We start from the raw sequence: 72,089 nt of genomic DNA on the forward strand, positions 1-72,089 counted from the left end.
CTTTCTCTTCCTCTCTCAGCTTGTTTTCCTCTGACACTGCTGAATTCTCAGGTCGACCCTCCCTCATGGTGGTCCCTGGGAACTCCAGCCAACCAACTTAGCAGCTACAGCAAAAGGACACATTTATTTCCCTGTAGATCCCGCAACAGTCCTGGGACTGACTCTCATTGGCCTGGATGAAGTCACATGCCCATCCCTGAACCAATCATGGTAGCCAGAGGGCTTCAACGCTTTGTCCAGACATGCCTACCCTGTAGGCATGACTGGAGTCAACTCCACTTGAACCACAAGGACTAAGAATAGAGATAAGTGGTTTGGAAAAAGAAAATCAGGCTGCTAGTATCAGAAGGGACATCAGGCATCAGAAGACTGAAGAGGTATAAACAACAGATTACTACGTGGGATTTTAGCAAACCGAAGTTTATAAACAGGATCTGTAGATCCTGCAGTTTCCACTGTGTTCAAAATACTATACTAGTAAAACTTATTGGTTGCAATTGCAAACAACAGAAACCAGGATTAATTAACTTAAACAGAAAATTATTTTTTAGGGGGTTTCTGGTAGCTTGCAATGCTGAAAGGAAGGCTGGAAATCAGGCTTAAGCAGGAATGAGCAATGCTAACGCTAACACTGGCCATGATTTTTGCTGTGTTCCACCAGCCAGAAGACAGAGAAGATGGATCCCTTTGTGTCTCATCTTGCATCTGTGGCAAGAGGAGAGAACATTCTATCTACTTATTTAGGGTCCCCCCCCCAAAACAAGTAGAGTGTTTGGATATTGATTTGACAAAGAGAAAGATATACAGTAGTTTTCTACTTAATGACAAGCAGGAAATAGTTATGAATAGAACAAGACCTTATAGTCTCCAGAAGCTGCAATCAAGGTACGGAATGCCTTATTTAGAACTAACCAACACTCAAGGCAGAGCGCTCATACGAGGCCCATAGAATGTCATCGATGAGGGAATGGGGAATGCTGCACGAGACAAATGTCAGCAAGAGAATGGGGATGATTTTGACAATAGCAGAGGAGCAAGAGTTAGGATAGAAAGAGAATTCTAGAAGTGACAGCATGAACAAAAGCATGCAGAAAAATAAAATCCAGCACATAAAATAAGGAAGACTTTTTTGAATTCAAGAAATTTGTTTGTACAGCAGCATCTCAGTGCCTCAAAGATTATCTTTAAAAACAGCTGTTACCCAACAACTACTTAAAGCTTGAAATAAAGGAAAACATTCCCACGCCAACTCTGCACTCTAGATAGAAGCTGAAAAGATAGAAAAATACCAAGGCCACTATGGCAGCCTGATTTGAAGCTTTTTATAAAACAAAAAGTTCTGTGGGCTCCTGAAAGGCTCACTCCTCTTCTTTGCACAATTGTTCAGTCTCTCCTGAGCCCCCACTGTCAGGATGGCAGGGAGGGAACTGAGGAAAAGCAGCCATCTTGAACCAGAGCCAGCCTCCAATCCCTCTGCACCCATGCAAGTGTGCCTTCTCAGGGACAAGGACAATGATAAAATAAGAACATTATCACTATCATGCATTGGGTGTTTAACATGGCTAGAACTATCCAAAGCATCACACAGGTTATATCATTTCCAACCACCCCATCAAGTGACTGGTACTGTAATCTCCATTTCACAGATGAAGAAATTGAGCCAGAGAGAAGTTAAGTCATAATATGCCCAAGGTCACTTAGGATTCCTCATAATTCTCAGAATAGTAACTGAAACCTCTGCGGCATTTTAGAGTTTGTGAAGGCTGGTGGAGGGACAGGGAAGGAGCTTATTAAATAATTACAATGGGTCAAATTTTTGTGCAAAGCACTCTACAGATCCTAGAAATATAAAAACAAACAAAATCTATTAGGTAAATGCCCAATATGAATATAATTAATGCTAATGAACTGTAATTTAAAAATGGTTAAAATGATAAATGTTATGCTATATATATTATACCACAATAAAAAGAAATCCATCAGGTGGTACTATGTGGCATTGAATGCTCTAAATGCATTAGCTCATTTAAATCCTCTCAACAGCCTTGTGAAGCAGATGGCATTGCTATCTCCAGGTGACAAATGAAGAAATGGAAGCTCCAGAGGTTAAGTAATTCACTTGGTTAGAATCACCCATCTAGTACATGCCTTCAATTAGTACTATTAGTTACAATATTATTACTGTTGTTAGTGTTAACTAGTATTATTAGTAATTGATAGTATTATTATTACAAATAATATAATAATACTATTAGTATTATAATACTATTATATAAAATATAATATATTGTATATAATAATTATTATTATATAATAATACTGTTAGTACTATTAGGATAGATTTCAGAGGCAGTTAGTGGGCTTTTGAATCCCAACTGTACCATCCACTAGCTGTGTTATCATGGGCAGGTTAGTTGATCTCTCTCTGCCTGTTTGCTTATTTATTAAAGAGGGATAATCATAGTGCCTCTCTATAGGGTTGTCAAGAGGATTGAAATGAGGTAGTAAGGTGTGAGTGCTTGGAGCAGTGCCTGGAAAATAGTAGGTGTTAAATAAAATACTATTGGTACTATTAAGCTTTTTCAAGAGCAGAATTAAGCTAAGAGACTATGCAACTTGCCCAAGGTCACATGACTAAAGGAAAAGGTGGAAAAGAGGCTCACACCTTTGTTGGCCAAGGCTGAAGAAGGTGGACATTTACCAAGGTCAGTAGCCACATTTCCCACAGCCACCAGAGGCCCATTACAGAGGCAGGTCTAAAGAGATCTTAGATCAGTGAAGACTTACTGGGTAAGGACCTCTTTGATAAATCTGGAGGCGGTTAAAGTTAAGACATCCTCACCACAAAAAGATGCACACATGTGAAATGATATGAACTTACAAAAAAAAGTCCAAGGTTTTTGGATCCCTGAGCATTGCCCTCCCCATCCAGGGAGTCCTCTGGTAAGAAATTCTACCCTGGAGAACCCTGCCCAAACCCCACTCCCACACTGTATTGATTTAGAAGGAAAACTCCCAAAAGGTCAGGGCAGTAGTTCTCCCTTCTGCTTCTGATTCATTAAACCTGGTGCAGGATGCAGGGATATAAATTTTTAATAAGGCTTTCCGAGAGATTCTGATGCAAGGAGCCACTATACTCTGAAAATCACAGCTTAATGGAACTTGCTCAAAGTTACCCAGGTAAAGGAGACCAAGACAGGATTGGCCTTAAGAAATGACTCCGCCTGCAGAGTCCAAACTCCAGTGAGTTCTCCTTCCACTTTGTGCACAACCTAAAAATATTTTCAAATAAATTAAATTTTTAAAACTTTTCAAAATTGCTACATATAGAAAGAAATTTCACTTAGAGAAAACTAGAAGAGAATATGCCAGGATATTAGTAATAGAGTCTCTTGGAAAACAGAATTGTAACCATCTTTTCACTTTTATCTGCTTTTTTATATTTTCTGATTTTCATGCAATAAATATATATTCTATGTAAGACATCTTTGAAGGTAAACCTTATGCTTAATATTTATTTTTATATTTTAGTTTCATGGACATTGTATTTAGAACATTAACCCACTTAATTTCTGTTTTTCCTGGCTCCTTACTTTTAAAAAAGGAGATAAGTGGGGGAAATTAAATAAATTTACTTGGAAGTGAACCAAAGTAAAGATAGGAAGGAAAAATGTGCTTGATTAGCCACTCTGTGAAGAATTATAGAGATAGACCTAGAATTTCTAAACTACTCTATCACCCTTGAAGAGAAAAAGAAATGAAGAACACAGCCTTGGATGACGTACTAAAGCATATGTTTTCAAATCGTTGGTTCTTTTATAAAAATGCCATTAGGAAGAAGAAGGTCAGGAAGACAGAAAACGCCTGCATCCTGGGAGTGTGATAACAAAAGAATGATGATCAAGCCTTACATCTGTCTAGCACTTACCATTTTTCCAAGCCCATTTATAATAATTAGCAATTGGAAAGAACCCAAATGGGCAACAATAGGGGAATGGCTAAACAAACAGTGGTCGATTAACTCAGATGGAATACTTCATGAAGAGAGACAATGGCGAGCTTGCAGACTGAGCTGATACTGGAAATGTCTGTATGACCTCATGTTAACTAAGAAAAAAATGAAACACAAAATAGTGCCTTGGGGACTTCAATAAGGCATTTTAAAAGGTCCATCACATTAGCTTCTTAGACAAGATGGAGAAATGAGAACTTCATTGTTTATTAGAGAGAATAGCTGACATCAACATCTGGCTCTTCCAGAAACTAGCTAAATAGCATTAGAGAGGTTAGGGGCAATTCCCTTTTTATATACATAATGCATTTCTGACTTCAAAATTTTTTTACAAAGCCTGAGTTAGGAAATTACATGTCACAGGATTTTTCAAAGACAAAAAAAAAAAGAAATGTAAGACCTCTAATACGGCTTGCCTTCTTGAGACAGTCCTTTTGGATTTGCTTCTAGCAATGTATATAATTTTTAATTTGGCCCTTTTCTTTCCAGTTGAAACCAAACTATAAAGGCTTTAAGTCCAAAAGGAATTCACCACTTTTGGTATTCCCAATAAGTTTTATTTTAGTCTCAGTTTGCATTGAGTATTGTTAAAATATTAAGTTCATTATCACCAATATTAGAGCTTATATTTTTTTCAGCTCCCACACAAATCTAGTAAACCACAAGTCGGGCATTGTGTTCAGAGCTTTTGCAACAGCAGTCCTGGCCTTGTTCTATGTCACAGATCCAGTAAATAATAAAGTTAAATGTATGCAAAAGCTCTGAACACAATGCCTGAAACATAATTTGTCCTCAGTCGGGGTTTACTAAATTCTATTTTGGATGCTAGCATGTAAATTAACGACAACAAATAATGGTGCACACAGAATACTGCTTTACAAGTTGAACAGTGTTTACCTAGCAGGACACTTCTGCTAACAAGCATCAAAGATCCTGGCTTTGCTTGCCATAAGAATTTTAGCCCTGCCTCAGGAGAGTTAGACCATGAAATTTGTGAGTGGCAAAAAGCCAAGAAGGGGAGCAAATATTTTAGAACATAAAATAAAAATCTAGGATAATTTGGTCAAGTCCTGAGTTATGGTTTAAACATACCAGGATGAAAGTGAATGCAAGGAGCTGGGTGTGGTGGCACATGCTTGTCCCAGCTATTCAGGAGGCTGAAGCAGGAGGATCCCTTGAGCCCCTGAGTTCATGGCCAGACTTGGCAATATAATTAGACCTCATCTCTTAAAAAAAAAAAAAAAAAAAAAAAGAAGAAGAAGAAGAAGAAAGAAGGTATTGCAGGGAAATAGGGAAATGTAAGACCTTCCATTTGGATCCCAAAGACTGATCTCCCAAAAATGAGTTGGAGAATATATAACTTACTCTAGCATGTATGGAAGGGATTCAGGGAATTTGATTAGCAGAAAGTCTACTATGAGTCTATATAATAATTTGAATCTGCAAAATGCTAATAAGACCAAGGCATTTAGAATTAGAGGCAAGGACATATTGAGAGTTTGAGTTTAGTTTTTTTAAGGATTTAGGTAGAATAGGTTATGTGTTTGGAAGAGAGTGGCCAGGATGATTACTGAGAGGACTCTCAACCTCATCATCTACAGAATTTTTGAAGGATCTGGTCAAAAAAAGTCACTGGGGTATATGATCACCTATTTCAAATGCTTCTAACAATGGACAAAGAAGTAACATTTATTGTGTAAGCCATCAGGTAGATTCAAAGGGTAGAAGGTGATGCAAGGTGACAATATAGAGAGAATTTCTAATCATCAGAACTTGCCAGAGATAAATCACATTTGGTAGATAGAAAGTTCACCTTCAATGGAGGTGTTCCAGCATAAACTGTAGAATCCCCTGACAGAAAGTAGTAGGAAGTTCATAAGCACACGGTGATGGGAAGGCAGATGTCCCTTGAGATCCCTTTTAGTCTCTTTCTCTATCCTATTCTAGTGTTTATGCCACTTTCAATTCAAGTATGTGAAAATACGTGTGTGCAAGACTAAACCTGGGAATAAATATGGAAAGATATGAACAGTTGACAGGTAAATGCACATTAGGTTCCTTCTTCATTTATTCATACTCCCTCATACCTCACACCACATATGTCTGTGTTAATAATAATCTAGATCAAAGAAAATGTAAATCAGAAAAGGTCATTTCTGAGAGCAAAGACTGAGGAACTATATTCAAAGGCAGGTCACCAAGGTTCTGTGCAGTTCCTAAGTGAATGACAGATTTGGCACTGAGCTTCCTGGTTGCCAAAGAGAAAAGAGAAACTGCAATCAGTCACAAGATTCTCAAAGGTCAAGAGAAGAAAACATTTCAGTTCTTCAGAGGAACAAAACTCCTGGCACTTAGCCCTGAAAGGAATTGCTCTTGTGGAGACACTGATCACTGTTAAAGACAGCGTCCATAACCAAAATCCCTGGAGCAAATACAATAGTGTGGGCCTTAAAGCTATTTCTTGATGGTGCCCCTGGAAGAAACCTGAGGCTGTGACCCTGGAGCACAATGTGGTAAAAACACCTCTCTCAAGGTGGAAAAAATAACATTTGAATTCTTTATAATCTAGGTAGACCTAAAAATTAATACCTAAAATATATATTTTTTTAATTAAGTGGATGACATAAGTTTCACACAATCCTTTACGAATGTTATTTCTCTAAACCAGAGAGTTTGAGCTTATACTCTGTGATAGGGACTTATCCTCCTTAAGTTGATAAGTATTTTCCTTTTTATTTAATTCTTTTCCTTTAACTTTCCTTTTTATTTAGATCATTTCCTTTTCCTCCATATTATACAGGGCCCCTCTCTGCCTCCAGGGCTGTTCCCCTCCTCCAGGCTGTCACCTACTGTCTCTGTATACAGCTCTCTTTTCCCTTCGTGATGCGAGGCAGTTTGTGTGACATGTATCCTCCCACTGGGAACTAAATTAAGACATCATAGTCTTGTCACATCAGGCACCTAATAATCACTAGTTGTTTGCTAGCACTGTTCATTTGGGATGAATTCAAAATTCTGATCCTGAAAGAAAGCTGCCAGTTTCCATTAACAGCAATTGCCAATTCAAAGATCTTGACCGGGAGCTAAGAATAAAAAGTTAATAGAACAAATGACTAATGGGACTTGAACATACCTTCCGTGATAGGAGAGCTAGCCGAGCATGGGACTGCCTGGATACTGGGTGGCCATGTGGCTGAGTTCTTGAAGGTGGAATGTGAGTGGAAGTTATGCATGTCTTCTGTGCCCTTAAGACAAGAGATGTCCCTCCTGAGCACCACAGCCAGGCTCTAAGATGCCAGACAGCCTCTAAGGTGTTCTCCAGCTGGCCTGAACAACCACAGGCAGCAGAGTTCAACAACTCACCCTGAAGAGAAAATGAGCCATTGCATTTTGGGGTCCCCTTGTCATAGCAGTTTAACTTCCACACCCTCCGCATAATTCCAACTGGATAATTCCAAGCTGGCTAGGGACCCATGCCAGCTCAGAAGGGCTTGATTGGTGACCGACTTCATCACATATAATCACTTACTTTATTTGAGAAACCTATACTTTCACAAACTCTCTTCATACTAAAAGTGTGCTCTTAACCTTTAATCTTAAGAGTTTTCTCTAAGTATGTACATGTGTGTTTTCCACAGATAAAATTTAGTTTGCACTTTTGATGAATCAAGGGTTGAATGCTTGCCTTCTTTATTAATCACAAAAAGTACAATAGTAATATTCCTATGAATCACAATCATTTCTACATGTTCTGTCACAATTTAGAGTGTTCTAGCACCTTATGCTTCCAAAAGTGTGGTATCAGGAATGGTAGATGAGATGTTTTTGGCAGGACACAACTTTTTTTAATTAAATAGCTAAATGGCATTTTAATGTGTATTTAATGTGCCTTCTATTTATGGCAAGTGACTCTACCTCTCAATGAGGTAGTATATTTTTTCTTAAAATAAATTTATGAAAATAAAAAGTAAGACTGTTTAGAGAAAAACATGAGTAGTAGAGGAAACGAGAAAAGTTGTAAGGTGGTAACGCAAATGACTGAAACTGGGAAACTCAACAATAATTGCAAGATAGATTGAGGAGACATTATGATATTAACTTTATAGTGATGAAATTAATACTCTAAAAATGACATTGGCCAACTGCAACAATAGACTAACTCAGTGAGATAAATAATACTAACAACTAAAAATTATAGGCACTTTTATCATTTACAAAATACTTTTTCATATTATCTCTTTTCATAATTGAATGTGTTGACATGTAATATTAAAGCTAATGGAAAATAACACAAGAGTTCTATCTTTAAAAAGACTGAGCATGTATATGATGTTTGTGTTACAGCATTAGTGAAGGAGAGCTCTCATGGGCCTAATCACCTAAGACCTAGGTTCGGAATTCAGGTCAGTTGCTCATGTGGAACCCAGAACAGGCTACTTGTTCAACAGTCAACAGACACTGAACACCTATCATGTGAGAGGCACAGATCCAGGTACTTGGGATAAATCAGTACACAGAATAGCAAAGGTACTTGACCTCAGGGAACTTACCTTCTAATGAAAGAGACTACTATGGTCTGAATGTTGTGTCTCCCAAAATTCATACATTGAAACCTAGTCCTCATTGTAATAGTATTAGAAGGTGGGACCTTTGAGAAATAATTAGGTCATTAGGGCTCCACCTTCATGAATGGGAATGGTGCCCTTATAAAAGAGACTGCAGAAAGCTAACTAGCCTTTCCACCATCTGAAGATGCAGTAAGAAAATACCTTTTATGAATCAGAAGACAGCCCTCACCAGACACCGAGTCTATCAGCACGTTGATCTTGAACTTCCCAGCCTCCAGAACTGTAAGAAATACATTTCTTTGGTTTATAAGTTACCCAGTCTATGGTAATTTATGTAGCAACTTAAATGGACTCAGACAGAGTCATAAACCTCAAAAGTAAATTATAGAATGTATTAGAAGTCAAGAAATGCTCTGTAAAAAGGGAGGAAAGGGGGAAGAGGATAGTATGAAATAGCAGTCAGAGTGGGCTTCGTGAAGGAGGTGACATTTGACAAAGACTTTAAAAAGGCAAGGCATGAGCCAAAAAGGTGTCTGGGGAAAGGAGAGTCCAGCAAGAAGGACTTACTTAGGGTTTCCTAAGGCCAGCATGTAACTCATGCACTCAGGAAACTGCAAGGAGACCTGTATGATTGGAACAGACTGGGCAACAGGGAAAGTAGCAGGAAGTGGGTTCAGAGAGGTGGAGGTAGGAGGTACAAATCACATAGGGCCTTGGCCATTGTTTAGTAACTTCAGCTTTTACCCTAAGTGAAATGGAAAGCCATGGCAGGATTTTGAGCATATGGGTGACATGAACTCACTTATACTTTAAAGGATGACTCTGACTGCCCTGTTAAAAATAGAATATGAAGCTGGGTGCCGTGGCTCACGCCTGTAATCCCAGCACTTTGGGAGGACAAGGCAGGCAGATCATGAGGTCAGGAATTCAAAAGCAGCCTGGCCAACATGGTGAAACCCCGTCTCTACTAAAAATACAAAATTAGCCAGGCGTTGTGGCGGGCACCTGTAATCCCAGCTACTCGGGAGGCTGAGGCAGGAGAATCGCTTGAACCCGGGAGGCAGAGGTTGCAGTGAGCCAAGATCGCCCCACTGCACTGCAGCCTGGGTGACACAGCAAGACTCCATCTCGGAAAAAAAAAAAATAGAATATGGGGGATACAGGGACACCTTTTAGGAGACTATTGCAATAATCCAGGTTAAAGATTATGGTAACTAGGAATACAACCATAGCCGTAGATGTGAGAAGTAGCTGGACTCTGGATATAGGCTAAGGGTGGAGCCATGGAAATTCCTAATGGACTAAATATAAAGTGTGAGAGAGAGGGGGCAGTTAATTGGACTTAACAATTGGAAGAATAGAATGACAATAACTGAGCTGGGAAAGGCTATAAATAGAGTAGGTTTGGGGATTAAGATCAGGCTTTGATTTTTTACTTATATACATATTTACCATTTCTGGTGTTCTAAACTTCTTTGTATAGATTCATACTTTTTACTTGTATTATATTTTTTCTGCCGGAAGGAATTCAGGCATTAAAGGAATTCCTTTTAATTTTCCTGTATGACATTTCTTGTCATACAGGACTGCTGGTGATTAACTCTTTCAGCTTGTTTGTCTTGGAAATTTGTTATATTTTGCTTTACTTTTTGAAAGATATGTTCACTGGGTATAGGATTCTAATTCAGCAGTTTTTTTCTTTCAGTATTTTAAAGGAATCATTCTGCGTCTTCTGGCTTCCATTGTTTCCAATGAGAAATCAGCTGTAATTCTCTGCATTCAATGTCTCTTTTAAAAAATCTATGGTGGCTTTTAAGAATTAGTCTTTATCACTGGCTTTGAGCTACTTGATGATATGACCTCATGGTCATTTTCTTAGTCTTCCTTTTCCTTAGAGTTTGTGGAGCTTCTTAAGTCTGCAGGCTTATAGTTTGTATCAAATTAAAAAATGTTTTCCATCATTATTTCTTCTAATTATTTTTTGGTTCCCTTTCTCTCTCCTTTCTTTTGAGGACTCAAACTACACATATATTAACCTGGTTCAAATTGTCCCAAAGTTCACTGATGCTCTGTCATTTGTTTTCAATCGTTTTTCTCTGTGTGTTTCATTTTGGACGGTTTCTATTGCTATGTCTTCAAGTTTAAAAATTTCTTCTTTACTAGGTGCAGTGGCTCATGCCTGTAATCCCAGCATTTTGGGAGGCTGAGGCGGGTGGATCATTTGAGGCCAGGAGTTCAAGAACAGCCTGGCCAACATGGCAAAACACTGTCTTTACTGAAAATACAAAAATTAGCTGGGCATGGTGGCACACACCTGTAATGCCAGCTATGCGAGTAACTGAGGCACAAGAATTGCTTGAACCAGGGAAGCAGATGTTGCAGTAAGCTGAGATTGCACCACTGCACTCCATCCTGGGCAACAGAGTGAGACTCTGTCTCAATCAATCAATCAATAAAATTTAAAAAATAAAAATTTCTTCTTTAGTGCCTAATCATCTCTTAATCACATCTAATGTATTTTTCATCTCAGACATTGTATTTTTCACCTGTAAAGGTTAGATTTGGGTTGAATGAAAAGGACTGTGTCTTTCCTTAGCATATACTGCTTCCTCTATTTTCTTGAATTTATGATATTTAGTCCTAATAACTGTTACATAGTCTTTGCCTAATAATTATGTTATCTATTCATTTCTGGGCCTATTTCTATTGATATTTTTTCCTTGTTATGGGTCCTATTTCCTGCTTTTTATTTATGTATTTATGTTATTTATTTATTTATTTATTTATTGGCATGCCTGGTAATTTTGATTGGATGCCAGACTTTGTGAATTTTAGCTTTTCAAGTGCTGGATATTTTTATACTCTTTTAAATATTTTTGAGTTTTGTTTGAGGATGCAGTTAAATTACTCAGAATGTGTTTAATCCTGTTGAGGCTTGCTTTTAAGTTTTGTTCAGTGGAACTAATGTAGCCTTTACACTGAAGTTAATTTTAACCTATTACTGAGGCAATACCCTTCTGAATATTTTTCCCATTACCTCATTTATTACAAAGTTTTCCCACTCTGGCTGGTGGAAACATGAACTACTCCTGGTCTTAGCTGGGCTTCTAAGATTGTTCTGCCTACTGCTTTCTAAAGGTTCTTTCCAAGGCCTCAGGTAGTTTCTTTACATGCATGTGTTCATCAATACTCAGCTGAAAACACAGGAGAATCTACAGATTTCCAAAGGTCTCTCCCTCTGTGTGCATGTGCGTGTGCGTGTATGTGCACACGTATGCAACTTCTCTCTGTGCAGCTCTCTCTTCTCCGGTACTCTGTTCTGTTCATTCTAGCCACCCTGGGATCCCTAAATTCTTAACTCTGTCCTCAACTCAGGAAAATCACAGTTCTGTTTGAATTCTCCATTCCTGGTGCCATGCTCTGGAAACTCTCTCCAGGCATTAATTTGAGACAATCAGAAGGGTCACCTCACTCATTTCCCTTCTCTTAGGGATCTTTGTCCTATGCTGTCTAGTGTCCAATATCTGAAAACCATTGTTTCTTATGTTGAGTTATTTGCTTCAGTTGTCCAAAGTGAGAGGGTCAATCCAGTTGCTCTTACTCCAAAGTTCAGTTTTTAACATGTTGAGTGTGAAATGTCTGTTAGACATCAAAGTGGAGGTAGGAGGCCTATTAAAACACATCTAACTAGGCCCTAACTTCAGAATTTCTGGTTCAGTAGCTCTGGCGCAAGGTCTAAAACTTTGTATTTCTAACAAGTTCCCAGGTAATGCTATTACTGCTGGTCAGGGACCATACTTTGAGAACACCGGCATACTGCAATTTTGCCCCATGATGTGGCTAATGTTTTTTTTTTTTAATATAAAACAAAAATCAGAGAGTTACTTCTCTGCTAATAATCTTGGACAGATCCAGAGGTCTATAATCTTCGGGACTGGTCTGATCCTGGTCAGTCTTTCCAGCATCATTTCCCCTCCTTCCTGAACTCCCTGTACTGGGCTATTCACACAGTACCCTGGCTGTGCCAGGTTTTCCTGGCTTCCCCTGATGTCTTTGTGCCAGGTTCTCCTGGCGTCCCCTGATGTCTTTGCACATGCTGTGACCTCCTTCTGGAAGGTCCTCCTTCTACCATGTTCAGCAGAGTCCAAGTCATCGTTTATCATCTTTGGTATCACTCCCTTTATGGGACCTTTCCTGGCGCTAGGCAGAATTGGATCTCCCTCTTCTATCTCCCAATACTGTGTTAGCACTTAGCGGAGTTTCCTAATAATTGTTTTCATGTCAATCTTCCTCATTATATTTGGACCTCCTTTAGGAGAGGGCTTTTTAAATTATTCTTAATTTATTTCCTTTACTTTGCTCCTAATTGAATGGTAAAGATCTCTAGAGACTTTTTTTTTTACTTGCAGGAACACTGTTAGTTGTCCCAATAGTTGGGGGGGAGACTACTAGTATTTAGGGAGCAGAGATTACTAAAGCCACAGCATGGTATCTCACAGGCAAGAATAGTCAACATCAACCATGATTTTCAAATATCCCATCGGATATCATGTAAGTGGAAACCTTGTTTATGATTAACTGAACATAGAACCTAACTCTGTGTTACAAAAAAACAAAGTATTTTTGCACAATTTGAACATACAATGGATTACCTGAATTGCAACTACCACATAAATGGAGGAAAAGTCAGACTTTGTTTTGCTGGGAAATTTAACCAGAAACTTTTACCATTTGGAGAAATCACATAACCAAAAGCAACACTCTCATTGTAGTTGAGTCTTTAACACATGGAAATCATCATGTCAATCTGCATTTGTAGCTGATACATTCGTGATAACATGCAGATGCAAACATCTAACTATTTTATCATGTCTTCAACAGCAGCTGCATTTAGCATTTAAATGTTACTTATTTTTTAAGTTATTTTCCTTTTACTTTTACTTTTCTTTAGAGTTAGAATGATATATTGATTATCTCTTAAAAGTACATTTGCAGGTATGTTATGCTATCTGTAAATTTTATTTCAAGACAGTAGTTAATTATAAATTGTTATGGAGGGAGTCAGTTGGTATACAAAGCTGTCAATATCATTCCATAAAATAAAATCCAGATTCCCTGACATGGCATTTGAAATCTTTTACGATTTTGTTCTACAGCATATTTCCAATCTCCATTCCAACCTTCTCCCACCTTCCCTTCTCCAGCCACACAGAGTTTCCACCTTCTCTTGTGCACACCATGTTCTCCCTCTTTGCACATCTGGACTTCCTCAATCTGGAGTTTTCTTGTCCCCTTCTATTGACTTCCCACTGGGTTTTTTTAAAGCCCTGCTCAACATAATTGTTAGTTTGCCTGCCTTCCTCTCACACCAGTCTATAGTCTCCTTAAGGATAGTATGTTGGCTGAAAGCTTTGGCTTTGATGTAAGCCAACTGGGTTCAAATCCACCTCTGAAACACTCCAGTTGGGTGATCTTGACTTTGGGCAAGATAACTAACCTTGCTAAAACTCAGTATTTTCTTTTACAAAATAAAGGCAATAATACTTACCTCTCAAGGAGTTTGAAAGAATTAAATGAAATACTGCCTGTACAGCACCTAGCAGAGTACCTATCCCTTAGTAAACGCTCAATAAGTAGTAATTATTGCCATAGTTATTATTCATTCCTTACATTTATCATATTACATAAAACATAGTGGATGGGCAATAAATGCTTGATGAATACATTCATTTGATTCTAATATATACTACTCATCTGAAAAAAAACCATTGGAGACATACCTAACCTCAGAGAAAGTCGTTGAGTGTGATATTGGAGCAGAGTGTTTTCCTGAAGTCTCTTCGGTAACATCATGTGGACAATTATTCCAGCCAAGCTCAACCTGTGCCTCTTGACAATTTATAATTAATCCGGATGACCCAGATCCCAGATGAAGGGAAATAGTCAGAAAAATAGAGATAGTTGCTCTTTTATGCAAGCTTATGTTCCAGAATATAGATAATCCCTTTAAACAGGAATTTTTAGACTGTGTGGGAAGACATGCCTCATACTTTGCTCCAATTTAAAACAAGCACTGGGATTGGAGTGGAGCCAAGGACTCTGACATTAATGGAGGAAGAAATGAGCAGGCTCATTTCCCTGTAGAAATAGACAGAGGGAGAAGTCGATGTTCTTTACATTGATAACAACCCAAAAGGAGAACTGAGAAAGGAGAGTGCGTTCAATCACAAAAACAGCCAGAGAGATGTCCCTATCCCCATGCCCACTAGCAATTACCAGGGCAAGATTGGTTCTGCTTCTGTACCCCTATAGTTCTGCAATAGAACTGAAGTATGTATTTGGATTACAAGTTTTTTCACTCAATTACCTGTAACTGCCAACTGAAATTTGGTGTTATTTAAATAACTTTTGTGTTATTTTGACCTAGAATTACAGAAACTTAAAAAGGTCAAATTTTATAGTTAAAAGAGTCGTGAGGGATCATTTGTTTCTGTTACTGTCTTTATGTTTAAATGTCATCTAAGCAACATTTTCTACAGTAACCACTACAAGTTTATTAAGAATGGATTTTGGGGGAAACCCATTTGGAAACTGATTAATTTTTCAGATGTCCTATCTCAGCACTTCAGTTGATTGACAACACATAGTGCAGTTGTCAAGCTACGTTAGACCAAAAGACCTCATGCAGGCAGTCTTGGTTTTCTATTAAAATGTAATTTATAATAGGTATTATTTAGCTGTGCTTTTTATTTGCAAGGTATAAAGCATTACAGTTGACCCTTGAACAATACAGGTTTGAATTGCCCCAGTCCACTTGCAAGCAGACTTTTTCCAATAAAATTTATACTCAATGTGCCTGCCTCTCCTGCCTCCCCTTCCCTTTCTCCACCTCTTCTGCCTCCTCCGAAACAGCAAGATCAACCCTTTCTCTTCCTCCTCCTCAGCCTACTCAACATGAAGACAATGAGGATGAAGAACTCTATGATAATCCACTTCCACAATGAATAGTAAATATATTTTCTCTGCCTTATGATTTTCCTAATAATATTTTCTTTTTTCTGGCTTTATTGTAAGAATACAGTATATAATACATGTAACATCCAAAATATGTGTTAATCAATTGTCTGTTACCAGTAAGTCTTCCAGTCAACAGTTGGCTATTAGTAGTTACATTTTTAGGGGTTTAAATTCATAAGCATATTTTTGCCTAAACAGGGGTCAGCATTCCTAACCCTCACATTGTTCAAGAGTCGACTGTATTTTGTGGCCAGGTTCTGTGGTTCACGCCTGTAATCCCAGCACTTTGGGAGGCCAAGGCGGGTGGATCACTTGAGGTCAGGAGTTCAAGACCATCCTGGCCAACATGGTGAAACCCTGTCTCTATTAAAAATACAAAAGTCAGCCAGGCATGGTGGTGCATGCCTGTAGTCTCAGCTACTTGGAAGGCTGAGGCAGGAGAATCGCTTGAACCTGTAAGGCACAGGTTGCAGTGAGCCAAGGTTGTGCCATTGCACTCCAGCCTGGGTGACAGAGCAAGACTCTGTTTCAAAAAAAAACAAATTAATGTTGAAAAAAAAAGGAGTCAACTATATTTTGCTTAATGCAAACACCTAAATGTCAAGTGGCTCTGCATCTCACCAGACTCAACTGGGATCCATGAGTAATAAATTAATTATTTGTTTCCTTATTTACTCTTAGGGAAAGGCTTTCCATCTCGCATGTTGGTGCTTTGGATCTGTTCACATTCCACTTGCTTCTCCTTGAATAGCTGAAGAAGTAAACTCAAACTAAGTTTATATATTGAAGTCTTAAAATATAAAGTCCTAAACTAAAACCAACCTTAGTACTTCTTGGCCTCATGAGCCTTCCAATCCCTTCATAATCTGATGCTTCTTCATCTCTCCAGCCTCACTTCCCATCCTTTTCTAGTGATATGATATTCCTTTGAGTTGCTCAAACATGCCTTGCTTTCTCATTTCCAGCCTTCATATATGCTGTTCTCTCTGCCTGGGACACTGTTCTTCCCATTACTCCTCATTGCTCAAGTCTACATTTAAACCTCACTTCTCCCTGAAGGTCTTCTCTAAACTCTAGGCCCGGTAAGATGTTGCTGCAATGTATCCTCACAGCACCCTGTATTTCCCCACTTAGGGAGTTATCTGCTTTCTCCACTGAACAATAAGATTCACAATATCTATCTCGGCCACCAGGAACATGCATGATATATATACTCTATAAACATTCGCTGAATACATATATTGATGAATGCATCAGCTGTTTCAATCACCTTCACATTTTAAGACAATATCTCCTTTCACATATGAATTGACCAAATTCTAATGAGCTTAAGAGATTTGTCCAACACCGCTATAGCATTTTGGCATCAGAACTGTTACTCAAGTCTCCCATTTTTATTATTATATTATTTATGGTTACAAACCAAAATATCCTCTAGGGTCATCAGTGAAATGGAAGGGATGTAAGACCATAGGTGATGGAGGGGGCTGTGACAAACTGAAGGACTCATGCCTCATTTGAGGGGAGCATCCAATATTCAGACCCAGCCAATTGTTGCCATAGAACAGGATCCAGTCTTGCCAGATCTTCTTTTTTTCAAAAGAAAAATAAACCCATAAGTTTATGTGAAATATTCTGGATTTTAATATTAGCAAAATAAAATGTATTTGATGTAATATACTAGGCATCCTAAACAAAATACTCATGGACTAGGCATGGACTCTAAGGCCCCAGTGTGCCATCTCCACACTGCACTGAGCTGCTTCTTTCTACACAACCCAGACCTATGGAGAGACCTTCCCTTGTTCCAACAACCAGCACTCAGGCAATCCTGTAATCCCCCTGTAGTTGAGAATTGAAAAATTCAATAAAACACAATTGCCTTTTAAGAGAGACACTCAGCTCTCCAATTGCTTTAGAATCGATCGACCCCCGACTGCATTAAGTTCAGCTCCCACACAGGCTATGGTAACTCTTATGATCTCACATGACAGAAAACAAAACTCTGCAAAAGTGGAAGAACAATTTTTTTTCCAGGAGATAACAAAGTACCACTTATACCAAGAAAGAAGACTGGATCTTATTTCTGGAGAAAAATGGCACCAAAGTTTCTACTTTCCTCCCCACTGTTACAACTAATCAGTGTATGACAACAGAGAGACTCGCCTAGCATTAGACTCAGAGGAGTTTTGTTTGCAGTCTGGCCCTTGCTCTTGAAGCTCCATGATCTCAAGTAAGTAGAACCTGTTGAGAGCCTCAGTGTTCTCATGGATAAAATAAGAAGAAAGTCTACCTCCTCCCACGGTTGCAGTGAGGAAGGGACCAGGGAAGAGGCAGGTAGAAGGGCTTTGCCACCTGTCATATACCACACCAGTGTTAAGAGTTGACAATAAGTGGGGCTAACTGAACTTCGTTATTCCTGTGAACCTATTCTAGGTAGGAATGCCTGGCCCTGAATTCCTCTTCTGGACTTGAATGTGGTCCAGTGGAATTGCAAAGTCAGGATGAGAATTAGTTTCTCATCATAGAGAAGAGAAATCCTATTTTTGTACTCTAGAGACTATTCATCTAATTTTTATCCCCTCACTCTCTTCTGATATGGTTTGGCTGTATCCCCACCCAAATCTCAGCTTGAATTGTAGTTCCCATAATCCTCACGTGTCATGGGAGGAACTTGGTGGCAGGCAATTGAATCATGGGGGCAGTTACCCCCATGCTGCTGTTCTCATGATATTGAGTGAGTTTTCATGAGATCTGATGGTTTTATAAGGATCTTTTCCCCCTTTTGCTCATTCTTCTCCTTCCTGCCGCCACATGAAGAAAGACGTGTTTGCTTCCTCTTCCACCATGATTGTAAGTTTCCTGAGGCCTCCCCGGACCTGCAGAACTGTAAGTCAATTAAACCTCTTTTCTTTATAAATTACCCAGTCTTGGGAAGTTCTTTACAGCAGCATGAGAACAGACTAATACACTTTCTTATTCAAATATCAAGAAAGAGTCATAGGTTTTCCTCATTACTGATTCCCATCAATTTCTCTATAACTTCTCGAGAGCACCACTTGATGTCTACTGGGCTCTTACAGGTACCATTCTCTGCACTTGCTTGTATTTATTCATTTGATTCTTACATCTAAACAACTGGTCAAAATCCCACTGCTAGAAAGTAATAAAGTCGGGATTTGAATTCTGTTCCTCTGGCTTCAGACCCTGAGCATTTAGCCACAATAATACATTATTTCCCCCTCCATGCACTGGAATCTGCTTTTGCATCTACCATTTGTTCATTCATTAACTCTTTCGACAATTCTAGACTGAGTGTCTACAATACGCCATACCCTCGTGAAGCTTATATTCCAAAGAAAAGAAAAAATGAATAAATTAAATAAGTTAAATATATATATACAGTAGGCAAGCTAGTAATCAATGCTAAGGATAAAAAATTAAACAGGTAAGAGAGATATGATAGCATGGGCAGAAGACTAGTCTAACAGTTGGAATGTGGGATCTACAGGCAGTTATAACAGTCAGGGGCTCAGCACCAGGCACAGAGTGCATGCAAACCAAGGGAACATGGCAGACTTGTAGGAAAGAGACCCAACCAGTATTAAGCCCTGACTTTGTGCCAAACACAACATGTACAACATAAGTTGTCTCATTTGCCTTCTATCTTATACACCTATGGTATCATTATATCAACTTAACAAACCAGAATTTTTAATAACTTTATTATTAATACTAACATGTACCAGGCCAAGTTCTTAGCACTTTGCATATATCTTATTTGAGCCTCTGAGGAAGGTATTGTTATCCTTTCTCATCAAAAATGAAATGAAGATAAGGGAGTTTACTGAGTTTACTCAAGGTTACCCAGCCAGCAAGTGGCAGGGACAGGATTCAAACCCAAATGTCTTGCTTCTAAACTAAATAACCTGCTGTATAGAGGTCAGTAAACAAGGATCCCAGCTGGAAAGCAGTGTCAAGAACATGGCAGCAGGTGGCAGCAAATGTATTAGTCTGCCGGGGCTGCCCTAACAAACCACAGAATGGATGGCTTAAACCACAGAAATGTATTTCTCACTGTTCTGGAAGTCCAAAATGAAGGTGTCTGCGGGTTTGCTTTCTTGGAGGCCTCTCTCCTTGGCTTACAGACAGCTGCCTTCTCACAGGGTCGTCACACAGCCTTTCCTGAGCACATGCGCCCCCCAGTGTCATTCTCTCCTCTTATAACAGCATAACAGCACTAATCATATTGTTCTTTGTTGTTTTTTTTTTTAGACTGAGTCTTGCTCTGCTGCCCAGGCTGGAGTGCAGTGGTGCGATCTCTGCTCACTGTAACCTCCACCTCCTCCCAGGTTCAAGCAATTATCCTGCCTCACCCTCCCAAGTAGCTGGGTAATTTTTTAGCCTCACTAATTTTTGTATTTTTAATAGAGACAGGTTTCACCATGTTGGCCAGGCTGGTCTTGATCTCTTGACCTCAAGTGATCTGCCCACCTCCACCTCCTAAAGTGCTGGGATTACAGGTGTGAGCCACCACACCCCGCCAGCACCAGTCATATTGGATTAGGGCCCCATACTTATGACCTCCTTTAACTTTAATTACCCCTTTAAGGCATTGTCTCCAAATAAAGTCACACTGGGGGTTAGGGCTTCATCATATGAATTTTAGGGGGACAGAATTCAGTCTATAACAGCAGGTAACAGAACTCCAGTTCCTTCGGGAAGAGGAATGAGATGATTGAGAAAATGGAAGTCAAGTTGCAACCTTATTATAACTAGAGTACCAGTTCTGGCCAGTGGGAAAGTGGAGATGATGGAGTAGGGGTGTGAGATGAGAGTGAGCAGCAGGCTTGCCCTGAGTCACCTACTGTATGATCGAGAGCATCTTCAGTGTGCTGAGGCTGGAGGTTATGCCCTCGGTGCCTTACCCTGCAGTCCTGCAGTAGGAGGCAGGGGTGTGGGCACCAGAGCTACTGGGCAGAGAACGAGGAAAGTCATTTCACTGCTGTAGGAGCAGCCAGGTCGTGGCTTCTCTCTAAAACTGGTGTACAATTTACAAAAAAACAAAAAAAAATCAACCCCATAAAAAAGTGAGCAAGGACATGAACAGACAGTTTTCAAAAGAAGACATACAGACATACATGTGGCCAACAATCATATGAAAAAACAGCTCAACATCACTGATCACTAGAGAAATGCAAATGAAACCACAATGAGATACCATCTCACACCAGTCAGAATGGCAATTATTTAAAAAGTCAAAAAATAACAGATGCTGGCGAGGTTGTGGAGAAAAAGGAATGCTTATACAATGGTGGTAGAAGTGCAAATTAGTTCAACCATTGTGGTAGACAGTGTGGCAATTCCTCAAAGACCTAAAGTCAGAAATCCCATTCAACTCAGCAATCTCATTACTGGATTTATACGCAAAGGAATATAAATCATTCTATTATAAAGACGCATGCACACATATGTTCATTGTAGCACTATTCACAATAGCAAAGACATACTCTCAACCTAAATGCCCATCAATAATAGACTGGATACAGAAAATGTGGTACATATACACCATGGAATACTATGAAGCCATAAAAAAGAATGAGGTCATGTCCTTTCCAGAGACATAGATGGAGCTGGGGGCCATTATCCTTAGCAAACTAACACAGAAACAGAAAACCAAATACCACATGTTCTCACTTACAAATGGAAGCTAAATGGTGAGAACACATGGACACATAGAAGGGAAAAATAAACTCTGGGGCCTTTTGGAGGGTAGAGGGTGGAAGAAGGAAGAGGATCAAGAAAATTAACTAATGGTTACTGGGCTTAATACCTGGGTGATGAAATAATCTGTACAACAAACCCCCATGACACAAGTTTACCTATGTAACAAACCTGCACTTGTACCCCTGAACTTAAAAGTTAATAAATAAATAAATAAACTGGTGTGCCTATTCCCATCATTAATGAGCTCTACTTATTCTCTATACATCAGCACCATCCTCTATAACTTGTGTGCATGAGTGTATATGTATCTATCCATCTGGGAGAGGTAAGCAGAAAGAAAGAAAGAGAGAGAGGTAAATTATGTTAAAGAAAGAGAGGAGGAGAGAGAACAAAAATGAGAATCACAAGGGGAGGGAGGGAGAGAAGGGGGCGTCCAGGGAATGAAGTTCTGTGGGGTTGGACCCCATGCAGAGACCCTTATCCTTGTATAGTCGTCAGGTGCCTGGCAACTGAGGAATCCAGGAGGCTCTATAAGCAAGGCTGATTTTCTTGTCTGTGGGCCTGAGGATATCTAATTTATAAAGAGTCTAGACCAGAGTTTCCCAACCACTCTGCCTACCTTAAAGCAGCCAGGCTGGATCTGAGCAGTCAAAGTCCTGAAGCATCTACCAGGATGCCAAACAAATGTTAATTCTATTCATGGAATAGATAGGCCATGGAAAAGGTTAGGGAGCACTGCTGCAGACCAGAACTTCCCAAATGTGTGAAAAGAGGGCTCCACGGTCACTTTAGAAAATGCTGTGTATTGTATACCACTTTGTGAATATACTCACAAAATGCAGCAGCATAATAAAGGCTCTGAGAAGCTCTCAGTGTAGGGAACAATGTAGGAGAACTGTTAACTTTGCTTAGGCCTTCCAGTATCAGACTATATAGCTGGTTAACTTACATCCTTAAATCCAATAAAGCCAAGGATGGGAAACCCTATATCTCCCAGCCCAAATGCATGTTCTTTCTTTTCAGGAAGTGCTAATTCTCCTACCAGGTGATGCTTGCTGAAGCACAGGCAGTCTCTAGGATTAGATGGCCATCTTCCAGGCCAAGCAATAGGTTGTAAAGAAGTCAATCAATGTGTCCTTACCAGCCTAGTCTCCTGCTGGCAAACCAGCACATGCCTCCAACCAATAGTTCAGCGGCCAGAAACAAGCTTGTTGCAAGTTGTATGTTAGGGGTTGGCAAAGCACAGATTTAATTCTTAAGGTTTAGAACCATAGCTCAAGGGGCTAAAAATTCACTATTAAAATTGTGAAAAAGTTGTGTGAGTCTAGAGAGTATGCGTGATTCGAGACAGACCGCAGCTCCTTTAACAGGCCTCAATTTTTCCAACGTATAAAAGGAGTGGGTTGGGTGATAATATAGGATGAATTGTGTCTCCCAAAATGTATATGGTAAAGTCCTAACCTTTAGTACCTAAGAATGTGAGTATATTTGGAGCTAGGACCTTTAAAGGGGTAATTAAAATTAAATGAGGTCACTAGGGTGAGTCCTTATTCAATATGACTGGTGTCTTTATAAGAAGACAAGATTAGAACACAGACACAACACGAAGGGACAACCATGTGAGGAAGCAGTGAGAAGGCAGTCATTTGAAAGGAGAGAGGCCTCAGAAGAGACCAAACTTGCTGACACCTTCCTCTTGGACTTCCAGCCTCCATAATTGTGAGAAATAAGTTTTTGTTGTTTAAGCCTCCTGGCCTACAGCATTTTATTATGGCAGCCTGGTAAACAAATACAGATGAATAAAGTCTCCAGAGTGAGCACTTAGTTGCCTATCAAACACCCCTTCCCTCCTGCTTCCTTGCTAATGTAAACCACCTTTATTCAAAATTCACAGCATGAATAATCTAAGCAACTGTGTTTCAGTTTATCCCTGTTGCCAGTGATTGGCTGAGAAACAGGCATATGACCAAAATTAAACCAGAAGACATTAAAAGAAGACTCTTGGGGCCTTCTAGGAAGAGTTTTCTCACCCCTTTCAGAAAGGCAAAGTAGGTATGGCCTCTTGTTTCTCTAAAAATGTTTGTGTCTCAGTGAGACACCTGAAACTTCTGCAGCTAATTTGTAACCAATAGGGAGCCTGGCTGAAGGCAAAGACAATTTCCTAAGGATTGCAAAGAGGATAGATGAGTAATGAAATCTCTGACTACTATCTCAAGCTAACCTGCAGCACCTCCCACCTCAGGACTTTCAGGGAGGGCTGATTTTTAAAATTTTTTTTTATTTAAACCAGTAAGTTTTCTGTGATCACAGCTGAAAGCATCCAATCAGAGGCATTCCATCATCCTTTCCAGCCCCATCACTTCCTAGAAGCTATATTTCTAAGGCCACTCGCAACAGTAAACATGTTAAGGAGAACCTTACAAACATGAGCTCCCCACAACTCTAAGAAGTAGTAAGATATTGTGATATAATAAGAAATATATATTTGGTCTTCATTTCTTGTTTCTGACACAGAGCTCCTAAATCCCTTGGAATTTCCTGGGTGATAGGAATATCTTTTGTTCTAATGAGATAATTCTTTTTTGTTTGTTTGTTTTTGTTTTTTTTTTTGACATGGAGTCTCGCTCTATCACCCAGGCTGGAGTGCAGTGCGGTGGTGTGATCTTGGCTCACTGCAAAGTCCACCTCCCTGGTTCAAGCGATTCTCCTGCCTCAGCCTCCCAAGTAGCTAGGACTACAGCCATGTGCCACCACACCCGGCTAATTTTTTGTACTTTTAGTAGAGACGGGGTTTCACCATGTTAACCAGGATGGTCTCGATCTCCTGACCTCATGATCTGCCGACCTCGGCCTCCCAAAGTGCTGGGATTGTAGGCATGAGCTACTGCTACCAGCCAGTGAGATGATTCCTGGTAGCTCCTGAATGGGGGCTGGTCACCAGAAAGACCAAGCCATGACTAGAAACTCAGAACTTTTAGCAAACCCCCTGCTCCTATCCTTGGGTGAGGGGAGAGGAGCTGGAGATTGAGTTAATAATTGATCATTTCTACATAATGAAGTTTCCACAAATTACCTTGCATAATAAAGCCACATTATGCCTATGTGATGAAACTCTCCTAAAGTATGAGGTTCACAGAGCGGAAGGGTCAATAAACAAGAACACATCGCACGCCGGGAGGGTGGTGTACCCCAACTACATGGAGACAGAATCTCCTGCTCTTGGGGCTTTTCCAACCCCCATGGGCCTTTTCATCCTCTATCCTTTTTATAAGCAAGTGTTTCTCTGAGTTCTGTGGCACTGTCATAGCAAGTTATTCACCCTGAGGAGAAGGTTATGGGAATCCTCCATTTATAATGGGCAGCTGGGAATAAAAGAGGCCTGGAGGTGAGACTGGCATCTGAGGTGGGGGCAGTCTTGTGGGACTGAGCCCTTAACTTGTGGGATCTGGTTCCAACTCCAGGTATGTTGTGTCATTATTGAATTCTAGGACACCCAGTTGGTGTTGGGAGAATAAGAGAGCTGGTTGGTGTTGGGAAAAAAAGAAAACCACACATCTAGTGTGGAAAGTGAAGCATTCTAGAAGTATTGAGTTTTGTGAGTACAGAAGGAAAAACCATTTGTTTTTCCTGTATGGGTAGGGACTATCTTTAGGCCCATTTAAAGAAAGAACAGGGGTTAAAAGGTTAAGTAATCTGAGACAATAGACTGGCTTAGCCCAGAATGTGAAACCTGTCTGACCTGAGATCTTTGCTCTTACCCACTCTCTACCAGAAACTCTGAGAAAAAAAAACAGAAATTTTTCCAATCAGCCAGAAAGTTGCTGAGGGTCAGGGATAGAAATCCTTAATCATTCAGAAAGCCTCAATTTGAGAAATCTATCTTTTCAGAATCTCTTAAACTCCTTGAAACTCTAAATTGCTGCCAGAATGTTAGGAAGGGCTGATAAGCCCTTTGAATTCTTGTGCTGTACTTTGGATTCTTCAATCATGATGATGAATCCCCAGCTAATTTCTACCATCTTTTTTTAAGAGATTGCACTATTTTCCAAACAATGTGCAATTAGGCATTGATTTTTATTATTAGTCCAAAGTCACATTGTTCTTCCTCTCTCTTTTTCCAGCTAACTGTTGGAGGTTGCTAAAGGTTTTTTTTATCTATTCAATAGAAAAAAATTATAAATATTTATTATGTAAAAATTACTGTAAAGAAAAGAGGACAGAATATAAAAAAGAAATGATCTATCACAGAACAAAATTTATTGATCTTGAGATGTAACAAAAGACATTTAGACAGGTTCTCAAGCAGGACTTTCTAACTAGAAGAGTAAAAGATACTGAAAGTGTTAACCAGAAAGCACATAGTGAAATATCTCACAGAGTTTCTCCCAAAAAAAAGGGTGTGGAAATTTTAGGGGCAAACTTTCTTGATTGTGAAGGAGCAAGACTAGTTGTTTTGTTTTTGTTTTTGTTTTTTGTAACCATTTGGTTACAAAAAAAATTCAAACTAACTTAAATAAAAAGAGTTTACTGGAATGATATAGGAGTATCTTACAGAAGCCAAGCACAGGAACACCAAAAACAAAAGTCATTCAGCTGCCAAGGCCATCCCTCCCTGTCTTTCTCTTGCTTCCTTTTTTTCTTTATTTGCTTATCTTTCTCTCTCTCTTTTTCACTCTCTTTCATTACATTGTCATTCAGTTTGTTTTCAAAGCATTATCTCTGCAAATGAGCTCTTCCTGTTGTACTACATACATCCCATTACCCAAGATGGCCCCTTCAGATCTCAATTCTAGATCATCTGAGAAGGTCAAGACACACAGCAAGCTAAACAATTATCTCTGCAACCCAATTCCAAATTTTCTGGGGAGGGTATGATTGGGCCAGCCCGGGTTCTGGGTTGTTCTCCTGAGCCAGGTACCCACTGCTTGCCCAATCAGCTGTGACTAGAGAATAAGAAATATTTCCTAAGAACATGGACTAGAGTCCATTTCTGCTTACATGGGATGGGGAGAGCAAGGCAGAACAACTGTTCTCAGATTATACGGTGGGAGCTGGGTGAGTTCCCCAAAGGCTGTCTGCTGCACGTGATCTTTAGGGCTTTCTTCCACCATGAAATTCTCTATTCAAGAAGTTTTAATGATGACTTGGCTTCACCCTGCCCACCCCCTCCATTTCTCAAACACAAATGCAAACAGGCAGGAGAAAGGAACTCGAGGCAGTGCCTGGCTCTGCTCCTCAGTTACGGAAGCTGGGCCCTAGGGTGGTGTTTCCTCCCAGAAGAAGTATGGGATGGAAGTGGTATTATCTTCAGCCTAAGCGAGGAAGCACAACCTCGGCAATTTCCTGGACCTTGCCCTCAGCTAATTAGCACTTTCACCCATCAGCCTCAGCTCAGCCCCAGAGTTAACCCTTTACCCGCCTCCATCAATCCTCGTGCCTCAGATTTCTCAAATCCCCTGCCCACCTCAAACACACACACAAATGTGTAGCGGGAATGGAACAGGGCTCTGCTCAGGCCATTGGCCTGAGTCCATCATCCACATTGCCTACATAGAGGACTTTCTATTAAATAAAATGAAAAAAAAAGGTCATTGTGGTACTCCCCTGCTCCAAACCCTTCTCTGCATCCCCTCTATCAACAGGACATGGGTCCTTGACTTGGGCTAGAAGGTCCTGCAGACACAGCCCTGTATATCCCGCTAGACTTGTCTCAGGCTCCTCTACAGTAGACATAGCCCATGTTTCAGCCTTCACTGAATTGTCTGCAGTTCCCTGACTCGCAGTATGATGTTCCCATCTCTGCACATTGCTACATGATCCTCCTCCCACTTGAACTGCACCTCTTCTCCTCAGCCGCTCATGGCTATATGCCCCTGCCTCTGTGGTGGCACTATGGCACCAGGAGGAAGTTATTTGGGTTCATGTCTGCTCTCTGTATTGAGCTTTTAACTCCTTAAAAGCAAGGACTCTGCTCTGCTCAGGGCCATATATCCAGGGCTGAGGGGAGCGTTAGTGCATCACAAAATGCTTGAAGGAAGAACACAAGAGAGAATGCAAACGAGAAGAACAGGAAAGAAACAGGGAAGGAAGAAATCTTCCTTCCCATTAACAATGTCCCTGACCAGCTGTGAAAACAAAGGCAGGTGGTTCTCGGACAGAGCATACTTCTTCGATCAGTCCTAGGCTTTACAGCTTTCAGAACCCATTCATACACAAAAGCTCATTTGATCCTCATACATCCCTGTTAGGCAAACAGCAATTGCCCCTATTTTACAAAGAGGAAAGACAAAAGCTAGAGAAGTGAAGTGACTTGAAAGAGCACCAGCGAGTCTTGGCATCCAGAGCCGAGGGGATTCCTTCCTTGCAAGAGGATGCTTTCCTGGTCAGCAGAGATCAACTGTGCAAGGGGCTGGTGGTCTCTGAAATGTCCCAGGCTGGCTTGGCCTGGAGGCGATCCCACTTTGAGCAGCCACCTAGGAGCTGGTGTCCCCACTCACTGGCCAGTTCCTACCACAGTACAAACATCATATTTATTCCCCTGGGTCAAACAGCCTGACGCCAGCTCAGCTTCCTTCTGGCCCCTGTCTCTGTCCTACATCTGGGGAGACAGTGAATAATCCTTCCTTTCTTTCTGGAGGTTGTTGCCTTCAAGGTATTTATAGACTGCTCCTGGCCCCGCTGAGGCATCTTTTCTCTCCTGTTTAAATTTAGCTGCCTTTGTCTTCTTCCTCTGACTTATCTGCTGATCCTGCCTGGATTTCCTCTACTGCCTTTGTTCTCCCTGTGTTTGTTCCACATCGTCTCTCATCTGCTGAGCCCAACGATCTCACCAAAGAGTTTCTCTGAAGCCTTATATAACTTTCTCCTCCATGCTCAGACCTCTCCAACAATCCTCTCTCTGCCCACTCTTCACTTTCTCTTGCAGCAAGTTTCACCTTTATCTTCTCTCAATCCAGTCCATTTGCAAAAAGGGAAAACTGGCACGGCCAATCTGCAAACAGCCAGAACAAAAGACTTTTCAATCTTCTCTGCCATTTTTACTTTTAAAGGCTCCTGGTTTTTACATGTCTAACTTGAGTCGCACATCTCAGAATCATTTTGTCTTAGGTGTGCCTAGATGTGTCAAAGTCTTGGGCATCTTTGTTCTTTTAAAACTGACCATAAGACAGTTCTTGTCTTAGCACCAGAAAGAGCAATTGCTCTCAAAATCCAGAGGAGGAAAGTGCACTGTTTTGCCTGTAATAACATTTAATAGCTATAAGGTAGATCGAGATGAGATGTCCCACCTCTAAATCATACAGGGGTCTCTGATCCTAAGGGCTCCAGGCTTAGGCAGGTCAATAAATGAAGCAGGCCTGACCACAGATATTAGGCACCTGCAGCATGTACACAGTAAAGGCAGTAGCATATCTCATCATTCAGGTCTTCTGATTTGTTCCAGACACATCAAAAATCTGGACTTTTAAATAATGGCAATTAATGCAAATTTTTAAAAAATTATATGATCAGAATAGAACACAGACCACAAGTTGTGGCCCCCACACAACCCCATCCATCCTCCGCTTTAGATGTCAGTCATCCTGGTTCCCCGCCACCTCCCTAGCCATGGCTTATAGACCAAGTGGCCCTTCCAGATTCATTTAGCATTTCTATTGCACTCAGTCTTACAGCTTCATTTCCACTCCTCTGCTATTCTTAAAACTGGATTCTGGGCCAGGAGCGGTGGCTCATGCCTATAATCCCAACATTTTGGGAGGCCAAGGCGGGTGGATAACCTGAGGTCAGGAGTTTGAGACCAGCCTGGCCAACATGGTGAAACCCCATCTTTACTAAAAATACAAAAATTAGCCGGGTGTGGTGGCATGTACCTGTAGTCCTAGCTACTCAGGAGGCTGAGGTAGGAAAATTGCTTGAACCCAGGAGGAGGAGCTTGCAGTGAGCCAAGATCATGCCACTGCACTCCAGCATGGGTGACAGAGGGAGACTCTATCTCAAAAAAATAAAAAGTTTAAAAATTTAAAAAATTTTAAAAAACTAGATTCTAAACCAGTAACAGCAGGACTTTCCCTCTAACTCAAGCTCCCTGTGGACTTTCTGTTTTGTCTTTATGCTTGGCAAGAGTGGTGTTCATTTTCAGAATGGTCTCCCAGAAGATCTTCTATGATACATCAGTCGGGATGAGCTAGGTTATGCTCTAGAAACAAATGGCATTAAAATCCCAGAGGTTTGAATTACAAAAATTCACTGCTTGTCCATGCCACAAGTCCACTGAGGGGCTTTGCTCCAAGCCACTTGGACTCAGGTTGGTGGGGCAGCCACTATCTGAAGTGTTACCACCATCATGTCAGAGTATGACAAACCGCACACTGGCTCTCAAACCTTTTTCCCAGAAGCAACACTTATATCTCTTCGACTCACATTTCATTTCCCAGAGCAGGTTACACAGCCATATCCAATTTCAAAGGAGATGAAGAAATGTCATTTTATCATGTGCCTGGAAGGCGGGAGGATGGAAGTATCTGGTAGCACTAACTGATTACCACGTATGGTATTTCCACTTTAGAGGGAGGTTTCTTAGTTAGTTCTACCCATTGGTTCCAAAGTCATTCATTTATTCATTTAACAGTAATGACTGAGCAAAGCCCTGAGATGGGAAATCTAGGGACAGGAATAAGAACTGACCTCTACCTTCAAGCAGTTATGATTTATCTAGGGAGCATCCACAGATCTGTGCCAATAATTTGTAAACAAGGTACACAGGAGGTGCCTCAGGCAAGTGTAAATGAAGTACTGAGCATAGAAAAGGCAGTAAACATGGGGACATTGGCATCTGGGCAAATCTTTGGAACAGGAGAAAGGTAGACATGAGCAGGAAGGACCTTTCCTCTCCCCTCCCACACCCAGGTAGCTGCATTGCCCATCCCAAGCAAAATCCCTCCACCCGAATATTTGTGACCACAATGACAGATCAAAGTACCAAACAGGTACAACTTCCTGAATAACTAGTCCTACACCTGGGCATATGATGCAGGCAAAGAGAAATACACATCACATCAAAAGCAGTTCCCACCCCTACCTATGGGTCCAAGACCAGAATAAAGCTCATTGCTTCAATTCAAACTTCAGCTCCTCCACTTACTTGCTACATGACCTTGGGCAAGTCATTGAACTACCTGTGTCTGTTTCCTCATATGCAAAACGTAGGTAATAATGGTACCTACCTCAAAGGGTTGATATCAGAATTGAATGGGTTAATACAGGTAATGAGACAAGTAAAGGCAGGCCAGGCTCACAGTAGACATCATGTAAGTGGTAGCTAGCACCCTCATCCTGCCCTCGTCATTGTCTTGATACGGTTGTCGTCTTGTTGTTTCTTCCTCCTTCAACATCTCAGTTGCTTACTACAACTCCTAAAGTGTGTATGCTTGGCATTGACTAAGACTGTTCTTACATGGTCCATGGAAGGAGATTTCATTCTCAGAAAACATTAGGCAGAGGGAAGAGGCCTTTGTGCCCTCAGGGGTGGTCTACCAGAACACTAATGTTCTACCCCATCTCTTCCTCATCACCAATAAATTTCTAATAAATATCTCTTTTAAACTTTTATTTTAGGTTTGGAGGTACATGTGAAGGTATGTACACAAGTAAATTCGTGGGTTTGTTTTACAGATTATTTCATCAACCAGGAATTAAGCCCATTACCTAATGATTATCTTTTCCACTCCTCTCCCTCCTCTTACCCTCCACCCTTGAGTAGACCCCAGTGTCTCTTGTGTCCCGCTTTGTGCTCGTAAGTTCTCATCATTCAGCTTCCACTTATAAGCGAGAACATGTGGTATTTGGTTTTCTGTTCCTGCGTTAGTTTGCTAAGGATAATAGCCTCCATTTCCATCCATGTTCTCACAAAAGACATGATCTCATTCTTTTTTATGGCTGTAAGGTATTCCATGGTGTATATGTACCACATCTTCTTTATTCAATCTGTCAATGAGCATTTAAGTTCGGTCCATCTTTGCTATTGTAAATAGTGCTGCTATGAACATTTGCATGCATGTGTCTTTATGGTAGGATGATTTATATTCCTCTGGTATACATCCCATAAAGGAACTGCTAAATCTTTTTCCATATATCCCCCACCCTGAACTACTCCATGAACTTCTAGCCAGAGTCACATGTCCATTGGATGGGCCACAAAGCACAAATCCCACCAGATGGACCCTAAGGGAACAGAAGACTCATGTCCTACACTGTGCATGGCAGACTGCCTCCGGGATGAGCAGTGCACAAGGCAAAAACCCTGTTTGTTTTCTTTAATCCAGAATTTTCTGAGTTAAATTTCAACCAAGGTAACTTCATTTTGCAAGTGATACATTTTGGGAAATATTCTGCAAAGGCAAAGAACTGTTTCTTATTCATCCACTTATCCACAGAAATGTGGATAATGCTTGGTGTATAACAGGCATGAGAAAAGAGTCAATAAATTGAACTGAATTTGTTATATAACCTCAGGAAAAATATTTCCTCCCTGGGCTTCAGTTTTCCCATTTCTATAATCAGAGAATTGGACTAGAGGGTTGCTAAGACCATTCCTATCCTCAGTTATGAGCCAATCTTTCAGTGGGTGTTTTTTTTCCTTGCCCTCTGCCTAGTTATTGTTGAACTTCATTATTTTATTCAAGATGGGAGCAAAAGCAAAACTGTCAACCCCCAATGAGCAGGAAGCTAATAGAGGAAATGATCAAAGATGACATTTACTGTGTGCCAGCCACATTTCCAAATGATTAATAGGGATTGCTGTACCTAGTTGAAACAAGACCATTGGATAAGTATCATGATTAAAATCGTTCCCATTTTACTAACACATTGAGACACAGAGACACTAAGCTACTGCTTAAGTAGCTCTACCTAGTTGCCAGAGATGGGATTTGAATCCAGGTAATTTGACTCCAAACCTTTAGGCTACACTGCCTTTACACATGAGGTACAGGAACTCTTTGGATTCAGTCTAGCCCACTCTGTTTCATTGCTAAGAGATAATAAAAAGCCCTAAAAACTTAGTTAATTTCTTCAAGTTGGTTCAATATGTTGGCCAATGTGATATTTCTCAATCCCTTGACTGCACCTTTCTTTTACCCTCAGCTTTCATGAAAGAATGCAGGAAATAGCAACATTCCATGCATTTATTTTTATCAATTATCATCATAACAATAGTCATCTACAGCATTTCTAGGAAGTTCTTTCTTATCCGTCATTGGATATGATTTTCACCCAAGCCACATGAGAGGCACAGAAAAAAAAATTGCCATGTCAATTTTACAATCAAGGAAACAAGCTGCAAAAAGTGAGGAAGTTTGCCTAAGACTCCACGCCAATAAATAAATTGTGGATCTTGTATTTGAACCTTGTCTTTGGATCTCAGCTAGGAAGTACTCAAGGGCTCAACATGATCCAGAGCATTTGGCTCTCAAATTTGGCCCCAGGTTGGGGGTGGGGAGTGTCAGAATTTGTGAAGATATAGGTATAAACTCAGAGGGAAATGGAGAGCCTGGAGCCAGGAAGAGAAACCTAGCTTGACAACCTCAGCAAGAGGGGTGAGGAAGCGGGAGGATGCATTAGGGGGTTAAGGTGCTTTCTTTGCACCTGCTCTTTTGTTGCTTCCTACTCACTAAGCCTCTGCCCCTTCAAGTCACTTATCTATCCACCATCTTAGCCACCTCGTAAATCATGGACCTGGGATGGTTTATGCATTCACTGAGTGCCTAGAATAGTGCCAGGCCACTGAATCAGGCACAACAGACACTGAGATGAAATATACACAGATCATTGAATCCAGGGAAGATGTGACGGAGTCAGGCTCAGGAAAGACCTGCAGAGGTGGTATATTTGAGCTGAGTCTGGACTGGTATGCAGGAGGTCTCAGATCAAAATTAAAGACTAGCAGTTTACGCCAGTCTGGTCTTGGAACCATAGGTAAGGGTAGAGGCTATTTTGGATGTGACATGTATTTCTCTTTGCTTGCACCCTATGCCCAGGCTTAGGACTAGTTATTTAGGAAGTTGTACCTGTTTGGTACCTCTTTGGTACAGAAGGTGATTTGGGCCAGAATCAAGGTGTGGAAAAGAGTGTTCCAGGCAGAGGGAATAACATGGGCAGGGATTTGTAACCTTTTTGATTGAAGCACAGGATGCACAGAGGGGAAGGGTCAAGAGCTGAAGCTAGAAAGCAGGTAACGGCCAGATCCTGATGGGCCTTGAAGTCTAGCCTAAGCCATTGGACTTTATCTTTCAGGCAATGAGGGAACTCTGAATGCTAAATGCACCTCCCCATCTTTGCTGTCCTGCTCCTCTCATACTAAGTCCTCCCAAGGACTTAGAAACTAATTCAGAAATTCTTGTGGAAATTAGATAGGAAAGTGAAGATAAAAGACGAGAGAAAAAGTATCACTTCCCTTGGTCAAAAAAGTAAGGCACAGATGCATCATCCCGTGGAGAAGGGTGCCACCAGGAGTAGGCAGAGGTCTCTGCCCCTTGCCTGGAGCCCAGGAGGCTTGTAGCGGCAGGTCCTCAAGACAGACCTTCCCCACTACCCTCCCTGTGACTTTCTGTATTGAAATGAATGTGAGTACCCATCCAGACATCACTGCAAATGCAGTCAGTCTCCCCATCTAAAACAATGAGTGCATGTGGATGGTGAGCATCAGTGAGCAACACAGAATAAAGACTGATCCCATCCCCTCCAGCCTCAGGGCAGCAGTTATGCCAAGTGCTATGCATGAACCTGGCACAGGGAGGCAGTGTGGGCTCATGGTCAGCCTCAGCCTGGACACCTTGGAGCAGGTGATTGAGGGCAGACAAAAGAGGGAATGGACCCAGATAACACAAGTGGGAGAAAAGGGAGGGGCATTTTCTACAACCAATTTATCAAAACGTGCTTTAATATAAGAGGTCTCCCTCTAGGAAATACCTTTAATCCATGAATCCAGTCCTTTCAATCTTATAACAGGCCCTTGACAAGCAAAACTCCATGAAAGTTCTCAGTCCTTGCTCATTTCCTTGGACTGGTGCTTAATATCCACTGTGGCCTAGCCCCCGCCTGCTTTCCTCCACATGCTGGTACTCAAGCCAGTCTCTCTTCCCCATCCAGGCTCTTGTCTGTGCCTCTGTCCACACTGTTCCCTCCACCTGGAACAGCCTCTTTCAAAAGACCTCTCCCCTATTTCTGATCTAACTCAAATGTCGCCAACACCATGAAGCCGTTCCTGACCTACTTTCCACGAAGACAAACTAAGCTCACTCACTCTCTCTCTCGGCCACTTGCTACCATCTACCTTATGTGTCAGTCATTTGTATACATGGGCAGAAACTCTACCTCAGTGTTGCCATAGAGTATTCAGGATGTGAGCCTTGTTCACAATAACTACTCAATGCATGTACAAAATAAGAGGTTAAATTCTGTCTGAGGAATGGCCAGGGATGTCCCTGATTCTCGGGGGAGCTTCAGTTTTCCAATCTAGAGAACTTTAAGAAAAAGGGATAGATCAACTGGAAACTGGTTAACTAAATCATAGTATACAGGCATACCTCATTTTATTTCACTTTGCTTTATTGTACCTCATAGATATCACATTTTTAAGAATTAAAGATTTGTGACAGTTAGTCAAGTTGTGAATGCAAAAGAAAAGTTCTTAGCCAGACATGGTGGTCCATGCCTGTCGTCCTAGCAACTTGGGAGGCTGAAGCAAGAGGATCTCTTGAGCCCAGGAGTTTGAGGCTGCCATGAGTTATAATCACACCACTGCACTCCAGCCTGGGCAACAGAATGAGACCCCATGTCTAAAAAAGAAAAGGAAAAAAAAAAAGTTCTCAGAAGAAATTAAAAGTTGCTTCCTGATCAGGATAGTGGTTGCTAAAGGTTGGGGTGGCTGTGGCAATTTCTTAAAATAAGACAACAACAACTGGGCACAGTGCGTCAGGCCTGTAATCCCAGCACTTTGGGAGGCTGAGGTGGGTGGATCATGAGGTCAGGAGTTCGAGACCAGCCTGACCAACATGGTGAAACGCTGTGTCTACTAAAAATACAAAAATTAGCTGGGCATGGTGGCACGCGCCTGTAATCCCAGCTACTCAGGAGGCTGAGAGAGGATAATCACTTGAACCCGGGAGGCGGAGGTTGCAGTGAGCCGAGATTGCGCCACTGTACTCCAGCCTGGGTGACAGAGCAATACTCCATCTCAAAAAAAAAGACAAGAATGGAGTTTCCCATATCAATTATATCAATTGACTTTTGTTTTCACAAAGATTTCTCTGTAGTATGGGATGCCGTTTGATAGCGTTTTACCCACAGTCAAACTTCTTTCAAAATTGGAGTCAATCCTCTAAAAATCTGCCACTGCTTTAATAACTAAGCTTATGTAATATTTCAATCCTTTGTGGTCATTTCAACAATGTTCACAGCATCTTCACCAAGAGTATATTCCAACTCAAAAACTCACTTTTTTGGCCAGGCGAGATGGCTCATGCCTGTAATCCTAATACTCTGGGAGGCCAAGATGGGCGGATCACCTGAGGTCAGGAGTTTGAGACCAGCCTGGCCAACATGTGAAACCCCATCTCTACTGAAAATACAAAAATTAGCCGGGCTTGGTGGTGCATGCCTGTAGTCCCAGCTACTCAGGAGGCTGAGGCAGGAGAGTTGCTTGAACCCAGGAAGCAGAGGTTGCAGTGAGCTGACATCACACCACTGCACTCCAGCCTGGATGACAGAGCATGACACTGTCTCAAAAAAAAAAAAAAAAAAAAAAAAAAACTCACTTTTTTATTCTTCTGAAAGAAGCAACTCCTCGTCCATTCAAATATTATCATAAGATTGCAGCAATTCAGTCACATCTTCAGGCTCCACTTTCACTTCTAGTTCTCTTACTATTTCCACCAAATCTGCAGTTGTTTCCTCCACTAACATCTTGAACCCCTCGAAGGAAACTATGACAGTTGGAATCAGCTTCTTCCAAATTACTGCTAATGTTGATATTTTGATCTCCTCTCATGAATATGAATATTTTTAATGGCATCTGGAAGGATGAATCTTTTTAGAAGGTTTTCAATTTACTTTGCCCAGATCCGCCAGGGGAATCACTATGAATGGCTGCTGTAGCCATACATAATGTATGTCTTAAATAATAAGCCTTGAGAGTCAAAATTACCCCTGGATTCATGCACTGCACAGTGAATATTGTGTTACTGGGCTTGAAAACAAGATTAATTCCCCTGTACATTCCCATTAGAGCTCTTGAGTGTCTAGGTGTATTGTCAGTGAGCAGTAATATTTTGAAAGGAGTCTTTATTCTGAGCAATAGGTCTCAACAGTATGACTAAGATATCTAATAAACCATGCTGTAGACAGATGTGCTGTCATCTAGGCTTTGCTATTTCATTTATATACAGCACAAGCAGAGTTGGTTTAGCATACTTCTTAAGGGCCTTAGGATTTTTAGAATAGTAAATGAGCACTGGCTTCAACTTAAAATCACCAGCTGCAGTAGCCACTAACAGCAGAGTCCACCTGTTCTTTGAAGCTTTGTAGCCAGCCATTGACTTCTCCTCTCTAACTATAAAAGTCCTAAATAGCATCTCTTCCATTAAAAGGCTGTTTGATCTACATGGGAAATTTGTAAATTTAGTGTAGCCACCTTCATCAATTATCTTATCTAGATTTTTTAATAACTTGCTGTAGCTTCTGTATCAGCATTTGCTACTTCACCGTGTATTTTTATGTTACGGAGATAACTTCTTTCCTTAAACCTATGAACAAATCTCTGCTAACTTCAAACTTCTCTTCTGCGGTTTCCTCACCTCTCTCAGCTTTCACAGAATGGAAGAGACTTGCTCTGGATTAGGCTTTGGCTTGAGGTAGTATTGTGTGGCTAGTTTGATCTTCTATCCAGACCACAAAAACTTCCTCCACATCAGCAATAAGGCTGTTTTGCTTCCTTATGATTCCTGTGGTCACTGGAATAGCACTTTTAACTTCCTTCAAGGACTTTTTTTTTTTTTGCATTCACAACTTGGCCAACTGTTTGGTATGACAGGCCTAGCTTTCAGCATATCTCAGCTTTCGACATTAGTGAAACTTTGGACATTCATGAAAGACATTAGTGAGCCTTGCTCACTAAGCTTAATCATTTCTACCTTTGATATAGAGTAAGAGACGTACAACTCTTCCTTTCACTTGAACACTTAGAGGCCCTTGCAGGGTTACTAATTGGCCTCATTTCAACTTTGTTGTGTCTCAGGGACTAGGGAGGTCCAAGGAGAGGAAGAGAGATGTTGAATGGCCAGTCGGTGGTGCAATCAAAACACTCACGACTTGTATGGATTAGTGTTGTATACGGGCATGGTTTGTGGTGCTCCAAAACAATTACAGTAATAATGTCAATGATCACTGATCACAGATCACCGTAACAGATAAACAATAATGAAAAAGTTTGAAATATTGAATTACCAAAATTTGACAGAGACACACAGTAAACACATGCTGTTGAGAAAATGCCACCAATAGACTCGCTTGATGCAGGGTTACCACAATCCTTCTATTTGTAATGAAAACACAATATCTGAGAGGCATAATAAAGTGAAGCGCAATGAAAGAAGGTATACTTGTATGTCAGTAATAGCATAGAAGATGGGTTTAGATAAGTGCTGTCTTTCTGTTGTAAGATTCTTGCATTTCACAGGAAGTGATGCAATGTTAGTTAAAGGTAGACTTGATAAATTAAGAATATGTATATTGCCTGGAGCAGCACTAAAAAAAATACAAAAAAAAAACATAGTTAAAAAGTCAATAGAGAAATTAAAATGGACAGCTACAAAATATTTGATTATCCCAAAGAAGGCAGGAAAGGAGGGAAAGAGGGACAAATAAACACATGATACAGAAAGCAGTCAAATACCAGTAAAGTATATTGAGAAACTGACAATATTATTAATTATTCTAAATGTAATAATATTGGGACTAAAGCCTCCAATTAGGCAGGAGAGACTTCTGGTTTGGCAAAATGAAGAGGTCAGCAAATCTTCTCCCCAAAAAGCAACTATATATACTAAAATCAAAACTGTCAAAAACAATGATTCAGAGCTCTGAAAATCAAACAGAGCCATACAGCAAATAAAGTTTGTATTCATGAAAAACTGCTAAATTTGGGATAAGAACTGCAGGAGTTTGTGGTATTCAAGCTTCAGACTGAAGCTGCTTTCATCCTCCCCATCCCCATCCAGCTTGGTCGGCAGGGTAGTTCTAGCCCAATGGGACTGGCTGTGAAAACCAGCAACTTGCTGCAGAGAGGACTCACTTGGTTTGGAATGGAAGGGAAAAAAAAAATCCACATCCATCATCCCTGTCAGTAATGCTAGCAATCTTGGTGACCAGTAAACTGGGAAAGCCAACAACTCTACTAACCTGAGATTGCAGTCCTGGTGGAAGACTAACCAGAAAGTTAACAGGGAGATTCAGGAAACCAGATAGTCCTAACGGGGCTTCACAGATCCCTGGCGCACAAGGATGCAGAGCACATGCAGAGAAGATGCAAGATGGCCTACCTGAGAGTAACGGCCAGGGCTGACCTGAAAACTTCCTGAACTTTGATAACCCACACAGATCTGATAGAAGTGTGTGGAAGCCTCACTAGCTTGAGGTGTGTGGTAGGCAGAATAAAGTCCTCTCTTCCCCTCCCCCCCACAAAGATGTTCAGGTCTGATCCTATAACCTGTGACTATGTTAAGGGCATATGGGACTTTGCAATGGGATGAAGGTTAAGGACCCTGAGATAGTTTATCTTGGATTATTCTGGTGGGCCCAATCTAGTCACAGGACTCTTTAAAAGCAGGCTTTGAAGATGGAGAACATAAGCCATAGACAAGCAAGGTTAATGCCGTCTAGAAATTGGAAAAGGCAAGGAAACTGATTCTTCCCCAGAGCCTTCAGAATGGAATGCAGCCTTAGCTGGGCACAGTGACACACCTGTAATCTCAGCACTTTGGGAGGCTGAGGCGGGTGGATCACTTGAGGTCAGGAGTTGGAGACTAGCCTGGCCAACATGGTGAAACTCCATCTCCACTAAAAACACAAAAATTAGCCAGGCATGGTGGAGGGTGCCTGTAATCCCAGCTACTTGGGAGGCTGAGGCATAAGAATCTCTTGAACCTGGGAGGCGGAAGTTGCAGTGAACCAAGATCATGCCACTGTACTCCAGCCTAGGCAACAGAGCACGACGAGAAGAAGAAGAAGGAGAAGGAGAAGGAGAAAGAGAGGGAGGAGGAGGAGGAGGAGGAGGAGGAGGAGGAGGAGGAGGAGGAGAAGGAGAAGAAAAGAAGAAGAAGAAGAAGAAGAAGAAGAAGAAGAAGAAGAAGAAGAAGAAGAAGAAGAAGAAGAAGGAGGAGGAGGAGGAGGAGGAGGAGGAGGAGGAGGAGGAGGAAGGGGAAGGAGGAGGAGGAGAAGGAGAAGGAGAAGAAGAAGAAGAAGAAGGAGGAGGAGGAGGAAGGGGAAGGAGGAGGGGGAAGAGGAAGGAGGAGGGGGAAGAGGAAGGAGGAGGAGGAAGAGGAAGGAGGAGGAAAAAGAAGGAGGAGGAGGAAGAGGAAGGAGGAGGAGGAGAAGGAGGAGGAGGACAAGGAGGAGGAGGAGGAATACAGCCTTGCCAATGCCATGATTTTAGCCCAATGAGTCCCATAGAGGACTAAAATAGTAAGTTTATTTTGTTTAGACACTAAGCTTGTGGTACATGTCAGCAATAGAAAAACTAATACAAGGTGTTTGATCACAACCTGTGACCAAACATCAGCTGACTGCTAAACTATGAAGAAAATAGAAGCAACCCCTAGGAATTCAGGCTTAAAATAAAATAGTTTTTTTTACAAACTGAGGAAACACATCAGTAGCAACACATCACAAGGAAGACAGTATCCACAGATTTAGTCCAGGTAAGCTACTAAACAAACAAGCAGCAACAATAACCATTCCCAGGAGACATCACAGTCCAGAACTGCTACAATATATTACCTACATTATCCAGTTTGGAACAACAGAAAGCTATGAGACATGCAAAGATATAGGAAAACATGATCCACACTCAGTAAAAAAAATTTAGTCAATAGGAATGGTCTCTGAGTGGGCCCAGATGTTGGATTTAGCAGACAAAGTATTTAAAACCAATAATTATGTTCAGAGAACTAAAGGAAACAATGTTTAAAAAATCAATAAAAATATGAACCAATGACTCAACAAATAAAGAATCTTAATAAGGAGATGGAAATCATGCAAAAGAACCAAATAAAATTTTAGAGTTGAAAAGTTCAGTAACTTTCTAAAATGAAAAAGTTAATGTTTTTAGTATTGTTGTGGTGAGCAACCAACAGACTTTAGATGACAGAAGAAAGAATCAGTGAACTTGAAGACAGATTAATGGAAATGATCCAATACAATAGAGAGAAAGAAACAAATATTGAATAAAGATGAAAAGAGCCTCAGAGACCTGTTCATGTCTCATGTGTCACACATGTTCATGTTCATGTGTAACACTGTACTCATTTCCTAGGGCTGCTCTAACAAAGTACCACAAACTGGATGGCTTAAAATAACAGACATTTATTATCTCACAGCTCTAGAGGCTAGAAATCCAAAATCAAGGTGTTAGTAGGCCTATACTCTCTAAACACTCTAGGGGAGAATCCTTTCTTGCTTCTTCTAGCTTCTGATGGTTGCTGGCAATCTTGACATTCCTTGGCTTGTAGACTCATCACTCCAATCACATGTTCTTCTCCCTATGTGTCTTTACATCATCTTCCCTCTGTGCATGCCTCTGTGTCCAAATTTATTTCTTCTTATAAGGAGAGCAGTCATTGGAATAGGGCCCAACCTAATCCATTATAACCTCTTCTGCACTTGACTTACATTTGCAAAGACCATATTTCCAAATAAGGTCACACTCTGAGGTTCTGGGTAGACATGAACTTCTGGGGGCACTACTTAACCCAATAGGGATATCATCAAGCATCCCAACATACTGTCAAACAGTCCCAAAGCAGCAGCATGGTGGCTAACAGGGATATAGGAATCGCTACTGCAGTTTACCACAATTTCATAGATTAGGCCAGTAAAAAGACAATAAGCCCAAATGGATTCAGACAGTTTATTACTTATACTGATGAAAAATCAGTCAGCATAATGTTAGCTTCCTATGTCCTAGCTCCACAAGACACCACCAAGTGAGAGGGGCCAGATAACAGGATGCTCAGGCAGTGGGTGGCTGTGCTATTGAGGGGCTCCTTCTAAATACAGCCAGCAAATTAATAGACATACACAGAAGTCAGCAGCTCTACTCTAAGTGGGTCAAGGTGGAAAGTCCTGTCCTCCTCTGAAACAAGGGGGTGGATAAGACCAGCCTTACATCTTTCTCCTGCAAACTAAGGAGATGTGGATAAGCTTCTTCATGGCAGCTCCCCGTAAGACTGCTTATCCCCCTCAATAGCAAGATGTTTTACCAAGACTTGGGTCAAATTACAGTTAAGCATTGCTTCTATGCCCTTTGTGGGCATGTACTGGGGTGGCAGGGCACCACCCCAGAGCTATTCCTCTACACATAGATGTAATAGGAGTCCCAGAAGGAAAGGAGAGAGAGAAATAGGCAGAAAGCAGGGAGATGGGGATGTCTAATGGGTACAAAAAAAATAGAAAGAATGAACGAGACCTACTATTTGATAGGACAATAGGGTGACTATAGTCAATAATAACTTAATTATATATTTTAAAATAACTTCAAGAATGTAATTGGATTGTTTGTAACTCAAAAGATAAATGCATTAGGGGATGGATACCCCATTATTCGTGATATACTTATTTCACTTTGCATGCCTATATCTAAATATCTCCTGTACTACATAAATATATACACCTATTATGTACCAACAAAAAAAATTAATAATAAACTTAAAAATAAAAAAAGAAAGAATGGGCAAAACTCTCCAAGGAATGCCAAAGAGATAAAAACAAAGTGATTCACACCCAGACACATCATAGTCAAATGGTTGAATGACAAACACAGAGAAAATCTTGAAAGCAGCAAGAGGCCAGCACAGTGGCTCACTCCTGCACTGTAATCCCAGCACTTTGGGAGGCCTAGGCAGGCAGATTGCTTGAGCCCAGGAGCTTGGAACCAGCCTGGGCAACATGGCCAAATGCCACCTCTACCAAAAGAAAAATACAAAAATTAGCCAGGCATGGTGCCATGCACCTGCAGCCCCAGCTACTTGGGAGGCTTGAGGTGGGAAGATTGCTAGAGCCCATGAGGTGGAGTTTGCAGTGAGCCAAGATCACACCACTGCACTCCACCTTGGGTGACAGAGCCAAACCCTGTCTCAAAAATAAGATAAAATAAGACAGCAACAAGAAAAGTAATTTTACTCATCTCATACAAAAGAACAACAAAATGATTAATAACAGATGTCCCATCAGAACAAGTGAAGCCAAAAGACAATTAAAAGACATATTCAAAGTCCTGAAAGACAAACAACTGTCAACCAAAAATTCAATAATCAAGTAAACAATTTTTGCTTATTAAAGGTGAAATGAAGACAATTCCCAATAAATTAAGACTGAGAGAATTCACTGCTAGAAGACCTGCCTTCTAAGAAATATTAAAAGTAGTCCTTTACGCTGAAGAGAAGTGACACCATATGGTAACTAGAATTCACCAGAAAAAAAGCACCAAAAGTGGGAAGTATGTGGGCAAATATAAGAGACATACAATCACATACATAAAAGACACAAAAATTCAAAAATAAGTAAATAAAACAAAAATATAAAAAGTACAAATACATATATTTTTCTCTTCTTTTAACTTCTTTAAAAGATATGTCCTTATATAGCAATAATTACAACATTGAGTTGCTGTATGGATTCTGACATATATAGATGTCATATGTGTCTAAATAATACCACAAAGGAAGGGAAGGATACGGAGTTATATTGGAGAAAAGTTTCTGTATTTTACCAAAATTAAGTTAGTATTAATCTGGAGTTTTCATTAATTTATCTTAATATTATGACAAATAAAAATTTGCATTCTAATTACTGGATAAACCACTAAGAAAGTAACTCAAAAAATAGCTTTTAACCCGTTAAGCAGCAGAGATTGACAGACTAGTAAAAAAGCAAGATTCAGCTATATGCTGACTACAAGAGGTACACTTTAAATACAAAGGCATATATATATATATATATATATTTTTTTTTTTTTGAGACGGAGTCTAGCTGTCACTCAGGCTGGAGTGCAGTGGTGCGATCTCGGCTCACTGCAGGCTCCACCCCCTGGGGTTCATGCCATTCTCTCGCCTCAGCCTGTGGAGTAGCTGGGACTACAGGCGCCCTCCACCCCGCCCGGCTAATTTTTTGTATTTTCAGTAGAGACGGGGTTTCACCGTGTTAGCCAGGATGGTCTCGATCTCCTGACCTCGTGATCTGTCCGCCTCGGCCTCCCAAAGTGCTGGGATTACAGGCCTGAGCCACCCCGCCCAGCCAAAGGCATATTGTTCATAAGGAGAAGGATAAAAAAGATATGCAATACAAATACAAGGCACAAAAAAGCTTCTGTGATTCTATTAATGGCAGACAAAACAGACCAGAATATTACCAATTCTCCCAGGTAGAGGTAAGAGCCTCAGCACTAGAGAAAGCGAAACCTACATCTGAGCCCTGCTCAACCCCTTACCAGCTGGGAGACATTGGGCAAAAAATGGTTATAAGACCTATAGCATACTAAGCATTTTACATAAATTATCTCTAATCCTCACAAACCCTACAAGATTAATATTATTATCCCCATTTTTCCCGCTATATAATAGCTCAGTAGATAACAGACACATCATTACTTATAGTAATTATTATTATTTCTAATTGTTCAGTAAGTTCTTATGCGCAAGGCACTGTCCTAGGCAGTAGATACAGTGGAAACTAAGATAGACAAACTCCTTAATTTCAGAGTTTATTTCTAGTGGAGTGGAAACAACCAGAGGAAAATAATAATAATTTTAATTAGAGAGTAGTAAGTACAATGCATAGATTTAAAGTGGAGCAATGTGATGGAATAATTGGCTGGGTAATCCAGTTAAGAAAGTTATTTACATGAAAATATAAATTACACAAGACAACCACATGAAGACCAGGGAAAATAGTAGTACAGGTGAAGGTGACAGTGCATAGGCCCTGGGGTAGGAACGAGCTTGGTGTATTGGAGAAAAGTCACAGTGGCCAAAGGTGTGATATGGTCATCGGGGGAGTAATATGATGGGTGATTAGAAACGGAGGTATGCAAGGCTCTGCAGACCAGAGTGGGGCATCCACATGTTACTCCATGTAATGGGAGGCCACTAGAGGGTTTTATGTCAGTTAGTGATACAATGTGATGTACATTTTAAAAGAACATTCTCACTTCAGAAAGGAAAATAGAGTACAGGGCAGCAAGAACAGAGGCAAGGAGACCACTTGGGAGTCATTGTGGCAGTCCAGGAGAAAGAGGTGGCGGGTTAGGTGGAGAAAAGTGGGAAAGTTTGGGATGAATTTTGGAGGTAGAGCTACCTTGGTGATGGACAGGGCATGGGGTGCGAGCAAAGAAAGACAGGAATCAAGAATGACTCTTAGGTTTGGAGCTTGTGCAACTGGGTGGAGGGCGGTGCTGTTTACCAAGAAGGCGAAGTCTGGGGGAGGAATAGGATTGCTCAGGGAATGCAATAGAGGTTGAGGAAAGGGGTGAAATAACGGGTCCTGTTTTAACTCCATTAGATTTGAGAGACTTATCAGGCTTCTTAAACTATTACTAGGTCTACCCAACAATATAAAGATGACCAAAACAAAATTCCCATCTTCCAGGAACTCACAAGTCTAGTAGGGGAGAAAAAAATGGGTACATATCCATTCAAGAAAACCTGTAGGTAATTTATAAAAGAGGTAATATGTACCTGTGGGGTAACCAGGATCCAACAGATTGGCAGGGCATCTGGGAAGCCTCCATAGGGTGTAGATAGGTTCAAAGTTTGGTTTCCAAGTATGGGTGAACCTGAACAAGCAGCCCTGGAGTGGGATAGATTCTAGGCAGAGGGGAGAAACTTAAACTGAGGTTCTCCAGAAGTGAGCCACACTCAAGAAAGGTTTGAGATGTATTAGAGGTGGATGAGGGGAGACCCTGAAAAAGCAAGTTATATTCACATTTGAAAGACTTTGAAAGCAGGCGGGGGTGGTGGGTTTTATCTTTTGGCCTAGAGTGGATGGGGAGATATAGAAGACTTTTTAGCAGAAAAGTGACCATCTTAGAGGTATGTGTTAAGGTCACTCTGACAACAGTCTTTGAAAAGTAGGTGACGGATGGCAGAAATGAGGGACAAAGAACAAGAAACAAAGCAGGAAGCTGGTTCAGAGATTATCCTATAGTCTAGGCGAGGGGTAGGGACAGCATTAGGAATGAAAATGAGACGAACGAGACACGATGGAGGTTAAGTGATAGGATTTGGTGATTGATTGGATGTGGAAAAACAAGTCTTAGATAACTCAGACTCAGCATGAGTGTCTGGGAGAACCATGGTACCATGATCCAAGATAAGGGACCCAGGAGCAGGAAAAAGAAGGGGAAGAAAATGGGGAGCAAGGGAGACAATGAGTCTGATTTTGGTCATGTTCAGCTGGAGGTGCCAATGGAACATCAGTTTTCAAGTAGAAATGATACGTCAATAGGTGAACATTTTGGCCCATGATTGGGAGATGCACCTGACCTCAAAGTAAAGATCTGGGAGTCCTTGGCACCAGTAATAATAATGTATTGTGCATTAGGAGCTGATTTAATCCTTTACATAATTATCTCATTTCCTCCCCCATGACAGCCCCATGAGGTGGGTGTGATTATTATTGGCATTTTGCAAATGAGAAAGCTGAAGTTCAAGAAAGTTAAGCCCCTTGCCCAAAGTTACATACAAATGTAGTGGCAGAGTCAAGATTTGAACTTGTGCACTTGGTTCTGCTCTACATGGTAAAACTAGGGGGGAAGGAGGGAATGATGGAAGGCCCTGGAAAAGCAAGTTATATTCACATATGAAAGACTTCGAAGGCTTTCAGACTGGGGCCCACAGGATGCCCTCTTTGACTCTGCTCAAATATCCATGGAATGTCAGGACTGAATGGACCTTAGGAATCACTGAGTCATTCTCTCAGGTCACGACTAGTAGTGACTAAAGCCCAGAGAAGGACATTGACTTACCCAAAGTCACAATGTATGTTAGGGGGAAAGTCAGAAGTGGAACCTGGATCTCCTGGCCTGTACAGTGCTCTTTCCACTACACTGCATACCCTCCACTTGACCAAATGCACCCTGGCCTCATCCAGATGGGCCTCCTACAGCCTTTCTCCTCACACTTGGTATAAATTCTGCAGTCCAAGTTCTGCACGCTCTGGCCCCTCCAACTCTTCGACCTGATTATATCACTCTGCCTCTTTGTCATGAGGATGCAGCCCCACAAGCCAAGCACATGCCCTCCAAGGGCCTTCGTGTTTGATGTTTCCTCTGCTCTCAGATACTCTCCTAACTGCTTCCTTCTTATCATTAGGTCCCAGCCAAATGGCCACCTCCTTGCAAAAGCCCACTCTGACCAGCCAACCCCAAGTAACCAACCCTATCACTCACTGTCCTTGTACATGATTCTATGTTCTTCATGGCAGTTGTGGCTATCTCAAGTACCTTATTTATCTATGTGGTTGTTAATAGTCATTCTCCTGGTCAGGCGCGGTGGCTCACGCCTGTAATCCCAGCACTTTGGGAGGCCGAGGCAGGTGGATCACGAGATCAGGAGATCGAGACCATCCTGGCCAACATGGTAAAACCCTGTCTCAACTAAAATACAAAAAGTTAGTGCACGCCTGTAGTCCCAGCTACTCAGGAGGCTGAGGCAGGGGAATCGCTTGAACCTGGGAGGTGGAGGTTGCAGTGAGCTAAGATTGTGCCACTGCACTGCAGCCTGGTGACAGAGCAAGACTCTGTCTCAAAAAAAAAAAAATCATTATCCTATCAGAATGTACAGCAATCTTTCCTGTATTCCCTGAGCCTGGAACAGAATTTAGCAGTGGAACTGCTGAGTAGAGGAAGTACGGAAACAAAGAAGGAAGGAAGGTACAAGGGAGGGAGCAAACCTTCCTTTGGACAGAGGAGGCAGTAGGGAGTTTGTCCAATGCCAGTGCCTTTATTCTCAAGAGACCCACAGCCAGACCCAGCCTCCTTGGAGCTCCCACCTCTCCTGCCGTGATATTTGTATCTCATGGACTCAGAGTCATGGCCTGGGGAAAGCCATGGACTCACTTTCAGAATAGAGAGAATGAGATCATGCCAGATACCACAAACAGGCCTGGAATTCTGGGAGCAGAGGCACCAGGACTGCCCCCTGTCTCTGTCTGCCTCCCTCCACCCCTCTCTGCCCTCTTATCTACTTCTCCTTCCCCCTTTAGTGCCCACATTCCCCATTCCCCATTCCCCATGGCCCATGGCTCATGCTGCCCCTTATCTGCTCCTCTCCTCCATCACCCGGCTCCCAGAAGGCACCTTTTCATCTTCCCCATTCTCTTATCTTGCCCTTATCCCAGGGCCCCCTGTATCTGCTTCCTTTTGCTCTCTGGCCCCTTATCAGATGTCCCTCTCTCCATCACACTTCCCTTATCTGCTCATCCCCTTGCCCACACGCACCGTTATTTTTATTGCCTTCTGGAAAGAGGCCCACAATAAACAGCAAGAGCAGAGAGTTTGCATTCCAGGCTCTGATGGACAGGCTGGGGGAGTGATTGTCAGGCCCTCAGAGCTGGGACTTCATACATGACTAAGGACGCAGGCTTTGGAATCAGCCCCTGGTGGAATCCTGTCAGAGCTTCAACCATTTTTCATTATACTAACTAACAGATGTTAGCAAAATGGTTTTAATCTATCTGAGCCTCATCTATAAAACAGAGCTTGAGAATACCTCCCTCTGAGGGTCACTGGAGGCCAAGGATAGTGCAGGCCAAAAGGGGAACGTGGTGCAGAGCCTCTGGGCTTATTCATCACTGCTGCAGCCATGCACCTGTGTGAACTCATGTTCTCCTCCTTGCAACCCTAGAAGGGAGAGCCTGTTATTGTTGACTTTCTGCAGATGATGGAGCTGAGACCCATAGAGGTTGACTGACTTTCTTGAGGTCACAAAATCGACCCCAGTTGGCACTGAGGGGATTCCCCACCATTTCTACACAGTGAAGCAGCTCTCGACATGGGAGGGAACCTCTCAGCACCCCCGCTGCACAACTGTCTGCCATGATTCTAAATTCCACAGCCAAGTGAAACCTGCAATGGCTTCCCCTCTCCTGGAACATCTGCCTGGTTCCCAGGACAGAGTAAAGGTGAGAACCAAGTTCCCTCTAAAGAAATGGGAGGGAAACTTCTTCCATTAGGACCTCAGGAAATGACTTCAGCAGCCCCACTTGGCCAGTTTTCTTGTGTTAATCATTTTCTCACACCAAGAACAACTCGTTGCCACCTCCTGAGTCCTGCTCCCCCTGACTGACTATAATTAGGGGTGTCACTTGGGTGTTGCTGAGGAAAGTGACACCAAAAGCCCTTCACACACCTGCTCTCGGTGGCAGCGGCGGGCCCCACCCTGGGCTCAACACACAACCAGCAGCTGCCAGTTTGCTAGATGGGAGGGGTGGGTATCACTGCACTGCATAATGGAGCAGCTACTGGCATCTGGAGCTGCTGGTGGCACGTCTAAGGCCAGTGTCAGGCCGCTAGGGAAAAACGTCCTCAGGGACCATAAACTGCAATCAGCTGCCTTATCTTTTGGGTGAGAACAATAAGGCTCAGAGAGAGAAAATGTCTTTCCAAAAGTCACACAGCACTAACTTCCTGGTATGAAAACCCAGATTTTCTGCCTCCCCAGCCTATGTTGCCCACATCCTTTCACATTTAGGACAGTAGTTCCTAATCAGGGGTTATTTTCCCCCACTTAGGGAAACATTTGACGATGTTAGGAGACATTTTTGGTTGTCTCAACTTGGAAGGATGGGTAGTTAGAAGGGAAGGATGCCGCTAAATATCTTACAATGCACACGGCAGTCCTCTATAGCAAAGACTTATCCAACCCAAGATGTTCATAGTGCCATGACTGAGAAACCCTGATTTCGCAGCACTGCCACAGGGACTTGCAGCTACCAAGCACATCACATGCCCTTTACAACTGAAATCAGGACGAAATGTATTGGTACACTGGCTCCCATGGGCTCCTATGTGACCCAGTGATTCCTAAGGAAGATAATTCCTGCCATTTCCCTACTTCTATGCCTTTGCTCGAGCGGTCCCCCTCTGAATGGGATGCTCTCCCTGGCCCTACTTATGCCACTCCTACTCATCCTTCCCACCCTGTTTGGTGTCACTGCCTCCAGGAAGGCAGCCCTGGTTTCTCCTGCTAGGAGTCATCTCTGAATCTCTGAACTCTAGGAGTACTTCAGCAATACCTCTTCTAACTCTTAGAAGAGTTCACCTTGTATTAGAGTTAAGAGGTAGTGTAAGTCAATATTAAGTTTGTGGGCTCTGGAGTCTGATGCCCTGAGTTCAAATCCCAGCTACCCTACCTCCTACTTATGTGACTCGGAACAAGTTACTTAACCACTCCAGGCGTCCTATTCCTTGTCTGTAAAATGGGAGTGAGGATAGTAATAGCGCCTGTCTCATAGGATTGTTAGGAAAATATCATTAATTAATCCATGTAAAATGCAGTGCTTAATGCAATCTCTGACACATGGGTTGGTGTGCAACACATGTTAGCGATCATCGTAATGATCTAAGAATTAGTCTTGCCCAAACTACAGCATGGCCTCCTTCAACAAAGGACTCTAGAGTCCCACATCATTGTCATTTTACCTAAAACATGACCCTGCAAAGTATGGGCTTTCTTTTTAATGAAGGCAGATGAGAAATGGCAAGAGCAATGATATTTAATCCAGCTAAATCATGGTCACACTCGTGACACAGGGCCTCCTTCATGTCCAGCCTCCCTCAGTGCCTTTAAGAAGCTACGTCCACCCACACTGACAAAGAGGAAAAAGAAAAAAACCTCCTGATGCATCTCCCACCTTGTCTAATCACTGGGACACAAGCACCCTTTTGAGCATACTTAGGTTAAAAAAAAAAATGATAACCCTACAGCAAGATCTCTCAACCGCATCACTTTTGGGGCTGGATAATTCTATGCTGTGGGCACTTTCCTGTGCATTGTAGGATTCTTGGCAACATCTTTATCTCTACCCACTAAAAGTCATTAGCACCGCCCTCTGCATGCACACACACAATTTAAAAAAGCCTCCAGATATTGCCAAGTGCCCCATGGAAGGCAAAATCACCCCAATTTGAGAACCACTGGTCTAAGCCATAGATTCTCAGTGGGGGCAAAAATTGGTTCTTGGAGGACAAAAAAAAAAATCTTATCTTCTCTATGTATAAAGCATAGATATATGTATAGTACACAAACAGGTATACAGTATATTTGTGGTAATAAAAATCCAGGGGACAGGGGATTAAGGGAGAGAAATGCGTAAAAATGTTCCTGGAGGAATGATCATGGAATGATAATAAGGCTGAGAAACACTGTTCTATACAAGTTATCCTTTGTAGAAAGTCATAAGCTGAATCAAACTATAGATTGTTAAATGACTAATAATAATCATATCTGCCAACCTCTGTGCTAAGCCCTGTGCTCACAAAATCGGTACTTCTGCATCTGCTGTTTACAGGTGAAGGCCCTGAGAATTAGAAATGTCCTTTCACAGGACATGAGTACCATGGCTATGAAAAGGCTTTATTTTCTGATCCTTGAATCAAGTTATATAGTCTGAGAAAGGGTTTGGAGTCATCTTTTGGGAACAAGGAACACTCTTTTTTTTTTTTTTTAGAACCCAAGGCAGGTCTGTCTGACCCCAAAGAGCTTGTGCTTGCCTGCTAGGCCACCGTGCCTATCATCTCAGCGTTGCTGGTTGCTGTACTCCTCAGTCACAGAGCCTTTCCCAGATCCCCACTCACTTGTTCACGTGTACCTAGGCCTTGCCTTGGGACCACCTGTGGTCTACAGGGCTTTGAGAAGATAGTAATGGCTAATTATCGCTGGCTGATTTTTCTGAGCTAGCTACCTGCATTACCTCATGTTCTCCTCCCAGCAACCCTGTAAGATGGATGCTGTTGTTGCTAACTTTCTGCAGACAATGGATCAGAGACCCACACAGATGTAGTTACTTGCTCTAGGCAGAGCTGGGCGTTGAATCCTAGCAGGATGGTTCCAGTGTCCACAGCATGGCCACCATACCACAGGCCTCCCTGCCTTCCCCATACACCCAGCACAGGCACCCAAGGATCCAGAGGACCTTGGAATTTCTCAAGATAATGTTAGTGTGTTGCGCTTCCAGGCTCCAATGGGCAGTGAAGAGCTTTGCCTGTCTGTCCACACACACCCTGGTCAGGAAGGTAGGGAAAGCAAGAAGGTAGGAAGGAAATGCAGAAAATGGAGGAGGGAAAAGTGGGCCTGTGGAGGAGAAGAGGAAAGAGAACAAATGAGGGAAAGGGGCAGGGAAGGAGACAAGCACTGATGACCTGGAATGAAGGAAAAAGGAGTTAACAAAAAGGTAGCAGGGACCAGGAGCAGGAGCTCAGATGCTGGGATGAGAGGGGGAGGAGGGAGCTGCATTGCTGAGCTATTTTTATGAACCTGAGAGTGGCTGATTTACATCTTTAGCGTCTCCTTGTATATTGAGGTCAGAAGGTCTCAACTCCTCATGTGAGAAGGAATAAAAATTCATTAGTATAGCCTTCTGGAAGGCTCTTCAAGCACACCATGTCCGGTTCTTCCCATATGGAGGAAAGGGAAGGGGAGGAGGAGAGCCAACTACCGTGCAGCAAGGGTATCTTGCAAGGGTATCTCTGGAACACAAGTGTGTGCCAGAGGAGGCAGCACTGGACTCAGAGTTAATGTCAGCAGGACACCAGTGCCACCACCTCCTCACTACATCTCCCTGAGCAGGTCACTGAGCCTCTGAGGCCTCAGTTACCTCATCCACAAAAGGAAGGAAAGTGGGCTAGAGGCCTGAAAGGAGCCAAATCAAGTTAAGCAAATCACTCCATGAATTAATTCATAGGACAAGCTCATATCTCAAAGATAGTTGGAGGAGAAAGTGATTAGCAAGGCATTTCAGATGTCTTGCCCTTTGTTCTGATCCTTTGGTTACCAAGAGGGAGTAAGGGAGGAAAAGAGGAAAGGAGGAAAGGAAGGAAGAGGGGAAGGAAGGAAGGAAAGAGGGAGGGAGGGAGGGAAGAAAGGAAGGAGGGAAGGAAGGAAGGAAGGAAGGGAGGGAGGGATGGAGGAAAAGAGGAAGGGTGGGAAACCGGGAAGCCTTCCCAAACTAACTTGTGCACTTGTCACTTGCATTATCCTCAAGTTGTCCTATGAAGTAGGTACTCATAAAATCCCCATTTACAGATGAGAAAACTGAGGTTTACTTGGTTAGGTTGCTTGCCCATACTCATGGTATTAGGAGAAGAGCTGTAATTTGAACCCAGTGCAATCTGAGACCATAGTTCAGACTCCCAGCTATTACATTATACCAACCAGACAAGCACATGAAGATGAGCAATGAAGGAGAGCTTGGGCACATGGAATGGGAACAGGAACGATAGAAATCTCTCATTAGCCACATCATCTCTCCCCACTCCCTGCATATCTGCCCCATTAGCCTGGAGCAGATCAGTTTTGGGGGTTACTTGAGGCTCCTCTGTACTCTCCAAAACCTTTGGTTTATACACAGTTTTGATGTATCATGGCAGGAACTCTGACCCCAATTCTATGTGAGCTCTCAGTTCAAGCTAACTGACTTAGTTCTGTGTCGCTGAGTTCCAATTCTCCAGAGACAGGATGCAATTTGCCCAGCCCAGCCTGTGGACTGGTTCTCCTTGGGTGGCCTTTCAGATGTCCACCCCTGATTTGCCTACGTGTGGCCTGGAGGCACAAGGACAAGGTGTACAAACAGCAGAATTAGAGGCCACGGGCATACCAGGAGGGATAGAAGAAACTGTGGCAGGGAGCACTGGGTGGCTTCTCCAGGAAGGTCACTCTTAAAGGCCTCTGCTCTGGGCTGCCTTTGCTAGAATGGGGGTCAGAGTGTCTGAGTTTAAGCGCAGCTGAAGAAGAGAATACATAGTGCAGACAGAAGAGGTTCAACAAAAGAATAAATGACTGCCTACATGGGAAGACAGGAAGAGCCTTCAGGGTCCTTGTCATAAAATAGCTCCTCTGCTCGCCTGCCTAGTGCCTGAAGATCTACCATTTGATATTCCTGCAGAACCTCATTCAGGTCCTTGAAGCTCCTTCTGTGTAAAAAGCATGAAGATCAGCCGTAGACATTTTGCTCTGATGACAGAATATAAAGGTTATTGGGTGATTGTGGGAGTATACATGAAGGTCAGAGCAGAAACTGATGGTTATCTCCCTGATATCTATTCTCCTTTTCTTCTATAAACAGACTTCTTATCTGGATGCGTGGCCACCCAGCTAACCACTATCTTTTCTGATCTTCCTTGCAGACTAGCTGTGGCCAAATGCTTGGATTGAGGCCAGTGAGTTATGAGCAGAAGCCATGGGTCAGGACTTAAAAGGGAAGAAGCATGCTCTCACCTCCCCTTAGCTCCTGCTTGCTGGACAGAGCCCCGTGGTAGTGGGAGCTGAATCAGCATCTCAGCCACTAGATGGAATGTATATTTGGAGGATAGCAAAGCAACAGGATAGAAAGAGTCAGCTGCCCAGGGCCACGGAGCCAGTGTGTCAGCCCTGGGCTGAGGGGAGCACTCAGGCCAGGTAGCCAGATTTCAGCTCTGATCCCAGCTCAGAGCCACACCCCTTGAAGCCCTCTGCTACTTCTGCTGTGGAGGCTTTATTTTCTGGTCCTCGAATCAGGCTACATAGTCTGAGAAAGGGTTTGGAGGCATCTTTTGGGAACAAGGAACTTTTTTTTTTTTTAAGAACTCTTTTACACTGTTGGTGGGAGTATAAATTAGTTCAACCATTGTGGAAGACAGTGTGGCAATTCCTCAAGGATCTAGAAGCAGAAATACCATTTGACCCAGCAATCCCATTACTGGGTATATACCCAAAGGATTATAAATCATTCTACTGTAAAGACACATGCACACATACGTTTAATGCAGCACTATTTACAATAGCAAAGACTTGGAACCAACCCAAATGCCCATCAATGATAGACTGGATAAAGAAAATGTGGCGTATATATACCATGGAACAAGGAGCATTCTAAGGGATACAGCTTGGATGCTAAAACGTTGGTATTTCTGGGACATTTCAAACAAGTACGAGAACACTAGCTACCTTAGATGCTGGGTTGTGCTCAAAAGCCCAGGCTGTTCAATGCTTTGTTTAGGAGAAGCCTGCACTCCCCGCTGGCCTAACCTTTCTCTTGTCTCCTTCACTCCACTAACTCACATATTTAGAGCACTTATCGGACCAAGAAGGTATTAAGTTACAACCTTTTTTGTAAATGAATCAAAGTAGAAAGTGGCTGCAGGGAGAGTCCAGGAATCCTAGGGTAGACTTTCCCCTGAGTTATCCAGTTCAGTCTTCAAAGACAGGTCCTCCAACCATCTCTACGCCCCCAGTCGTAGACTAAATATTTTAAAACCCAGGGAAGAAGTATCCACTTGCCCGGGGGTTAGACATACGCCCTCTCTTGGCTTTTCCTAAGACTGAGAAAGAAGTAACTGGTCCTCCTTGGCTTCCCTAGGAATAGGAGGTGAGCACTGGGAATCATTTTCCCACCAAATCTCACAGATATAAAGGTAGTGTATTAATATTCCACTGAGATTTGGGGAAAGCAATGAATGCCAAACAGACAAGAAATGGAAAAGTGACCGCTAGATCTACCACACCCTCGCAAGAAATAAAAGTAAAATCAAATCAAACAAGAGAAGAGTGGGGCTCCAGAGAGAAACTCTGGAACCAAGGGAATTTCCTTTCCCACTGAGATATTATAACCAGAGGCATAATTTGATTTTCTAGCAATGCCTGTGATTCAGAAAAGGAGAAGGAGTCAACACGGTTAAGAACACAAGCTGCAGGGGAATATCATCCGGACATGACCTTATCAACATCCTCCGGAGGAAAGCTTTCAAAAGGGATGGTAGTAAATTCCCAAGTGTCACAGCTAAGGCAAGGAAAGGACTACCTAGGGAACAGGACTGGGTGCAATAGTCTGTTTTTTGGCTATTTTCCCAGACTTCATACTCTCTGGCAAGATTCCATGGTGCCCCCTTCTTCCACCTGGATCCAAGACAATGTCTCTAGAAATGTAGTTTATCTCATTACACACCTGAATGCCACTCAGTTCTTGTAGCCAATAGAAGGGACCATGTTTCCTTCCATTACCATCTGGCCACCTGCTATGCTTCACAGTAATGCCTCCTAAAAATACTCTTCTCCAGGATCCCCTGTGAATTTAACAGAATGAAGAAAAAAATCAAAGTTAGTCTGCTCAGATTGGCTTTCCATCAACGGATACTTTTTTGATGTGCAATCGAGTAGGAAAGCAGAAGTCTTAGAAACAGACAGATTTGGATTAAAATAATGACAAATTTTTTATTATACCTAATATGTATTATTACCATGTGCTGGCCACTGTTCGATTCACTTTTTGTAGACTTCCTCATTTAATCTTCTCAATAACCCTCTGAATTAAGCAACATTATTATCCCCATTTTATAGATAAGAAAACTGAGACATAAGTGACTTGGCCAATATCATTCAGCAAGAAAACAGCAGAGTAGGTCTGACTCCAGAACCAAGCTTGCAATCCCTCTGCAAAACTGCCTCTGATTAAAGAGCTGTGCCTTCCCCATCTCTCAGATCCTTGGTTCAGACGGCCTTAGGCATGAAGCAACTCGACTGGCGGAAAAGGGAAGAAAGATACTTCTCGAGAGGACAAGGGGATGGGAAACACAGTCTGGACATCTTGAGGACAGTCAAATAACATGAAGCACATGAACAGATCTGGGAAGCCACTGGTATTCAGGGAGAGCCTATGAGGCAGCAGAGAGTCCCCCAAATGACACAGTCCCAGCATCATGGCTCCATGGCTCTGGGCACTAACAAGGGTCAGACAGAGTGGCAAGTTGTCAGAAATTCAGGAATGGCTGCAATCCCAGCATTAAGTAGATAGGTAGGTAGGTCATAGACAGATAGATACATCCATACACCCATACATCCATCCATACACACATACATAGATGATAAAGACATAGACAGACTATTGATAGATAAATAGATTAGTTAGATGGAACATAGATAATAGATGAGAGATTAGATAGGTGATAGATACATAGATAGATGTAAGATAGATAAGATAGATGATTGATAGATAATAGTAGATAATTGATAGATGATAGATAGAAGATAGTAGATAATAGATGAGAGAAATTAGATAAGTGATAGAGATAAATATATAGATAGATGGAAGATAGTAGATAGATATAAATGATATTGGACCAGAATGATCTATCAGATGCTTAGCCACAGAGACAGAACAATCTATGTAAAGGTAGGCACATAGATGACATGGGCTGGTACAGTATTAAGTATTACCAGGCACTAGACACCTGGCAGAGAGTGGGCTGAGGCAGCTGATACACTCGCTTACCTGGTCGGATGGCCTCTAAACTTGGACTGGGCCGAACCTCCTGACAGGTGCATGGATGACTCCTGCCAACAAGCTTTAGCTAATGTGAGATTCCACGTCCAACCCCTTCCCACTTCCGTGCATAGCATTGTGGGGATTCCAATCACCTCTCTGATCATATAGATCATCACTACTGTCATCATCAGCATTTATTGAGCCTTTATTTTCTAGCAGGCATGGTTTGAAATGCCTCACATCTGATTCCTCATTAAACTATCACAATGGGCATGTGCAGTCAAATGCCATTTTAGGGTCTTGGGTTGCAAATAGCAAACACATCACCTTCCTTCGCTATCTATCTCTTTCCTTACCACAGCCTCCATAGAAGCCATGTTTCAGACAGAAAAGGTAAAAAAAGTCTCAACCTCTTTGGACTTTAAGAAAGTGAGAAATAGGCCAGGCGCAGTGGCTCACGCCTGTAATCCCAGCAATTTGGGAGGCAAAGGCAAGCGAATCACCTGAGGTCAGGAGTTCGAGACCAGGCCTGGCCAATATGGCTAAACCCTGTCTCTACTCAAAATACAAAAAATTAGCCAGGTATGGTGGCACATGCCTGTAGTCCCAGCTGCTCGGGAGGCTGAGGCAGGAGAATTGCTTAAACCTGGGAGGCGGAGGTTGCAGTGATCCGAGATCACACCACCACACTCCAGCCTGGGTGACAGGGCAAGACTCTGTCTCAAAAAAAAGAAAGAAAAAAAAGAAAGTGAGAAATAAACTTTTATTGTATAAAGCCACTAATGACTCAGGGTTAATTTGTTATTGCATCTTTGCCTGACTAATCCACCACTATCACATAGGTTTGCTGTGAGAATTGAGTTAATACATGCAAAAGATATAAACCTCGCCTAATACGTACTCTCTTGCCTAATATGTGAGCACTCCATAAATATTGCCCGCTATTGCTCCATATAATCTTGCCCAATATGTAGTAAGCACTCCATAAATGCCAGCTGCTGTTAATATCATTCTTGGAAGACTGGATATAGACACAGATCCCCAAAGGGCTTAAGACCTTACCGTTGATGACTTTTATTGCACCAAAATGAATATCCCCTGAGCTCGTGTTCATAACAGCATAGAGCTGGGGCTGAAAGTGCGTTGTATTTGCAAAGGGTTTTATTCATTTCTTTAAGAATTACATAACAATCGCAGATTCGTGGAGCTGGAAAGGATCTTAAAGGTCATCTTGCCTATCCCCCACCTAAGGCTTAACTCCCTTCTACCCTCTCCTTTACCCTCATCTGAACACCTTATCTTGAGCCTACTCGAGAGCTCTTGCTCTGGGAAAGTTCTTTCTTATGCTTGCCCGGATCTATTTCCAGCCCCCACATGGGCCAGTACACCTGCCCAGCACATCCATCTTCAGTCCACCCACTGGCCACAAACACATTGGCCCATTCATCTAATTCATTCAGCAAACAGGCAATGAACTCCTACCTCATGCCTGGCTTATTGCTTACTGTGACCTCAGGCAAATTACCTACCCTCTCTGAGCTTCCAATGCCTCATCTGTAAAATCACTGTAATGCTAGCACCTAATTCCCAGAGTTGTTGTCAGATTAAATGAGGCAGCATACACAGGGCATGTATCACAGATCCTGGCACATAGTGAGTGTCCAGGAAAGATTACTCTTCCTTGTTACCTTTGTTGTGGTTTCAGTGTACTGGAAAAAATAGAAGTCGAGTCAGTATTTGCAAGTCTGATAAGTACTGTGAAAGAGGAAGTATAGAGTGCTACAGAAACACTGAATGAATTTGAATTGGGTTTAATGGTTCCATATGAAGAGACCTCTTTCCCAATATGGGGACATGCAGTTGGTTATCAGGGGGCCCTCAGAAAGGCCTGGAAAACCAAGCTGAGAAAGCCACAGTAGCAAGGCTATTGGCTGTTCCTGGGGATGGCATCAGAACAAGGTTGGTGGCATCAGAACCAAGAGAATGAGGGCCACTCAAGATGCACTGCAAAGGGGGACCCGGGAACAGGATGTGATGGGGCCCAGAACCTGCTTTCATGTGGCATGGAGCAGTCCTGGCAGCTTAAAGGAATTGGTCAGGAGGACTGTAATAGATAGAAAACAGACGAGGCAGAAAAGCCTTACGTCACCTTAGAGCTGCCTAACAAGGCAGTTGGCACAGCCCAGGGATGCAGGACAACAGGAAAGATAAATTCCAGGCCCCCAGGTGCTGTATGCAAACTAAATTCCGGCTTCTGAACCAAAGCCTTCAGGTCAACAGAGGAGACAGTCTAGGGTGGGGCATGAGTGGGGAACAGAAGGAACCACTGAAGCCCCCCTGCCACCCTCCCCTCCACCTCCTCATCACTACCCAGCCCCACTAGGCCAGACCCGCCAAATGAATTACACATAGGGGGAGGTGATTGGCCCAGTCCCACCCAACAAGCTTCCAGAGGCTGGTTTGTTATTCCTGTTGTTTCAGGTGGTCATTTTCTTTGTAAGAAGAGCCCAGGAGGAAGGCTTTCTTCCCTCCCTATTCATGCTGCTTGCCTGCTGATTCATTGATTATCCTTCACATGTCCTGGCTGTACCTGGGATGTAACCATGGAGGGCAGGCAACCTGGGGTGGGTGGTGGCAGTTCCTTACCTGAGTCACAAAGGATATCTTCCACCCCCACTTAATTGCCAATAAAATATAAAGCACAGGCTGTCTCTGGGAAACAGCAAAGAATCCTGTTAAACCCTGTTTTAAAATAGGTTTTTTGTTTGTTTGTTTTTTCCTGTTTGAGTTTTTAATGATCAGGAGGGAAAGACTCTTTTTTTGCTTTAGGGAGCTAAATTGTCAACTGGAGGTCCCTGCCCTCATCAGAAGCAAGAACCCTGAGTGGGTTAGGAGGGAAGCAGAGGAGTGGGCGTGATGGAGAAATTTTATCCACTGGGCCACATGAACTGGCACGACTTTCCAGGTGGCTGGCTCTCTCAACATTCAGGCACAAGGCCAGGCCCCAGTTAGGTAATTCCAGTGACAGACGCTGTCAGTCCCCATCAGGTAACCAGCATGGCTTGGTGCCTCCACCAAGAAGGGGTCATAGGAAAAACCGTGACCTGAGTTTGATTCCCAGTTCCGTGCTATACATTCTGTGCAACTTTCAGCAAGTCATACCACCTTGCTGAGCCTCAGTTTTCTCATCTGCAAAATGGAGCCAGTAATAATGACCTAATAGGATTCCAGGAGAAGATTAAGTAAGATGAACACCTACAAAAAGACCAACACAGTGCTGAGCCCATTGTAAGTACTCCAAACTAGCATCTATTAAAATCTCTAGCTATCATGAACATGTCCCTGGCTGTGGAAGGCTTGGGAACTTCAAAGGGAAACAAGGGACCCAGGTGTGTCACTCTCTGGAGTGTGATGAACTCAGCTCCTAGAATTCTAGAGACTACTTCCTAGAAGAATGACAGAGACTCAGCTTTGCCTCTCTTCGTGTTATTGATTCCTTAGACTTGAGACTCCTCACTCAAATCACTTTCGTATTCCCTTTATCACAATATTGAAGGCTGGTAAGGATCCCCACAAAGGTGGGCTGCAAAGTGGTGGTCCGGCAGATGCCCTCACTTCCTGAGGGAGCAGAGGATGTAAAGTGTGTGGTGTGGGTGTGGCTGGGCCCCTGTGAATATACTTTAAGACCCACTGGAGAGAGCACGTAGCATCTCAGCTGACTTTTGCAGACAGAGCTAAATTGAGAGGTGTCACCTTCGCTGGCAAGGTCAGAGGACTCGTGTCTGCTAACCTGGAGAGGTGGGAATTGCAGGCAGCAAACAAAATTGCACTGCCACTTGGAAATCTGCCAACTGCTACAATCAGGGTAAAAATAATTGGAAAAGTAAGTCAGGTGTGAATCAGGTGCTCTGGCAACATGTGGAGGTATGAAGCACTGCTATCTACTCCCTCTTCTTCCTGAGCCCCCTCCTGCCCTGGCCTTTAGGACATGGTTTCTACCCATCCCTGTCCCCTTTCCTGGCTTCTTATTCTTTTTCCATGCGGTAGGTCTTGGTCCTTGGCACTATACTTCTCTGCTCTCATACTGCATTCCCTAGAGGATTCACCCTTCTCAGGATTTGTCTCCCCAACCCAGCCCAGCCTCTCTGCTGATAACCACCAATCTAGAGCCTCCAACCCAGAGCCCTCCCTGCCCCAAGTTGCTAATGGCTCACATGTCCCCTTCTCTTCGATACTCTGGGACAAGCCACTCATTCACCACTTTACTCCATCAACAAATATTTAGTGACTAGATACCACATACCAGGCACTGAGCTAGGTGCTAGGGATAGAGAAGTGAAACATGTTGCTGGAAATTCAACTGGAAAGGAAGAAAATTAAAAACATTAATTAAAATTAAATTTTTTATTAAAATTTTTTAATTAAAATTAAATTAAAATTAATTAAAATTTAATTAAAATTAAATTGTGAAAAAAATGTAGGAAGAATATAACACAGCTTAAAATGGACAAAATTGAGGCTGAGAGAGGGAAAAAAAAAACTATTTCTTATAAAGTAGGACCGCTCTTCATCCATGCTATTGAAGCCAAACCCGAAAGGTGGGCAAGACCTAGGTGTGGTAGGAGCATCATTCCAGAAAGATGGAATCACATGAGGAAGGCTCTCAACAATCTCTTTACAAAATAACTTTATTTGTGTTGGGGATATGAAATGTAGGGTTCCCACTTTGTTATCAAGCAGAAGTTAAAAGCAGATAGTAGCACCATGGTAAAAGATATCTATCAGCCAGATATCTAAATAATTACTTAAATTGTCCCAACCCTGACATTTATCACCAACCTTTCCCTTGGAGGTAGGTAAGTAGGAAAATAATCAGAAGAAAGTTATTTTGTAATTACCCAGCATGAATTATGATTCTGAGAGGCTATTTCCAGGGGTACTTTAGAGTAATTTAGTTCAGCATTATCAGAGTTTAACTTAGCATAACATTGTCGGTGCAGAGAAACTCTGGAACCAGACTCACAAGAACAGGATTTTTATTCTGCCATTCCTAAGCCATCTGACTATTGATCCTAAACTCATGAAGCCTCGACTGCCGTCTCTGTGATATGGGGATGATAATACCTGCTTTACTAACTTCGCAGGAGAGTTGGGAGAATCAGGGCAATAAGTGTAAAAATGTTTCATGAACTGTACATGGGAGGGACCATTATTCACGCCTTTAATGGAGGTTGAAGGATCACTTTTGGTTGCAACTGACAAAAACATATTCATAACTCAAATTGGTTCAAGGGGGAAAAAAATTACTAGCTACAATAACTAGAAAATCAAGTTAACTAGCTCTAGGTATAGTTTGATTCAATGGTTCAAATGACACCATCTGCATCCAGGTTTCTCACCATCTTTCACTCTCCTCCATATTGTTTCCTTCTTAGGTTGCTCTAAAAACTATACCCTCCCAGGTTCAAATCTAGAAACACAAGAGAGAATGCCTCTCTCTCAACAATTCAAGGAAATTCCTGAGCCTGATTTTCACTGACCCTAATAGAGTTATGTGACCATCGCTGCACTGACCACTGTGTCCAGGCAATAAGAAGCCTCAGTGAGCCATGAATATGTCCCATGCCCAACTCTCAAGTAAGAAGCACATGGAGGCCGGGTGCGGTGGCTCACACCTGTAATCCCAGCACTTTGGGAGGCCAAGGTGAGCAGATCACAAGGTTAGGAGTTCGAGACCAGCCTGGCCAATGTGATGAAACCCTGCCTCTACTAAAAATACAAAAAATTATCCAGGTGTGATGGTGGCCACCTGTAGTCCCAGCTACTCGGGAGGCTGAGGTAAGAGAATCGCTTGAACCCAGGAGGTGGAGGTTGTAGCGAACCAAGCTCACACCACTGCACTCCAGCCTGGGCAACAGAGCGAGACTCCATCTCAAAAAAAAAAAAAAAAAAAAAAAAAAGAAGCACATGGACTGAAAGCTGGGGAGGAATTGATCCCTAGAGAAATTAAGAGAAAAATGAAAGGCAATTGGACAGCAAAAACAACAGATGTCCACTCCACCCCCATAGCTTAAATCCCTTCATGGAAAACTCCCAGGTCGGTCTTCAGTGTCTCAGGATTAGCAGTAACTAAAGACAGATGTGATTACAGACTCAAAAATGGTATGTAACCCTGCTTAAGAATTACATCCTACATAAACTCAATATTGAGCCTCGAAGTTGACCCTCACTACTGAGTTCTTGAAGTCCAACCTCTTCTCAAGCAACTCATCTTTCCTTTCAGATTCAGTTGCTTCTTCCCATCCCAGACAGTCCAATTAGGAGGAGGGAGCCTGTATTGTGAGTTTCTTCTACTTCTGCAATTCTTGGTTCCATCCATTAATCAACAGTTCTATGTCTTTTCTGGCCCTGGCTTCTCTACTCCTCCACAACTTTTGTTTATGTTTTTGCCTTTGTTTTCAGGTATCAGAGCATGTTAAAGATGCAGCGAACACATGCTTGGGAGATGTGGGAGGTCGTTGAGGGTGTCAGAGGGAGAGGAGGTGATGAGGAAAGCTTCATGAAGGGATTTGCAACTGAGCCTTAAGTAATGATTAGGAATTTTCTAGAACAAGAATGAAAGAAGGTCATTTCAGGCCTGAATCATTGGATCCAAAACTATTTTCATCTCATCTCTCTTTTGAAGAAAGAAAACTCTTTTCTCAACCCAGAAGTTGCAAACCAGTGGCCTGCAGATAGATCAGGCTGGCAGATGTGTTACACTTGGCCCACACAACATTTTGTAGAATTTTAAGTAGTTGCCAACATTTAAAAATGGTGAGATTTTTTTACATAAGGATCCGGATTTCCAGCTGCTCTTGAAAACTCAGAAGCTCTGACAGCCCTGGACCTAAGCTTCTATTGGGGCAACAATTGACTAAGTTGAGTAGCACCTACCCTCTGCAGGGCTGTATGACCTGCTGACCTTGCTCTTTGTTCTGTTTTCTGCCTGGCCCCTGTTGGCATTGAGTTGGTAACTCTGTCTCAACCCAAACAACTAACCATTTATGTTTCAGACTAACTCCCATTATTATCATATTATATTATAATACTATATTATATTTTATATATTATTATATTATATAACAATCTAATCTGTTGCTACTACTCCCTTGCTTTGAATCTCCAGTGATTGTCCAAATCAGCAGAACAAAGTCTAATGCAGACTGGGTTTACCTCAAACACTTCCCCTCTATTTTACCTACCAACTCCCAAACCCCAAAACCCTCTATACTAAATGTTTGCCATTTCCTAATCCCATCCTTTCCCATGACTACATACTGTTAACATGTGCTATCCCCTCCACTGGTCAAATTTCCCTGTGTCTTCAGTGTCCAATTCAAAGGTCAGTGTAGATATCCCTGGCTTTTCTGGGTAAAACTGTCCCTCCTTCCTCAGGGCTCCCATCCAGCACCACGTTCCTACCTTGGTTCCAACACCTGCCATGTTTCTCTCTAATTATCTGTTTACGTGGCTGCCTCCTCCACACCCACCCCAGACTGAGATCCTTGAAAGCAAAAACCGTGACTGATTCATCTTTGTATATTCAGTGCCTTTCTGTATACCTTGGCAGATATCAGATACTCAATAAATTCCTGTTAAATGAATGAAGAAAGGAACAAACACACAGGGAACAAATTGGCATGTGTTCATGGAATGTCACACCTCAACAATTGTAATGAAAGGAATCATTCCCACTGAAGCTTTTCTGTCTACTCTAGCCACACGGAATTGTTCCCTTCTCTGAATCCTTGTAGAAACAGTAGTTTATGACAGCTCCTGGGTGAGTTATTAGAGGAAGCTAATTAGAAGGAGGTCATATCCTTTGGATATTGACAGATATAGGATTACAGAGCAAAAAAAAAAACAAAAACAAAAAAACCTCAGTGCTAGTCTCTGACCTTTCTAGCCCCTGGCAGCTACAGGCACCAAAGCCCGTGGGGCTGCAGTTCAGGTCCCAACATCAACTCTAGTCCAGGCAGAGAGAAACTCCATAGCTGAGACACCCCAGAGAGAAGTTCTAGGATAAGTTATTATTTTCTCACTCAGCTCCAGACGCAATTGGTGCACTTGCAATTCCTTGAACATACCAATCTCCCTCCCATCTCAGAGCCTTTGCACCTTCTATTCCCTCTGCCTGGAATTCTCTTCCCCTGTATATCTACAGGACTCACTTCCTTACTTTATTCAGATCTCAGATCATATTTAACCTTAGTAGAAAAGCCTTCCCTGATCACCAATGTAAAACTGTAGAAGTGTATCCCACAGCTTGCTACCCTCTGTTCTTTACTCTGCTTGAAGGAGGAGCTAAAGGAATGAGGGCATTACGGACCAAAGAGAGCCAGGACTTGATGTCACCAGGACTCTACTCTCTTTCCTTTTCATCTCATATCCGTTTTTTGGTTTTGCTTGGCTCCTTTCTCTTCTACCCAGGCAGGCTTTCTCTGTGTGAAAAAAAAAAAAAAAAAAGCCATGAGTCACAGCCTCCAAACTCATCAACTAAAAGAGAAAGAGAGTTTTCCCACCCATTGCAGTGAGAATAATCTCAGAAAAATCATCGGATTGGTCTAACTCAGGTCATAAGACTATCCCTAAGCCATTATCACAGTGAGAACATGTGTGTTCTTATTGATCAGGTCTGGGTCCTACCCCAGGATTGGCTTGGATAAGGCTTTTTCGGTTTGATTCATCTCTCAACCTATCACTGCAGCCAGAGGAAGACATGCTCACCTGCCCAGGCCTGCTCACATGCAGACTTGGAGCTGGGAGTGGAGCAAGTCCCAACTGAACTATATGGTTAAGAATGAGGGAGTGGAAAATCAAGGTGAAATGTACCTTCAAGACAGAGGAGACAAATGGGTACTGGAGAGACAGGTGTATTCGCTACTTGATAATGACTTTACAGTTCCCAAAGCACTTGCTCCCATCCTTCATTTATCTCCATTGAATTCTCACAGCAAGTTCTATGTGAATGTCCCAATGTTATTATCCTCAGGGAGATACTTCATTTATTAAACAACCCATATAGTTTGGGCACTGGCCAAGCAAAAGGGACTCCAGCTGTGAACCACAGGGATGAACACCCTGGTCAACAGCAGTAGAACAACAGCCTGATCACACCCATTTCACAGGTGAAGATGCTGAAGCCAGGAGAGATGTTTAGACTTGTGCCCAGGTGCATAACAAATGGGTAGGAAGAACTTGAGACCCCTGATTCCAAGTATAGGCCCCTTTCCAATGTCCTAAACTACCCCTCTGTCCACACCCGTCAGGGAGGTGAAGTGAGGCAGGATGGAGGGAACCAGAGGAGAGTTGCTATTATGATCCCAACCACGTGGAGAAAGAAGCCAGCATGCTGTAGCTTGCAAGGAGGTTGCTTAGTCAGTGCCACAAAAACCTGGAAAGCAGTGCCTGCCAGACGGCAGGGACAAGGAGCAGCCAATGAGATGGGAGTTTGCAGCCAGGATGGCAGATGCCAGGAAGGCTGCAGCTATTCTAGGATGCAGGCAGTGACTGCTCCATTACCCCAGCCCTCCCAGTCCCCATTTCCCTAGGGTATTGGGGAGATCTCCATCCTCTCTCCAGCTCCTTATTGATGTAGGGTCCGAAAGCTGAGACTTTAGAGTCAGGCAGTCAGGCCAAAGGGATTCAGCCCCTTAAAGAAAATGGTGAACTATCATCTCAAAACATGGAAAATGCTTAGTCACTGTCCTGAATACAACTCTACAGTCACCCAACCTATTCAGAATTCATCTGGTCCAAATGCCCCATGTTATTAGATGCAGAAACTGAGGCCAAGGGAGAGGATATGATTCGCTCCATGGCCCCACAGCATATTTGAAGGATAGCTGGGCATTGCCAGATTTCTCAGTTCAGGACTCCTTCCCCTGGGGATTGAGAGGCAGGCTGAGTCTCATTTGGGATCATGATCCTTCTATTTCATGGGGCTGTTGGAGCTTGGCCTTCCATGGCTAGATCAACTCTTGACCTTTATGCCTCACATTCTCCCAGTAAAGGCCATGTTGTAGCTGCAGGTGTGGATTCCTGCTACAACCCCTCTTCTCTGCCCTCATGTGCTCCACTGAGGACTATACAATGCACCCTCAGGCCCCACTCTCTATTCTGGATTCAGAGCCTGAACCAGCCCAAAGCACCCAGCCTTCACTTCTCCACCACGGTGTAGTTCCTCTCAGCTCTCCATACCAAAAGCATCTCTTGGGCAAAAACATCTTGGCCCAAAGTCCCTCCTGGAGTAAGGGAAAAACAAAAGAATAATAAGAAAGAAATTTCTCTTTTTCTGCTCCTGACAAGTACTAACCTTTCCATTGCCCCTACATTCTCAGCCTGGCTGGACAACAAAGAGTGTTTCACACAGGTCTGTCATGACTTCAATGTACAGCTTTGTGGTTAGGGGCACAAACTCTGGATATACCAGACCAGACAGTCCAGAGTTAGAATCCGCCTCTGCCATTGACTAGGTATGTGACCTGGAAACACCTTCTTTCCCCTGCCTGTTTTCTCATCTGTGAAATGGTGTCACCTCAAAGGGTTGGGAGACTTGAATGACATAAAGGATTTGGCTCTGTGCCTAGGATAGAGTCAGTGCTTGATGCTTTCTTTAGCAGTAGGAAGCTGTTAATTGCCACATGTTGTGGGATGAAGGGGATGTCACTACAGCCACCACTACCTTTCCTGTTCCTTTCAGTCCCTCTCAAGCTCTGGTTCTGCCAAAGCCTTCCCTGATTACTCTCATCTCTCCATCAGCCTTTCTTTCCAGAACCTGTACACCTCCATTTCCCATCCAGCTTAGTTCTGAATTAAAGTCCATGTCTAATAGTTCTGACTTGGTGTTGTCCTTGTCCCCACCTAAAACCATAAACTCTCATCAGACAAGACCAATGGGTTTTCTTCTACCCCTGGCAGTGCAAAGTCCAGGACCAGGCAGGTGGGAGGTGCTGGAAAAGTTAGCAATTGAGTGATTGTACAGCCAATTTGTCACTTTCATGGGATTGGAGTGAGGCTATCTCAGAATCTTCTGTATCTACTTCATCTCTTGCTCTTTCCATTCTTTGATACTTTGACACATCCACATCCCAGGGCACATCATGAGATCCTGGAGCCAGACCTAGAAACCTATTAAACAAGGGAACCCCAGCATGTCTCATTTATTACCCAAAGGAAGGAAATTAGCATCACATGTATAAAGCACTCAGTAGTCTATAAAATGCTCTTAGCAATTCACTGCGTGAGGAAGTGCCTTTTCCCACTTCCACAGAGGGATACTGAGCCTCAAGGGATTAGGAGACTAACCCAGGCTCACACAGCTGATAAGGAACAGCCCAGACATTTTGGCCCAGTGCTGCTAGCCCTCAATCTGGTGCTTTGCCCTCTGCACCGCCTGCCATGCAGGGAATACACGTTAATATCTCTCTGTATTAGTCTGTTCTCATGCTGCTAATAAAGACATACCCAAGACTGGGTAATTTATAAAGGAAAGAGGTTTAATTGAATCACAGTTGCACATGGCTGGCATCATGGTGGAATGCAAAGGAGGAGCAAGGCCACATCTCACATGGTGGCAGGCAAGAGGGCATGTGCAGGGGAACTCCCCTTTATAAAACCATCAGCTCTCTGCTGGGTGTGGTGGCTCACACCTGTAATCCCAGCACTTTGGGAGGCCGAGACAGGTGGATCACCTGAAGTCAGGAGTTTGAGAACAGTCTGGCCAACATGGCGAAACCCCATCTCTACTAAAAATACAAAAAAAAATTAGTTGGGCGTGGCAGTGAGTGCCTGTAATCCCAGCTACTCGAAAGGCTGAGGCAGGAGAATCACCTGAGCCCAGGAGGCAGAGGTTGCAGTGAGCCAAGATCACTCCACTGCACTCCAGCCTGGGTGATAAGAGTGAAACTCGGTCTCAAAAAAAAAAAAAAAAAAAAATCACATCTCACGAGACTTATTCACTATCATGAGAACAGCATGGGAAAACCCTGCCCCCATGATTCAATTACCTCCCACTGGGTCCCTCCTATGACATGTGGGGATTATTACAATTCATGGTGAGATTTGGGTGGGGACACAAAGCCAAACCATATCACTCTCCTTCTTGGCCACAGGTGGACTTGAAAAACCCTTTCCCTTAACCAAGCAGGAGCCCTAGTAGCTGCTTTGTTCAATGTCTGTTTCTCTAAGACCTCCTACTCTGGAATATTTAGGAAAACCCAAGCTGGCTCAAAAAGATCATCCCTGTACCAAGCCTCAGGGATTCTAGTGTGACCCAACCTCTCCCAGTCCCTATAGGCATCTCTTTCAAACATCAGAACTGGTGCAGACTCAATAGAAGAAAGGTGTGACTCCAAGATGTCCTCCCTCACAGCCCTTTATCACAATGGGGCTCCCTTCACCATAGAAGGGAAGGCTGAGGCTCAGAAAGATAGTGTAGGCTTGGACTTTGGAAGGAGAATGACTAAGCTGAAGCTCTTCCTCTGCCATTTACAAGCTGTATGACTTTGGAAAAGTTTCTTAATGTTTTTGCTTTTAATTTCCTCATATATAAAAGATGGGGTTGTCATACTTAGGTTTAAGACTACTGCACATGCCTGTAATTCTAGCACTTTGGGAGGCCGAGGTGGGCAGATCACTTGAGGTCAGGAGTTTGAGACCAGCTGGCCAACATGGTGAAACACCATCTCTACTAAAAATATAAAAATTAGCCAGGCATGGTGATGCATGCCTGTAATCCCAGCTACTCGGGAGGCTGAGGCAGGAGATTCGCTTGAACCTGGGAGGCGGAGGTTGCGTTGAGCCAAGATCACGCCACTGCACTCCAGCCTGGGCAACAGAATGAGACTCCACCTCAAAAAAATAGAAGACTATTGCAAAGATTTTAAAAGATGGCACAGGTACAACACTGAACACAGTGTTTCATGAGTGACAGTCATAAGCTTTTCTACCACCTAACTGTTACTTTTAGCTAATTACCTAATTTATCTCGGCCTCGGTTGTTTTGTGATTCTTTTCAAGGGAAAAAAAAAGCACCTCCCTTCATAGGCCTGCTATAAGAACAATATAAAATAGTTGACATAAAGCACTTAACCTCTTGCCTGTCACAGGAAAGGTGCTCAACACCTGTTAGCTTTGTTTTGATGTCCCCAGATCAGACAGCCAGAAAAGGAGGGCTAAAGTTCCAACCAGGGTCTTCTGGTTCCAACCCAGCAGCACCTGAGCAAGGTTGATAATGGTAAAGAAAAGAAGAAATAAGCAATAGGGGCCTCACAAACACAGGCAGGAATAAATCACTCCCATGTGGCAGTTTTCTGTGCCTGACCCAAGAGATAGGTGTTGCACCTTTATCCATGTGGACAAATAAGAAAGAGCAAAGGGCATAGGTCACAGAGGTGAGTATGACCTCATTGCAGTGCCAGGATATTTCCAGGCAACTGGCAAGACTTATTGACAATCATCCAATAAATAGGATAAATAGTTCTTACTTCCCAAGTGCCTGGGAAGAGAGCTTGCAGCTCTTTCCAATTCCTGCCTCTCATCTCTTCCTCCTCGGACACTGCAGCTCTCCGTTTCTGGAAAATCTCAGGGCAGAATCTGGGCTCCTTCCCACTCTCCTCTGTCCAGAATTCTAAGGATGCCTGGGAGAAGGCATCTGCCCTGAATGAATGGGTCAGAGGCATGATTCCAAGTGACTGGCTGGTAATTGGAAGAGCTCAGTGGTCTGGCTGGGGAGATGAGAGCCTGCTAAGCACATCTGGCCAGCATCAGAATCACAAATTGAAGAGAGCTGGGAAGGACTCAGCCCCCTCTGACATTCACAAAGGAAGGAAAATGTAGGGAGCCAGACAGAGAGGAGTGATGCTCTTCAAAGTCAACAGGCTTATAACAAACACCATCTCACAGGTGAAAGTGGGAGCACAGAACAGGCACACTCAGCTAACACACAGCTTTCTGAGGGAGGTCATCCTCCACCAAATGAAAATAGCCCTGCTTTTTCATTTTTTAATTTTTATTAATTTTTAAATCAACAAATAAAAATTATATATATTGGCCAGGTACAGTGGTTCATGCCTATAATCCCAGCACTTTGGGAGGCCAAGGCAGGAGGACCACTTGAGGCCAGGAGTTCAAGACCAGCCTGGACAACATAGTGAGATCCCATCACTACAAAAGAAAAAATATTTAAGGAAAAAAATTGTATATATTTATGGCATACGATGTGAAGTTTTGACATATCTACACATTGTGAAATGATTAAATCAAGCTAATTAACATATCCATCATGCCTCATCCTTAAATTTTTATGGTGAGAACATTTAAGATCTATCTCAGCAATTTTGAAGTGCATGCTATTGTCACCATGCTACACAATAGACATCCAGAATTTATTCATGCTGTCTAGCTGAAACATTGTATCCTTTGACCAACATCTCCATACCTCTCCTGCATACCTCCCAGCCCCTGGTAACCATTATTCTCCTCTGCTGCTATGAGTTCGATTTGTTCGGATTCCACATATAAGTAAGATCATGCAATATATTTCTGTTTATGCCTGGCTTATTTCACTTAGCAAAATGTCCTCCAGTTTCATCCATGTTGTCATAAATGACAAGATCTCCTTCTTTTTTAAGACTGAATAGTATTCTATTGTGTACATGTACCACATTTTCTTTATCTGCTGTATTAGTCTGTTTTCACACTGCTGATAAAGACATATCCAAAACTGGGAACAAAAAGAGGTTTAATTGGACTTACAGTTCCACATGGCTGGAGACGCCTCAGAACCATCACAGGAGGTGAAAGGCACTTCTTACATAGCAGCAGCAAGAAAAAATGAGGAGGAAGCAAAAGCAGAAACCTCTGATAAACCCATCAGATCTCATGAGACTTATTCACTATCACGAGAATAGCACGGGAAAGACCGGCCCCCATGATTCAATTAC

The sequence above is a fragment of the Gorilla gorilla genome, chromosome 9 (genome assembly GCF_029281585.2).
Source record: "Gorilla gorilla gorilla isolate KB3781 chromosome 9, NHGRI_mGorGor1-v2.1_pri, whole genome shotgun sequence".
In the NCBI taxonomy this organism is placed as follows: domain Eukaryota; kingdom Metazoa; phylum Chordata; class Mammalia; order Primates; family Hominidae; genus Gorilla; species Gorilla gorilla.